General features: G+C 38.5%; 3 protein-coding genes across 4 annotated transcripts; 1 reads left to right on the top strand and 2 right to left on the bottom strand.

Annotated features, from left to right (window-relative positions):
• The first annotated feature begins 11,081 nt into the window (after positions 1–11,081).
• LOC124062493 (synaptic vesicle glycoprotein 2B-like) lies at positions 11,082–31,323 on the top strand. Its single transcript, XM_046395288.1, has 14 exons — positions 11,082–11,716; positions 12,813–13,039; positions 17,545–17,725; positions 18,805–18,956; positions 19,711–19,844; positions 20,328–20,417; positions 21,820–21,933; positions 22,321–22,409; positions 25,257–25,332; positions 25,446–25,534; positions 26,617–26,750; positions 29,070–29,270; positions 30,140–30,299; positions 30,496–31,323. Exons 1-14 carry the CDS (start codon positions 11,481–11,483, stop codon positions 30,677–30,679), a joined length of 2,067 nt encoding a protein of 688 aa, XP_046251244.1. The 5' UTR covers positions 11,082–11,480; the 3' UTR covers positions 30,680–31,323.
• Positions 31,324–34,851: 3,528 nt separating this feature from the next.
• On the bottom strand, positions 34,852–60,062 carry LOC124062290 (aminopeptidase Ey-like). The gene is made up of 23 exons (XM_046394950.1): positions 59,782–60,062; positions 55,204–55,301; positions 52,100–52,216; positions 49,279–49,465; positions 49,022–49,164; positions 46,929–47,065; positions 46,496–46,622; positions 44,713–44,867; positions 44,508–44,621; positions 44,239–44,382; positions 43,943–44,008; positions 43,718–43,783; positions 42,146–42,318; positions 41,810–41,889; positions 41,457–41,587; positions 41,210–41,265; positions 40,338–40,485; positions 40,031–40,122; positions 39,533–39,643; positions 39,280–39,447; positions 38,737–38,877; positions 36,071–36,152; positions 34,852–35,993 (listed from the first exon to the last, which is right to left on the bottom strand). The coding sequence occupies exons 1-23, from the start codon at positions 59,913–59,915 to the stop codon at positions 35,829–35,831; spliced, it is 2,835 nt and encodes a 944-aa protein (XP_046250906.1). The 5' UTR covers positions 59,916–60,062; the 3' UTR covers positions 34,852–35,828.
• A 369-nt stretch (positions 60,063–60,431) lies between these two features.
• anpepb (alanyl (membrane) aminopeptidase b) lies at positions 60,432–71,642 on the bottom strand. Of its 2 annotated transcripts, none has more exons than XM_046395191.1 (21): positions 71,239–71,642; positions 70,013–70,319; positions 69,534–69,676; positions 69,152–69,288; positions 68,636–68,762; positions 67,464–67,618; positions 67,109–67,222; positions 66,869–67,012; positions 66,706–66,771; positions 65,934–65,999; positions 65,636–65,808; positions 65,195–65,271; positions 64,796–64,929; positions 64,616–64,671; positions 64,191–64,338; positions 63,971–64,062; positions 63,142–63,249; positions 62,853–63,020; positions 62,610–62,750; positions 62,122–62,203; positions 60,432–61,313 (listed from the first exon to the last, which is right to left on the bottom strand). In XM_046395191.1, the coding sequence occupies exons 1-21, from the start codon at positions 71,552–71,554 to the stop codon at positions 61,149–61,151; spliced, it is 2,919 nt and encodes a 972-aa protein (XP_046251147.1). In that variant the 5' UTR covers positions 71,555–71,642; the 3' UTR covers positions 60,432–61,148. The 2 variants fall into 2 exon arrangements, with proteins under 2 accessions (XP_046251147.1, XP_046251148.1); XM_046395192.1 differs by having other exon boundaries at positions 70,013–70,254; positions 71,239–71,347.
• Between the last annotated feature and the right edge of the window lie 447 nt (positions 71,643–72,089).

Here is a 72,089-nt window from a genome sequence, read left to right as displayed (position 1 = left end):
AGAAAAACCCGTTCAGTGAAAGACATGGAAGACGTGTTCGGTGTGATGGATTAGCACACCTCAAGGAAGTGTAAAGTCCCAGCAAACCGTATTTCATAATATCATTCAAATGAATACATAACAGGAAAGCGTATTACATGCGTATGAAAAAGAGAGAATATTTGGTAAACATGGAAAACCATATGCATGGTCATAGCGCATATTTGATGGTGCAGCTATAGAGTGCAGCTTACTTCTGCTCTGATTTGACACAGTAGACTGCACTGTACCTAAGGTGTGTGTGTGTGTGTGTGTGTGTGTGTGTGTATGAGGTCTCTCCCTGCTGCAGATAGGAACGTGATGAATTATTAATCTTGTCTAAATGACTGGGCTGACTGTGTAGCTTTATCTCTAGATTCCTTTCTCCACATCTATCATGGGTCTGAGTTGTTTTTGTCTTTCTGCTCACATAATTCATCACATCAATTTCTTTCCATAATCAATAGGTTGAAAAGGTTGTCATTAAAACAGACAGCCTGCTGAAAAGGAGGTGTAGCCTCTCTGATGTAATATAACAAGCATCTCCACTCCCATCAGGCTGGGAGCATTCTCTGTAGTTGTTTCTTCTGTCATCAATGGAACGAACCTAAACAAGCTAACAGTTTCTAGATTTTCTTTTGCAGAAATGAACCATTTCATTGCCAGCCCTTGCTTCCCCATATGTCAGACAAGTCACATGGCACATGGTGGGGTACTGTCACTGTGTCCTGGGCTTCTCACTGCCAAAGATGATGATCCTAATTTAGTTTTTCTTGTCCCCTGTGGGAGGTATACTTTTTAGACACTAAATACTTTTGAAAAAAGACAAATGAAAGAAATACTAGGCTTAAAGTCATTGTCAAGTGAAATCTTTGGGAACACAAACAAGGCTGGTGGGACTAGGCCAGGCTCGATCGATTACTGAGGTTGGGTTGTGAAGGGGCAAGTTAAAATAAAACATTTTAAACTCAACGTTGCTTATTAGCTTCTGAGACTTGTAGTATTTCTTACAGATGCTGAAACTGATGACACTTTCCAGTTAGAGCAGGTCAAGACCAAACTCTTTAATTAAACTGTAGTATAGAGAAGAGGATCTTGTCTGTCTGGTATATAAGAAAAGAAGAACTGGGTGACAGGTCATGATATCCTGTCCTGTCCAGCTGTGGTGAACACTACATTAATGCAGCCACACAGACTCTGGGCAAGTCATTTTTCCTAAGAAATTTCCTTTGGTACTTGGACAGAATAAGAATGTCTCTGTTCAGGCTGCCAGTACTATATGTTTACATAGCAATCTTTTTGCTATCAACATAATAACCAATAACCTTTTGAAGTAGACTCGGTTTGGTTGCACAGTCTGGTCTTACTGGTCTTACTTACTTATTGACTGGCGGGATATCAGATCACCTTTAAGGCCTGAAAAGTACAACATTGGATTGCCAAACAATGTCATCCATCTCTGTATTGTACATGTAATATTACTTCACCTCAAAGCTTGAGGTCAAAGTGTGATGGACCAACAGCTGTGGTGTGCATTAGTGTGTATCAGAACTAAATGGTGAGCAGGGAACTAAGCCATAAAGCTTGGGTCTTGGTTTACAGATTGATTTTATTCCAACCTCTGTGACTGGTAACATATTCAGATATGAGCATCTGATATCTTTGCTGACTTAATGTAGGATCTTATTATGCAGCTGTGGCTTCTTCGCATCAAAGGGAGCCACTCAGTAGGTGGAGATGCCCTCGATACTTCTGTTTGATGATGATCTGGGCGGAAATGACTTGGAGAAGCCCTCAAGGCTGACCTCCTGGGACAATAGAAGGATTACATCCACCAACAGATCCATCACATGCAGCAGCCAGACTGAAGGATGTTATGATCACCCTGACCTTATAAACATTTGGCAAATGGACTGAAATCATATTGTTAATAAATTGTTACCTGTTGTAAGGTTGTTTTTTTTTGCAAACCGCACAGCCTGAGACTGATGTGAGAACAGACTGAAGCCGGCAATGGTTCGACAGCAGCTAGCTTCTAGCCTGGAGAAAACCAAAGTTTCATCTAATATTCATGATGGAACAAGCTGCACCTGCAACATTTATAACTAGGCACATTACTCTGTGTGTGTGTGTGAGAGACAGAGAGAGAGAGAGAGAGAGAGAGAGAGAGAGAGAGAGAGAGAGATGAATTTGGATCTCTGTACGCTTTTGGTGCATGTGTTAGGCTGCTGTCTTTTTTATCTTCTCGCGTGCTTTGTGTGTGACTTTTAACCGAGCCACCCATTGGTCATCTCTTGTCATCTTTGATAGCGCTGACATTAATCTCATTATTTGGCCATCTTTAATTGGAATCAGTCCACTTAGTTTAGTTAAAAGAGAAGCAGGCTGTACTCACCCTTTCTATAACAGATCCTGCAGCTATGGTTGTCAACATCTGGAGTCAGTGAACTTTAGTCAGGGAACTCCTGGTTGCAGCTGTTAGACTTTTACATCTTTGAGATTTTCTATCTTAGCTTTATCTTTATCTCTATAACAAATTTGTCTCAGATTAAAACAGTTGTGTGCTGATGACGAATACCCGTTACTATAAACCATTATGGAAATGTAAAACCTCACCACTCTAACTGCAGCTATGAGGACTTTGAGACAAACTATCAGTGCATCCTGCAGCAAAGCCTGTGATGGGGTAGTGTAACACTTTGCTTCTGTCATCACTGCAGCTTCCTGTACCACCCCTCATTCATATTCAAATATGAACAAGGAGGCAACATGATCTAACTAATTTGCTAAATTCTGGTAGCAAAATAGCAATGTGATCCTCCCTGAATGGAGAACAATGGTCCAGCTTGTGTATCTCATATAGTATAATCCCTGCTGGGGATATTACACATATTCTTTTGCTAGTGTGTAGGCCTACACTTGTGTGTAATTACCAAGTATGAAATCAGTCAACCATTAGATCCCGATCTGACCCAACATCTGTTTCAGACATGCCTTCTCCCTTGTACCACTAATTATCTGTCTCACACACATAGACAAAAAAAAAACTGAATAAGTTCAAGAATAAATTCAGTGACAGCATAAGTGAAAGAGACAGTGGGAGGACAGAACAATATAGCACTTTGTAAGGGAGAGCTGCACTGTTTTGCTCTATTTGGTCAGGCGCAACAAAGTAAAACTGCATCAAAGCACATGAAAGTGCAGGTGCCAGTAGTCTTGCCACGATCTATAGTGATTTATTACATTTTACCTCTATAAAGTGCAAACTTAATCAGAACTGACTATACTGACAACAACTGCTGAATTATGATGAAACTGGTCATCTTATGCTCATATTTTGTTAGTTTTATTTCTTTCATTAGCCTGGTATGAACACCAAAGCAAGTAAATATTCATTTTAATGTGATTTATGTGGATTCTTGTTCACAAGGCACAGAGCACCTTCTTAAACCCAAGTTTTAAGCTTTAAATTGAACTTATTTCTCTAATTTTATTTCTCTCTATTAAAATTTTTAGTCCCACTGCACAACTAAAAAAGGAAAAAAAAAAAATAATTTTTTTTGAGTGGAACACTTTTGTACTGTAGAGGGTAAAAATGCATATTGTAGCCATCAGGGGATGCTAACTTCAGGCTTGTTTATTGAATGGTGACAAGGACAAAAAGGGCATAATGAACCTCAGGTAACCTAAGCTTTAAACACATGATCACATAGCACGATCACATCCTTCCTCACCAGTTTAATTTGTCATTTAAATCATTTAACAATATTTTTTAGAAAATAATAATGATCCATTTACTGGTTGCGTAGACATAAACACCTGCAAACACATGACATGTAAAAAAAATACAAGTGATTTAATATATTTGCGTGTATAAACTTTAACGACGGGGCATGCAGGCTGATTCCAAGCTGTGATTTTATCTTTTTTTTTTTTTTGAACTGAACCATAAAGTTTGTCTGACAAGTGTACCTGTGAAACTTGTGTAACTGCAATATATTTTGTAAAAGCACAAACAACCAACGTTGAGGAATATTGTTGATTCATTATCACTGCAAACGGACATCAGAATTCTCCAGGCTGGCAGTCAGGGGGCAAAGAAAAGGCTGAAATTAAAGTTGCTTAAACTGGCAGATACTCTGTTGACTCTGCAATCAGATTGTGTTCTTTATTAGAGGAGAGACAGTCAAAGCAGGCTGATAAAGCTGGGTCAGTGACATGGACTGATGGGACAGAATAACTCTGTCTTTCCAGATTTTAATTTCCTGTGGGGCAGATATCAATAGCAAAACAACCTACGGCTGAATCGGCATTAATCAACATTCAGCTGTCTAACTAATTTACTACTGCTAAATCTGATCACACTGGCTTTCTTTCAATCCTTTTCCTCTGTCTATCTCATTTCGGGTTTTTTGTCTGTTTGCACTGTGGTCAGTAAGACAGATATGCAAAATAACAACAAAGGAATCACTAAACACAAGGTGATTCAGATTGAATGCACTCCCTTAGACAACACATTACAAAAAGAGATCCAGAAATCACGTCAGTCAGGAGAGATGTGATTGAAAGGAGTCAATTCATTTAGAAAATGATGTGAAATGATATTTGACATATCATTACATTAAAAAATTTCTTACATTAGCCGTAGTTTATCAGATAAGGTTAGACGAGAAGGTGTCTTGGGCCAACTTCTGCTGCTTAACAACCTCCATTGTGATTGGTCTGGACTTTACACATGTTAGTAGCCTAATAAATGTAGTCCTTTGCCTTTTTAGAGGGGGGCTGTAGTCTGTATAGTGTATGTATGTGTCTGTATGTATTTATGTGTTGATTTAACGCTTAATAATAAATGTGAAGAAATGTTCCGTCATTAAGGATGGACCAGGTGAACAAGTGAGCGGGCCCATGCCTCTCAGGCCCACCCACAACGCCCCGCCTGTTATACACAGTAAATCCAAAAGCTATATTGGCTGTAATCTAAGGAGACACAGTACTTCAGAGAGAAAGAAAGTAATGAAATGAATAGAACATAAGATAACTGAGCTGACATGGAGGCTGCAGCCACCTGAGCAAATTGTGTAAATGTACTAGAGCTTTACAAATAGTTGAACAAAGCAGAGGGATATAAATGGCATTGTGTGGGGCAAAGTGGAATAATAAACCCAGTTATCACCCCAAACCACTAATGGTATACTGCCATTAGCCAAATGAAGTAATGGTCTATTCTGTCTTCATCAAGAGCCTCTGGGGCAAAAGAAACAACACATCCAGACCAAACCATTTCATTATGTGTCATGGTAATCTGTTTTCTGAAGCTACGATGGCTGATAAACAAAGAGAAAAATCCCTCAGTGTCTTACATTTCAGATGGTACATGATTGAATTTAGTGAGTACAGATATAATGGTGTGGTCTGCAACTATGGCCAGCTATCAAACAGCAGACTCTACAGTAAAACCACACTTCACTGTACATTTGTGGCCAAGTGGGGACACAAAGGTATTAAATATGACACCATAACCTCTGGACTCCTGTTTCCCAGTTTACATATATAAAACTGATGACCTTCTGTGGCTCTGTCCCAACTTGTTATCAGGTACTGCATATGAAATGGGCCAACAACATCAGTCCAGCAAGACACTTTTAGGTTTCAAGATGTAACAAGCCATACTTTGTATCAAATTAGATTAAAGCTAGCTTACTGGATATTGAACAAAACGGGTATATTGTCTATTACACCCAAATATGCTATACTAAGACACATTTATGCCAAATTGTACTGTAATTAAAAACTAAATAGGAGATCCTAATCTGAGGCCCTATTTTAAAAGCTCATTGTCTAATTAGAAATAAAACACCAATATCATATCACTTTCAAAATATGCTTCAGTACCCTGTTTTATTCTTTATACCATATTTATGCTGTAAATTAAACTAAACTATATTTAATGCTCCCAACAATGGCCCTTGTTTGCTTCATATATTTCTTCCAATTTTTAGAGTACATACAAACAATTAAACACTGAACACTGACATAATGTGACACCCACCTCAAAAAAGCATAGGAACAAGTAGGGATGAAAATAATAATAATAATAATAATATACATTTCAAATAAATACATATAAAAATAAAATTAAATTATAAACCATAGATACAATAAAAATAAATAAATAAAATATTTATTTATAACAGTTGTGATCAGTTCATCGGTTCATCCATTAGTCTGTACATCTTCATTTTCAAAAAAAAAAAAACCCAAAATATATAAATATAGAAGGAGTTCCATATTTTAGAAAATTCATCAAGTTTGTTTTTTATGGAGTTGACATGGGCCTTGGATAGCAAAACAAATATAGTACCATATTATATTTCACATAGACCCTGCAAAATAACCTTTATAATTATGAGACAACACAATGAGAGGATATTAGGTTAATTTGCACACACACTGACAATAAATAACATTAGTCTGCAGTGGGGTATAAATTACAAATTTGGTTCATATCATATATGTCTTTACTGCTCCTTCACTCTACATTTCTACATTACAAAAGAAACAACCATTTTGTTTATTAATCATGAAGATACAGAACAGGGGAAATGGGACACACACACACAGATCTGTGCTGTCAGGGAGAGTGGTTTGAGATTTAATCCGTGTGACTGGGGATTACTGTGGTGCAGTTTAGCCTTGAATACGACACTTTTGAATGTTAAAGCTAAAGTAGGATGTTGAGCAGCACTTTAAAAGAACAGTGACTGTAGTTTTAATAAGTCTTATGATATTCTATATACACATACGATACCATACAATATACTTTACCTGACAAATCATTGAGCAGCACTGCTGACTGGGAGACATGTTCCTCTACTGCCTTTTTCATGCAATTTGTTGTCAAGAAAGATAAGTTTAGTAGCAGTTTAGTAAACATCAGACAGATTTATGTGTATGTGTGTGTCAGTATAAGGGAAAAATCAAGAAGTGAGATCAGCAAAATCAATCCAAGAAATGGAAAGTCATTTTGGGGAAAAACTAAGGAGAACACAGGGAACATAGGGAATAATAGATGAACCCTGACAGAGGGAAAGAAGATTACATTAAGACTAACTGACACTAATGTGGCACAGTGTTCAGGAATAGCCCTGGATTTGCACTTGCGTTAGCTGATTAGTTTCTTACATCGATATTTTCAACTTCAGATGTATACAGTGGGCATATTAAGGCTTGAATTTTTGGCAAGTGAATACCTACATTTTCTTTGATTGTTTTTAATGTTTGAGTACCTTTTAATAACTGAAAGATGGACATTATAGCCACACAGTTCCAGGATGTCTTCCCTGGTTGACCTGCTATACACGTTAATCAGATGGACACAAGGAGAGGGACCTGTGGCTCTGATAAATGGCTAAGGAGGCAGAGCTACCATCATGAAACACCTGGGTCAAAGGGCCATATGATTCATCTTCTTTATTATTACATGGTGTATGTTGGGGTGGCTTTGGGCTGGCACATCGAGTCAGTCCAGAGTCATTGTACATGTGCCTCAAAGGGAAGAGCTGAGCTGTGGGTATGACTTGGCAGTGGCACTGCTTCCTGGCTAAGAAAGCATCCATATGGTGGATAAGACCTAGTCACCTCTAAAACAACACAAACAGGAAGAAAACCTGAGGGCTTTATTCTAAAGGGTTGCACTGGCAAAGTGGCATTTTCTCAAGGAGCACTAAGGATACACTCTTGAGTTCGCAGTGCGGTGCTCCCCATGAGCCCCAGTGGGAGGACAAATACAGCAGAAGCTGTGGCAGTGCCAGTCCAACACAGCATTGCAACCTTGGTGTGTCTGAATGAGAATGTTTGTCTCACAACCTGTGAGGTCATTTTTATTTGTTGAAGGCTCACCCATATAAATCAGACAGATCTGCTGGTTAAATTTTGTGCAACAAACATCGGACTCTTGCAAAATAACCACAGTAAGCTCTGTTCTAGTGTGCACATCAAACAAATCGTTAGGATTAATTACTTGTTCTAGTGCAGGCATTTTAGAGACACATTGGTTGAAAAAAAGTTCTCCCAGTCCCATGAAAAATCACAGATCAGTTAAAACTTTTTAGTCTAATAATCCTCCCTCAGGAACTGTCTGTTCTGCCAGAGTGTCTTCTGAAGATCTGTATTTTTAATTAAAACTCTAATTACAAGTGGCTGTGACAAACTATATTATGTGATGCATATTGTTAGACTTGGTGTTTCCAGAACAAAAATAGATTATGAATTATCATTATAGATATTCATTATTTAAGAGACACTCCACCAATTTAACACTTGAAGATCAATTTACTCATCATAGAGAGTATTACTTAGCCTGTGAAGATGTGTGTACAGTGTCTTTTGAGAAAGAGCTGTCGGCAGTTCAAAAATCTGTCTCTTGTAAAACCCCTAGTTTTGTAGATAAATCATAACAAATGTCTGGAATATCCCTTTAACAACCCATAAAGGAATACTTAAGGGACTGTGCTTTATCTGCACATTGTGCTATACTGTGTGTACAGAGTATTGTGTTAAGGTGTGTGTGCATTGTGTTTGTGTTTGTGTCTGCCGGTCTGCATGTTGGCCTGTCTCTCATAATATTGGCTTCCACATACAGGAACACATTTTTTGTATGTTTAGGTTGAAATCAGTTTCAGTCATCTCGATAATAATAACAATAACTGCAGTCTCTGAACTGGTGAACTCAGTTCAAATCACTAATCCTTGCAGCTCTTAAAGGACTACAGGATGCTTTATAGCTTTTAAAAATAAACCAACTCCCTGGACTCTGTTTTTGGTTTTAATGGCTCCAGACACAGAGTGCAGTCAAGAGCATCCAGTTTGCCGTTGTTCTGTTCCCAGAGGCATTGTACAGGTTAGAGGTCTCAGCAGATCTGAACCCAAAAATACCTGCAAATAGACTACCTAGAACCAATCCTGAACCTGGCCAGGAGACATGCACCTGACCTACACCGATTTCACAGATGACTAGTTTTAACAGGTTAATGTTAATTTTACAAATTGTCAAAACAAAAGCTTTGTGTCTTGCCTAAAATAACGTTAGTAGTCTTCTCCCCTGTGGCTGGCTGTGATGCATAAGCCATCTTCCTTATGAAGAAACGTTTTTCTGTCCTCTCTTGCTTATTGAAACAGCATGACCAATCCACTTATTATTTCAGATGACATACATGGGTAAAATCAGCATTGCTGCATATTGTATAATAAAGATAATATAATAAAGATGTGTACTTTTGAACTATAATAGTTCATTGCCAGAGCTGCTGTCATTAACATTGCTTATTTGCTAGAATCTGCGCTTTCTGAGTTGAGTCTGACCACTGGTCTCTGACCCTTAACCTTCTGAGCAAGGCCACTTGAATGACGTGAATAGTCTTTTTACATTGTATTCAGTTATGAACTTTGGGTCATGACTGAAAGAACGAGATCTGGGATGCAAGCGGCTGAAATGAGAAATCCAGAGGAGCCAGTTGAGGTGAGCTTGGGCATCTTTTTAGGATGCCTCCTGGACGCCTTCCTGGGGAGGTGTTCAGGGCATGCCCCACCGGGAGGAGGCCCCGAGGAAGACCCAGGACACGCTGGAGGGACTATGTCACTCGGCTGGCCTGGGAACGCTTCAGTGCTTATTTACTTTATTTTTTACTTTGTGTTTGGTGGAAGTTAGAAAAACTAGGATTGTAACATGCCATACTAAGATGGCGAAAGTGATAAACATTAGATCTGATAAACATCAGTATGTTATTATTGTCATTGTGAACAGGGTGGGTCCTGCTCCATAAAGCCAGGCTTATTTCAGTTAGTATGACTCATTTTCCAGTTTATTCAACTAAAATAAAACAGTTGAACCGTTCATCATCATCAAGGTTGCATCAAGATATTTCATTAATTGATTTGATCCGGCGTTTGACTTGTTGAGCTGCATATTCATACGCATACACACACTCTTTTTGGAAGCACTTTACCACAGACTGATTTCTTAGGTTGATCCCCATTTTTCCTAGTTTTCTTTATGGAAAAGACTAGAATACTAGAATGCCAGCTAGAATACTGATTTTAGAGTTGCAACCCTGGCTGTATAGACATTGTCTACTTCATTCACATTCACTTTTTTCTTTTGTCTATTTGTTTAATATATTGATGGCCCTGTGATTGACTGGCGACCAGTCCAGGGTGTACCCCGCCTCTCGCCCATAGTCAGCTGGGATAGGCTCCATCTCCCCCGTGACCCTGATGGATAAGCGGTATAGAAAATGGATGGATGGATGGATGGATGGATGTTCAATATATTGACAATACCTGAGATGAAGTCGGAGAAACACACATAAGTGTGTCCAATAGGTCATTATTTGGCATGCCTGGTAAATTCCAATAAAATTACACATTTTACTGTTATTATTAATAATAACAGTGAGAGTTAAAAGGCCTCTTAAACACCAAGAGATGACTGTAGGAAGGTAAAATGATAACTCATATTAGTGTGAGGAGTTTGAATTAATGTGGGTCAGCTGCATAGGGCAGGTTTGAGTGCAGGTTTTACAAACTGAAAATCCTCTAACATTACACTGAAATGATCTTGTCAAGGAGGTGAAAAATTAACACTGCAAACCCTTTCTTGATAGTGAAGAACTTTTGTCTCATGGCATGTAAACAACATATGACCTCTGGTGGCTTCAATATGGACCTAAACTTTTTCCCTTTTTCCAGGACCACCTGCCTTCACAGATGTTTACAGCATTTCAAACTGGCATTGCTTTGCTTGAATAAGATTTTGTGCATGTGTGTTATACTCTTCTGTTTGTGGTTCAACAAAAAGAAAGACATGCTCAAACTTTAAAATACATAAATGTACAGCAACAGTCTGACATCAAGGTCAGTATGGTTAAGCATGTTAAAACACTGAAAACAGGACGTAAAGGGGGAAAATCAATGACTGAGATCTGTAAGTATTCATGTATTCAACAATTATGCAACAAGACAGTAAATTAAAATAAACTAACCTGAGCTTTTCTTTTGTCAGGAGTGAAAATTGAAAGATCTGAGGACTCTGGAGACAACGCCAGCACCAACATACAACCACAAGACACTACATGACGCAGAAGCTCCACCTTGAGCTAAATTATGTTTAGAATATCTGCTCTTACCAAGCAAATCATAGCTGCATAACAATAAGTGAATTGTTGTGATGTTAGATGCTAACACAATACTTCATTATTATTGAGAGGAATACAGTCAAGGAAACCAGTGACTCTGAATTTGCACTTTTAGGCTGATTAACTTTCATACTTATCTAAAAGACTGAATTGTGAGTTATCTTTATCACTTATTTCTGAAATATAACACCAGACTAGACATAATTAATAAGCGAAACACAGGCCTTGCTCTAAAATTAGCTATTAGCCTAGCAGGTGTAGTGAGCCAAAATGGCTGACCCCTACCAAAACAATGTATATCACCAAGGAGGGGGTGATAGCTATGGCACTTATGGAGAAGGTGGTGGCCATGATGGATATGGTTACCAGGCAGACTACCCTCCCCAGGAAGAGGATGCAGCAAGTGATGTGACTGAAGGACATGATGAAGAGGATCAGATGTACGAAGGAGAATATCAAGGCATACCACATCCCGATGAGGTGAAGGCTGCACAGAGAGCTGCACGGTGAGACACAGTGCATTTGTTCTTTTTGTTCTTGTGTAAATCTACCAGAAACCATATAGTATGGGTAACAGTGTGGCTACAGACTGCACTCTCACCTTTTTTAGTGCCTTCATACCAACCTTTTCTTAAACCTCACACAGCCTATAGTACACTGGGATATGTTTGGTAAGTTCATAAAACTGCTTTGTTGAAGTTTACACCCGTGGTTCTTTTTGGGTTGTGATCCCTTTAAAAAACAGTTTTTAGTTGGGGCGCCCCATCACATTTCAGGAAACATTTTCCCTTGAACCTTCTAACATGGTTTCTAGCCAAGTCAGTACAGTCAAATAAGGTAAATAATACTGTAATACTGTTTTAGTCACAAAGAACATTTTTCTGCACTTTTCTACTGGATGGGGCTTAGTAATTTCCATGCAGCTTTGGTTTCCGTTCACTTTTGTCTGATTCAGTCTCAAAGTGAACACCAAGTCACCAGTTTTTTCAGTTTTGTTAACAAACAAACATAATAACCACGGGGATGGTGTTCACAGTGACTGACACGCCTCATGTATGTTTCTTCTAATTGATTCCACATACACCATTTAGCCAGAAACCAAAATTCACAGATCACACTGACTTAACAAATAAAGCTTTCAGTAATATTATCTGTTAGACCTATTCGGCCCAAGAAGGCTGACCCTTTGCAAAACACCAGCTTACACTGCCAAGAAGGCAGTGACAGCTCTGGGACTTATGGGGTCTGGTTTTGGTTCCATCTTCTCTATGTCACACTGAAGGGGGGTGGAGGGAACAGCAATGCAGTCCCAGGTTTGCCACTATACTGTTGCTCTTTTCAGTTTGTCCTCTTAACCTTGCCATGGGTTTACACAAGTATTTTGCACAATGGTGAGATAAGATTTTCAACAATGCCAATCTTCTAATTCCTCATCTCAAGTTATCTTCCCTTTTTAGGATTTATAATCCCTTGATCTAACTAGATTAGCACTAGTCTAGACATCTTTCAGTTAAGATGTTCACCACAATGTGAAAAGGATCAAAGATTGTTTTCCAGAGTGAAACACAGTCACATTCCTTGATGTCTCTTTTTGTGTGCCAGAGCTAAAACTCGAGCTGCTGGTAGTGCAGTGTCTGAACTAGAGGAGTTGTCTGAACAATATGAAGACATCATGGAGGACTGCGGCCATGGGAAGTTCCAGTGGACGCTCTTCATGGTGCTGGGCCTGGCTCTGATGGCAGATGGAGTCGAATGTTTTGTGGTGGCGTTCGTTCTACCGTCTGCAGAAAAGGATTTGTGTCTGTCCAATGCAGAGAAAGGAATGTTGGGTAAGGGCTTTAATGATTTAATGTTGCTTACAGTGTGATTTATATGTGGGAAGTGTTGTAGTGGTATATTAGTTCTCTCTGGCTGGTCTTAGCTGCCTCTATATTCTTCTGAGGGTTTGACAAGGAAACACATGTTGTAACGTGCTTTCCAGAGTTTCTCTGCATAAAGAAATTCAAAGAATTCTTCATTAGCTGAGTGATCTTTCACTTAAATGGATCAATGCTTAAAATTAGATGCAATCACTTGGATCCAGGACTGCTGAGGCCGCCTACCAAATAATATATCAAGTGCTTTAGCAAAAAACTCAAAGCAGTATTTGAGTTTATGCAAATATAATCTGAGAATTTGTGAAATTATGAGTTTTCTCTATAGTAGTTACCTTAACTGCAAGAATGTTTATTTGAAACATGCATACAGTGGAAATAGTTCTGTATTTCAGGATAGTTCATTAATTTAACAAGATAAATGAAGACACAAAATGAGGTAAAGCAAAGCCAGAAGGCAGTTTAACACAAGCAAGCAAAACCCAACAGGAAGCAGGCAAAAATAAATAAATAAATACAGGTCCACAAAACAAAGCAAAGGTTCCAAAATTACACATGGGAGAAAGGCTAGTGCATATGTGTGTGTGTGTGTGCGTGGGCAACAAAACACACTCCTGACCACACCCAACCGCAACCATCAGACAAAACCAGTGTATGAAAGAAAGAGAAAGGACATCTGCACATGGAATAGTGTAAGCTACATTAAAAATGCACCATTTTGACCTTCATGGTCTTTGCCAGGAAAACATTCATGTGAAAGAGTATATTAATGTGAGTTATCACAATAACTTTATTTGAATACCATTTTTAAAACAGAGGGGTTTTTGTTTTTTTTTAAAAAGTGCTTTGACAGACAAAACAAAAGCAGATATTACAACAATACAACAGCAGAAAGCCAAACAGTAAGGCCAAACAGAAAGAAGACCAAAAAGATTGGAAAGATCGCATGACATAAAAGCAAGTCTAACAAAGGGTTTTAAGAGGCAATTTAAAAGAAGTGACTGATTCTGCTCCTTCAGGCAGATGGATCCAAAGCAGAGTGTCTCTCTTCGTAAAGCGAGGCATGGTCACCTTTAGATTAAGGGTATTTAAGTCTGCAAACTGGTTCATATAGTGAGTATAGCTCAGATAATGAGATGTTGTCTGTTAAAACCAAAAAGATGAAAAGGGATATGTCCTATAGAAAACATCATGTATTTTTTCAAATGTGATTTTGCAAAAATACAGTATGTCTTCTGGTAAAGTGGTAAAGTGTGATTATACATGAGAAAGAAAACACCTCATGAAGAGATATTATGAGATTTTTTTTATTTATATGAAATATTTGTAGGAAGTATTGAATTTGAACAATAGAAGGAATAGAAGAAATGCCTAAAGAATTAATGATCTTGAATGGGGAGAATGCAGTATAGATGGGGGTTGGTGCACTTATATATACTGCGTATTGCAAATGTAAGATGTAATATAAGAGGGACCACATGAACAGGAGACGAGAAGAAGGGCAGAGGGTGAGCAGCGGTAAGGAGAGCAGAGATGAAAAGGGAGAGAGGAGAGTTTAAAAGAGATAAGAGAACAGGAAGTGAAGAGGAAAGCAGAGGAAAAGAGAAAACAGATGAGGAGAGAGGAGGAGTGAAAAGACAGAAGTGGAAAAATGCAGAGAAAAAGAAGGAAAGTGTGGAGAAATGAGAAGTGATTACACGGAAGGGGAGGTTAAAGCAGAATACAAGGAATAAGATGAAGAATGCAAAAAAGAAAAGGAGAAGTAAGAAAAAATGAAGACGGGAAATGTGAGAGTAATCTGAGAGGTGGGGAGAAAAGGGAAGTAGAGAAAAGAAAAGAATGACAAGGAAAAAGGAGAAGCAGAGAGCTGAGTGCTGCATCATGGTTCTCGCACTCCTCTACAGTTGAAGTAAAGAAGAGATTTGACATGCTTTATGCCACAGCTCCCTTCAGCTGGTATGGACTGAGGGACCTTTATTGACCTCTGCTGGTGAGTAGAGAAAACAATGACATGAACCTGCAGTAGCTGCTACGCTAAACTGAACTGATACTGCTGATGGGCAGTAGTCTTTATGTTTAAGATCAGCAGTCTTCCATAAACCTCTCCTCTTCTGTAACCACCACACTCTGCTGCAGTGGCAACAAATCCGGGACACTTTGTGTCTAGCTTTCGCTTTTCTTTTCTTTTCTTTTTTTTTTACCATTTGCCCACCAGATAAGAGGGTGAATCTATCTGATATGCTTTCTGCTTTCTGTGGTTTTTCCTCTTTCTTTTCTGTCTGTCCATCTCATTTCAAGCCTGGCTCTCCACACACACACACACACACACACACACACACACACACACACACACACACACACACACACACACACAATCTGTGTTTAATGTGGCTAACTGTTTTCTGTCTTGGGAATGACATAAGAAACTAAGAAACTGACTTGACCTAGATCATTTTCTGAAATAAACAGATAAACTGGATGATTGTACCCTCCAATATTGAATACATGGACCAGTCCAGGGTGTACCCCGCCTCTCGCCCGTAGTCAGCTGGGATAGGCTCCAGCTCCCCCGTGACCCTGACGGATAAGCGGTATAGAACATGGATGGATGGATGGATATTGAATACATGGTGCAATAGATTTATTCAGTTCTACCTATCCTGTCTTTACCTCTACTCTCTCCTTATCTCCCCTCTCTCAAGCATTCAACTTTTTCTGATAAGTTTGGTATAATTAGTTATTTGATGGTATGAAAACATTACAGATGGACAGATGAGGCCTGCTTACTAACTTGATTCACTATCACTACTGCACAGACACTGGCTCCAAATGATGTCATCAGCACAAGATGGCAGCACTCATATCTGGGACATTTTGGCCTCACTTTTGTAAGGTGGGAGGAAGTAGAGACACGTTGGCCATCTTTATGTGTGTCAATGGAAATCGTTGAAATACATAAGTGTGTTATTCCACTTTGTGGCGGTATATATATGTGTGTATGATGCACAAAACAAAACAAAACTAACATTTCCATAGTTTGGTGGTAAGGTGTGGGGGCTGTTCTGTTTGCTTCCTCCTACGTTATCATCCTCTCTGCATTTGTTCTACCCTTGTTTCACACTTCCTTCGTTCGCCCACAACACCTCTGTTCAGTTCGCAGCAGCTTTTATTTTTCTTTTTACAAGACTGTGTTTGTGCTCTGAGTCAGCAGAAACAAAAAGGAATCGATACTCTCTGCTCTGACCTTGGAAAGAGCAGTACAGCATCTCAGCCATGCCCCATATTTCAGGGACGCAGTCTGAAAATAAATATATATAATATAAGGAAAGGAAAGGAATTGAATTTTATCATAATAAATGTCTTCATTTATTTAAAATGATGTATGTTTTGTACAGCATTTGTAAATGGGGTTTTATGGACTGATAGCTATTTGTCACAAAGTCTACATACTGAAGTTGTAATATTGTATGCAGAAAACTGTGCTTATCAAGATCTTAAAATGTCTACCAAAAAATGAACTGAGTGTGCTTATATCACAAAGGTGAGGTATTTTTTCCCACGGGAGCTCATTGTGCAACAGCTAATCTAAGTGTAAGAAAAATGGTAAGATGACAAAAGAAAATGACAATGGTTCACACGGTCCTGTCATAAGGACTGCTGGTTGGGTTTAGGGTTCTCATGTGGTTATTGGTCTAATTCTAATTTTAAGGCTCACCAAACATGATAGCTGTTCTGAATATATCATATTTTTCCTTAACTATCCACAACTATCACATACTACTGTAATACTCTGGAGGTTGTATAAAATGGCTATGCTTTTGTAAAACAAGCTAGATTTGATGTATAACGAGAAATCTGGAGATTCGAATCACATTTTCATCAAAAACTGATTGGTCAGTACATGTCTGACACGGCTTATTCGGTTCTTGAGTGGTTCTTACCAGGTTGCTTCTGGTTTCCTTGATGTAAAAATTGGTTGCACAATGCTACTTATTCAGAATACATTTATAATTTAGAAATTATTAGACAGGTCAAACAGAAAACACAGCAGAGAGTGGGTGTAGCACATTCAACCTGAAAAGGGAAACACTAAGATATTTGTGTAGTGTGTTGTGGACAGATCTACTGAAGTTAGCTCACAGTTCCAGGTAGTAGTCCGAGTTCAAGCTAGCAGATGTATGCTAGTGGCACGTTTGCTAAGTTTCACAAGCTCTTTTAGTGTTTAAAAGAGCTTGTAAGTAAGCCAAACAAACAGAAAAGAAAATGTTTTTACCTTTTTCCCTATTACAACTATAGTAAATACAACCGGGCACCTTCTGAATTCAAGTTTTTCTCTCTTGGTGAACTAAGATGAGCTTAATTGCCTTCTTAACTCATCATAAAACGCACTTCAGTCAAATGAGACGTAAAGAAAACAAAACTCTCTTCCGGCGGTCTCTGCGTGTCCCTCTCTTGTGCAGGTCTGATGGTCTTCCTGAGCATGATGGTGGGAGCGTTCTTGTGGGGCGGCCTGGCAGACAAAGTTGGCCGTCGGCGCTGTCTGATTGTGGCGTTAGCTATAAACTGTATCTTTGCCTTCCTGTCGTCATTCGCCCAGGGCTATGGCTTCTTCCTTTTCTTCAGGCTGCTTTCTGGAATTGGGTAACAATTACAAACACACACACTCCTTAGTTTTTCACTGACGCTTTTTAATGTTAGGAAAACACCACAAGGAAAATAAATCATGTCTATAAAACTTTATAACAACATTTTTTGTATTCCTACGTGCTGGTCTAAATGTTGTTTCAAAGCATTGCCAGTGATATAACTGAGAAAGATCAGAATAATTATGCATAAGTCTGTTTAAGAAGTAAAACATCTTTTCAGTCTAAAAACATCTAAGAATCATCTTTCCTATTTTATTCCTTAAAAACAGCTGGTATAAACCTGCAGAATTGTGTGCTTTTGCTTTTTTTTTGGGTTGCTGATTTATTTTGGGTTACTAGTGTTCCCTTTTGCTGTCATTCATAGCACTAATGTATAACAATATTTTTAGTCAGCTGATCTTTTAAAGGCTTCATCAGTATCATAAAAGGATTTCAGCCATTAATGCAGCTTTTTAATATGGAGATGATAGAACAAATCTGGCTCCACATAATCTATATGCTGAGTGCGCTTAGTGCTTCATTGCAGTGACACAGCAGAGTGTTGTGTCTCAGAATAACACTAGTCCACAGGGAGCCACGCTGACTCAGAAATGAGGTCACACACTGAGCACAGCACAGTGAAAGTGATATACAATCGCTTTGCACCACAACACTATGGGCATATCCTGTCTTCTGCACATAACAAATCTGCACCTACTTTGTGTTCTAGTTTGTGTGTCACACAGGATGCAAAGCCTTCGTTCATCCGACTAAAATATCTTTACTTTGTTTTCTGATTTTCAGGTTTACTTTTCTTAATCTTAACACAAGCAATCATCTAATGGATATATTTTTATAATGAGAAAACATATTTACTTTTTATGGTTCAGTGCTCTCAAAGAGGTCAGCTTTAATGCAACTTCTTTTTGTTTTTTTTTCTGTATCTGAATCTATATCTTCCTTCTTTCTTTGTAATTATTTCTCTAATTATAAAAACTAGTAAATACTCTTTGTGAGGTTGTATTTTTAAATTATTATCTGTAATCATAATTCACTTACTTTTCTTATTTTCTCATTGTCACTCCCCGCTCTCAGTATTGGTGGCACAGTGCCGATCGTGTACTCGTACTTCTCAGAGTTCCTTCAGATGGACAAGAGAGGAGAGCACCTGTCCTGGCTGTGTATGTTCTGGATGATTGGTGGGATCTATGCTTCATTCACTGCTTGGGGAATCATACCTAGATATGGTAAGAACTTAAGATAGAACCCTACAGAGCATTCCTTTAATGCTGCATGTGAGGAAAGTGGGTCAATGCAAGTCACTGCAACAATAAATGCTCCCATTGTTGGAAAAAAACCACAACAAACCCGATAAAGTGCCCTCTACAGTGCCCTTTCAGTGCGATGCAGTGCGTTGATGCATTGCCATATAGACTGTCTAAAACTAAAATTCATTTCTCTCCATGTGCCTCTTTTTCAGTTTATTTTACAGTTTATTAGTTTAAACATTAAATATCTTGTCTTTGTGCTGTGTTCCAGTCAATATAGGTCAAAAAGCATTTACAAACCACTGACGTATGTTTTATTTATTTTATTTTTTATGCAGTACCACAGCTTCTTTGAATTTGGAGTTGTAAATAGAGGAAAAGTTTCTAGCATTTGAGGAGGCAGTAAGAAAGTTGTCGTTTCTCAGGAAAAAAGAGTAAAAAGAGTATATTGACCCTGTATTTAAATTATGTAGTGCAACCAGCTTTGCTTTTAATAAAATTGTTAAATTTATTCAAATTCATTTATATCCCTTTAGTCTGCCAAACTGATCTAAGGTGTTGAGGATGGAAGGTGTAGGGGTGTGGTTACACATACAATACAATTAACAAACATACAATTATAGATCATCAAGAGAGCTTATGACACAGTTCTTCATGTTCTATACCATGAAAACCTCCTCTCGCTCTAGCTGTTACTAGTACTTTGTGTGTGTGTGTGTGTGTGTGTATGCAGGCTGGGGGTTCAGCATGGGCACAGAGTTCCAGTTCCACAGCTGGCGGGTGTTTGTCCTGGTTGCAGCTCTTCCTGCTATTGCCTCTCTGGTTGGACTCACCTTCATGCCTGAGAGCCCCCGTTTCCTCCTGGAGGTGTGACTGCAGACATGTTTACACTGGACTTCTACTGTAGCAATTTGCAGACAAGCAGTTCACTGTTTGAATGGTTCTGTGGGTTTCATTAAACCTGAACCATCCTCACCAAATGATGTAAAAGACAGTTAAATTACTTGTGATTCCAACTAGGAGCACAGGGCCTTCATGATGTACAAACCAATAATGCATTACATTGCACTGCTTTAACCTTTGGAGTGAACCATATGCTTTGCATACATAAACCTCAGTGATCACTGCTTCTAAGTTGATGGTGGTTAGAGAGTGGAGTCAGATGGGTGCATGTAGAATAAGAACAGGACTCTTAGAAAACAATACCTAGAAACAAACTGCTATGTGTTTATGGGGATGAAACTGCTATTTAGTTGCAATGTTTTCTTTTCAGTACTACAAGATTGTTTTTACACTAGCGTGTACATTCTTGTATGCATGTTTTTTTCTGTCTGTGTGTATGTTGAGCAGAACGCAAAGCATGATGAGGCGTGGATGATCCTGAAGCAGGTCCATGACACCAACTGGAGGGCCAAGGGACAGCCAGAAAAAGTCTTCACTGTGAGTAGTTAACCAATAGGCATTCAATGGTAGTATAAAAGTCCTACAGTTGAATGGTTTGATCTTCACTGTGTGGACTGGTGTATGTGCAGAGTAGGACAATATAAGTCTGTTTTCACTTTTGTGCTCACTGAAAATCTGAATTTAAGTGGCGGGCTTAAGAGCGGTTTGTGACATTGTCTTCTGGTAGCCAAGCCTGCTCCAATATTTAGCTTAGTGTGACGTGAAAACTTAAAGCCACCAGTGAGCACACACTGAAAATTCACTTAATGGTGAAGAAGCAGATATCTTCTCTCCAGCAGTTAAACTTGAGAAATGAAAAATATTTCCATATTCATGCATTTTGAATTTTTAAGTGAGGGAGAAGTGGTAGGTGTCATTTAAGGATCCTAATTTGGTCGGTCTAATTTTACCTTTTTTTCTCACAAAAGTCAAGAAATTCATTGACTTTCTTGCATGAGCTGATACTGAGAAGACTGAGCATATCTGTCTACTTCCTGTGAGGTTACAGTAAGGGGACTTAGACTAAAGACTGAAAACAGGGGAAAGGTTAGCGTGACTCTCTCCAAAGATAACATAATTCAATAGCATCTCTAAGGACCCATGTCCATACAGCATGCTCCCCCTTTTTTGCTCCTGGTGCTTTCAGTTGAAAATATATGATACAAGACACTGAGATCGGTGGAGAATTAAAGTTCACTGGAAGACCAAAAATTCTTTGTTGTTTCTATTTTGGATTAAGCAAATTTTCAAATCTGTCCATATATTATCAATGAAAACTAGGATCACCTTCACTGACAGCAGTGTGGTATCTGCCTAAAACATCAGAGAAAATGTACTTGGAATATCAGTTTTACAATTGCCCGTACAAAATCTCAAAAGTAGAGGTGAGCTCACACAATCTGGTGCTGCAATAGAAGTTCTGTACTCTAATTTTAAGAAATTAATGGTACCACTAACCTCCATTTGAAACAACTTTGCCGTTAAGAGCTCAGAGTTTCAGAGAGGTGTTTTGAATGCAGATTTAAATTCTAAGAAGAGGGCCCTAGGCACTATTTAGTGTTGTGCATGGATCTTCTGTGCTACAATATTGCTTATATGTAAACTGGTGTCAAAGTTGTCAACTACAGACTCTGTGATCTGCTGAACCACAGATAACCACAGTTAACTGTTTTATCAAATGATTAATAACATCCAATTATATTCCTTCTTATAACCTGACATCTTTCACAATTACAGTTTTAAGTTTCTGGTACTTTCCCTGAGTATTTCTAATTTATGCTGCTTTATACCACTTTATATTTTGTACTTTTAAGGTGCAAATTTGCAGACAAAAGCTCATTTCAGTTATGTTCATGAGAATCCTCCTAGACAAAAAACAAAAAATATGTTGTCTTTTCAGGTGACTCACATTAAGGCTCCTAAGACAGCAGAGGATGAGTTCATTGAGATTCAGAGTGCTACAGGAACATCTGTACAGCGATGGGCTGTACGCTCTCTTACGCTCTGTAAACTGGTATGTACACACTCAGTATGTGGACAGAATGGAGCTAGCAACATGTTGGCTCAAATTTGCAACCTCATGTCTAAATGCCACTGGTGTCACGACTGACATTCACAACCTTTTGGATGTAAGCCGTCACACACTCAAAATGGAACAGAAGTCATTTTCTTATTTATTAAATTAGAAACCATGAGACAATATTACAACCATGACAATATGGTTTATGACCAGAGGGTGTCACATTTCTTTAGAATTAATGAATATGTAAATTTGGAATCTGCTTAACTGTAAAACATACCATTATTTTGGTATTTCTTATATGGTTAAGAGGGAGCCTGTAGCACTTTATGTAGAGGGATGCGGTTCTCGATTCACCCTGTATGTGCTTATTTGTCCCAGGTGTTGAGGAACGTAGCTTCTCTTCTGTCTGCAGAACTGAGGTTTGCTACGCTCTTCATGGCCATTATTTGGTTCTGTATGGCTTTCAGGTTAGTACACAATGCCATGTATTACACTGTCAGATCATCAACTAGACTAGACTAACAGTAGAGTAACAGAAATCATGTGAGGTGTGCCAAGTGGCAACATGGTCTAATTTAATACAGGCATGTCACAAGTACATGTTTTTTGTTTGTCTGTTTTCCAGTTTTGTTTATTTGGCAACATTCAACGACAGTAGTAACAACGACAGAGATAGCACGACAAAGCCCAGGAGTTATTTCCATGGTGCAGATTGCTCTTCACAATAAGATCAAGACAGCTGATACACATCCAAAGTGCAATACAACAACAACACATCCATTTACAGATACATACGCCAATAAAAAGCAAATAATAACAGTAATGTATAGATATATATATTTTAAAAAACCCAATTTCCATTCATCTATTTTCTTTACCACTTATCAGTGCGGGGTTGTCAGGGGGGCTGGAACCTATCCCAGCTTACAATGAGCAAGGGGTGGGGTACACCATGGACTGGTCACTAGTCAATCACACACTCCCACCTAGGGACAGTGTAGAGTAGCTAATTAACCTAGTGTTTTTGAGACTGTGGCACAAAGCCAAAGTACCTGGAGAAAACCACGCAGGCACAGAGAACATGCAAACTCTGCACAGAAAGGCCCAGACCAATACTTGAACCCAGAGCAATCTTACTGTGAGGCGGCAGTGCCACCTTACCACTGCACCGCCACTGACCCAATTTCAGTATACTAAAAAAACATTACCTTAACTTGCGATTTTATCCAGCAGCCTCTGTTTGACCGTTTTCTTAAATGCTTGTGGGCTCTGGAACTCCTTTCTTGCAAGAGTCAGTTTGTTCCACTCCATATAACCAGCATGGATAAAAGAAACCTTTACCCATCATTATTTTGAACCTATAAAGGCTCAGATTTGCTACCTTAGCTTTGATATTGTGATTATGGACTCCTTCTAGCTTCTGACAGTAACTGTTGAGCTGGCTAGGGGTATTGCCATTTAAGGTGCTGTGGACCATACAAAGTTGTATTTGATATACCCTATCCGCAACTGGGAGCTTCCAAAGCCAAAGGAACTGAGATCTGCCAACATGTCCTGTGATCCGCTTCTGCCAACATGTCCTGTGATCCGCTTCTAGTATTATTCTCTCTAGTTTGTTTTGTGCTTCTTGAAGTTTCTGTTTCTGTTTGTAATTCAGCCCTTGTAGTAGTCTTCCAGCCAGGTCTTTAATCTCCCTAGTTTATCAGTTACTATTTTCTCTATACTGTCCTTATCTTTATGTTTTACACATATGACTGAGTCATCTGAATATAGAAATAGAATACTAATGCAAGCTGATTTCATTTTATTTATATAAACCAAAAAGAGCAGAGGGATCAGCACACTACCCTGGGGTACCCCACAGGTGATTGTGGGTGTGGAACATTTTCTGAAAACCAGATTGCAGCTCATAAAGTAAATTGTGTTTGCATCGATATTCATAAATTTGATTGTAATACAATTATCTCAAAAACCTTCTGTGTTGTACTTAGGTACATATATTGCATATTGGGACAAGAATATGTTTTTTGGCATTTGGCCTCTCTAAGACTGTTTTAAATACTTGGATGAAAATCCTTGGCAGTCAATGACTACCAGAAGTTTGGAACCCATGGACATGACCAAAAACTGAATTTCCTCTTTTGAGATACTTTGCCAGGCCTTTACTGCAGCTGCTTTTAGCTTAACTGCTTGTTTGTTGTTCTTTCTACCTTCGGTCTTGTTTGTGAAAAGCATGCTCTATTGGGTTGAGATCAGGTGACTGACTTGGCCAGTGAAGAATATCCCATTTTTTTGCCTTGAGAAAGTCTTGGGTTGCCTTTGCTGTATGCTTTGGGTCATTATCCGTTTGCAATATGAAGCATCCTATCACTTTTGCAGCAGAATCGGAGTAGAGAGTATAGTCCTAAACACTTCAGAATACATACTGCTACTTTTACGAGCAGTCAAGTCATCAATAAACACCAGAGACCCAGTGAGGCAATGACATGCCTACCTCCTCAAGGGCGTTCTTGACTTGGCTAGATGTTGTGAGTGTTGTGGGTTTTTCATCATCATTGACAGAATTCTGCAGCCATCCACTTCAGTTGACTTTCATGGTTTTTTAGGCAATCTGATGTTGCTAATCTTGGCAATTAACTCTTCTTCTACTTCTTTTTAAGAATGCCCCTAACTGTTATTTTGGCTGCTCCCAGTGTTTTGCTATCTCTCTCATGGGTTTATTTTGTTTTTATTTTCTTCAGCCCAGTGGTAGCCTCTTTCAATTGCATAGACACCCCTTTGGATCTCATGTTGAATGTTTTACTGAACAACTGCTAAATGCAAATGTAACACTCAGAACCAACTCCAGACCTTTATCTGCTTGATTTGTCAAGACCTAACAAGGGAACAGACCATACCTGGTCATGAAACTGTTTGTAAGCCATTTGTCCCATCATTTATGAGCCACCAAAAATTGGGTTGGGTGTATAAAAATGGCTGTAATTCCTAAATGGAATTACACTTTTGTCAAACCCCTTGAATTAAAGCTGAAGGTCCTCAGTTTGCTCACATCATGAAAGGCCAAATGGCGAAGAAGTTATATTCGTTCCAATATATGGACCTAACTGTATGTGGGTTGATCGTTTGGTAGATGTCTCAAGCTGCTGGTCCACAAGGGAGACCCAAAAGAACAAGGGCTTTAAAAAACAAAAACATAAAGCAATGGAACACGACTCTAATTACCTTTCTGATAAAGAGGCTACATTTTGTTTTTTGGGTTTTTTTTATGGAGCTTCTCTTGATTCATTCTTCTCTCAATCTACATTCTGTCACAGTTTCTATGGCCTTTCTGTTTGGTTCCCTGACATGATTAAACACCTTCAACAAGAGGAGTATGAGTTAAAGGTCAAGGTGAGGTGAACAACAATTCATGTAACTCATAGCAAGACAGATCACTTTTATCCTGCTTTTGGTGAGATTTACATGTCAACTAATTTATAGTTCATGGATTTGTCTCCATTCAGGTGTTCTATCGAGAACGAGTGGAGAACTTCCATTTTAACTTTTCTTTAAAGAATCAGATCCATAAAGAAGGAGAATACATTCGTGACAAGTAAGTGCCATCTTGTTACCTTCTGGAACTCAAAGCACAACACTACAGGACATACTCATGATAGAAATTAGAAAAATGTTGTTCTTTTCATCATCTTTTTACAGGCTGTTTTTATTTTTATTTTTATTTTTGTCAAAACACGGCCAGTGTGGTCGTGTTTTAGAATATAACAAATGGTGAATTTTCAGTGAGTATTAGAGAAGGATTTTGTTTTTGGTTTTTTGGGTTTTTTTTTTTTGAGAACCATCGTCAGTAAGTTTACAAATGCATCTTTCTGTGAGATCTTGTCTTTGAGTTGACTTAAAATGTCTGTACCTTTTTATATATTGCTGTGTGCTTAAACATGATCAGCTTATATCAGTTATGCACAACAGGATCGACATCAGAGAGGAAGTCAGCAGCATGAATACATGACTACAGTTATAGACAGACACAGCCTCATCTGTTGAGACACACTTTCCATATGTGTCATTGGGCCTATCAATCATTTCATTCTCAGTTATGTTGTTATCAGATACTGTGTTTTGCTTGCTCTGTTTTGTCATACCCTGGAACCCATAAAACATAACATATAGTTATATGCCTACAGGCAATCATTTTGTGCATATGCTAATGGTCAGAACAACAACAACAACAACAACAAAAAAACCCAGAAAAAACAAAACAAAAAAACCAACACTGAATTACAGTAAACCTAGTAAGGTTTCTGAATGCTTCACTTTTATTTTATCACTCTCAAATACTATAAACGGTATATTTAAAATGCTTAGCTGGGAGATAACTTGGGAACTTGGGGTTCACGTCTGCACTAAAAAGCATTCAGTGCAGATATACAGTATGTTACACTACTGTATATTATTTAACTTCTATGACAGATGGAATGGACAAATTAACGCAAGGCTTCCATTGAATATATGATATTACAATGGAAAACATCATTATCAACAGTGGCCATCCTGGCTCTAATACAGTTGAGCCCATTCTGTCCATTCTGATTCTGTGCTGCCACAACAATAGAAGTGAGAGTCCATGTTTTCTTTGTCTGTTGGTTTGTGTTTGTGTGTCCCATCCCATACCCATAGGTTCATCAATATAGAGATGAAGTCAGTGAAGTTTGAGGACTCACTGTTTGAAGACTGTCGCTTTGAGGACATCAAGTCCACAGACATAGTGTTTGAGAACTGTACCATCCGTTCCACTGTCTTCTATAACACAGGTAGGTTCAGCTGGAGGAGAAGAAATTACAACTCCAGTTTAGAAAATAAAAATAAATGCAGGTTAAATATATATGTAAAAATATTTGTTTTGATAAATCAGCAGCTTCACTTACAGCAGTGCTTCTCAAATAGTGGGGCGCGCCCCCCTGGGGGGGCGAGGTGCGATGCCAGGGGGGGCGCGTGTGACCCTGGGGAACATGCTTTTTTTGCCGTACTAGAATAAAGTGTAATTGCACATCCACTACAGTAGTTGGCAGTGGCGCTCTCATTGTCAGAGTGTGCGCAGGGAGTATTAGCTCTATGGTGTAGCGGTTTTTTTGCACCGAGCAGGCGATATGAAGTGCAGTAAACGAACCCTTAAGAGACAACATGAAGACATTTTTAACAGGGATGAGAAGAAAGGCGGAGAGAGACGAAGATAATGAGACAAAAGTAACTCACCCGAAAGCTAAGACGAGGAAATATGACAAGCATATGTAGCGCTTGGCTTCACTGTGACTACAGTGGGAGACGAAAGACCGGTGTGTTTACTGTCTAAAAATGTTGGCAGCGGACAGCATGAAGCGAAATAAATTAAGGCGCCACTTGAAGACATTACATCCCAATCATGCTGATAAGCCGCTGGAGTTTTTTCAGCCAAAACGTGCCGAATATTGCCAACAATCATCCCGCTTTGTGAATGCTACTTCAGTAAACCAGCGAGAATTGTTAGCATCCTATTATTACATATTATTACATATTATTACATATTATTATTATTACTATTATTTATAGTCGCAGTGGGGGGGGGGGGGGGGGGGGCGCGAATTGTTTTCTACTTGCTGGGGGGGGGCGCAACAGAAAATAATTGAGAAGCACTGACTTACAGGGACAAATGCCAATCTTTTAGAGTTCATTTTCAGGCTCCATGGGAAAAAGTGGGCCCCATTTGAGCCATCATTCTCAGACACTGTTTTTGTACCGCCTTTTAAGAGAGGAGACACAACAAAATGTAATATTGTTCCTGACATGTTTAACCACTCAAAACCAGACAGGTTAAACACATGTTTGCAATGCTCCCATGCTACTCAGTATTAAACATGACATGTTTCACCATCATACATGTCATATTGACAGCACTGCATTGCAAAGCCACAATATTCATTCTCATTCACTTATGCTGATATTTACGATGCAATATACTTTTCCAAAAAAAAAAGTTGAGAACAAAAACATTCTAATAAGGCACCGTTGTAACTGGTTTATTTGTTATGACTAAGAACTCAATAAATAATTCATGAATACTGTGTATATCAGTGATAAGCCATTACCGTGAAATTGTTTGGGTAGTATTAAAAAGGACATTCGCTGATATGTTTCTTTTAAGAAGAATACTTGGTTTGTCCTTATGGCTAGTTTTTCAATTAATCAGTTTGATACTTCCAATTAAATGGCAGGACAATTACTTTCTGGTCTGGAATAGTGCCCTGGAGAATCTAGCCAATTTAGTTAAAACTTAATTAAATAAGCTGTTGGTTTTGATGATTCTAGTAACAGCTGGTTCAAATCAAATCTTTCTGGCAGTAGATAGATTCAAATATAGTCTCAGACATTGTCCCTTGCAGTTAACTACTGTACATATTTTTTATGAAATAAGACACTGTGTTGGTCCACCAGAAGGGGTCCACTTCACCTCTTCATACTGCAGGTAGATGAGCATTATTATGCTGGGTACAGAAAGACTGTGCTGGGTTAGGGCCACAGCCATTTCATTAACTCTTTATGAATGGTTCCTTAATAGAATGTTGTATACTTCTTGTAACTCGGGAACTAAATTATTTGGGTGTGCACAAAATAATGCACTCTGAATGGTTATGGAAAGCATCTGAATTTTTTTTACAGTAATTACAGATATGTATGAGGAGTAACAGTTTAATGTCCACAGTAAAGCACACTAGACAGTTTGTAATAGCTTCCTGTAAAACTGTAGCTCACTCCCAGTGTAATCTAAATACTGATGTGAATATAAGTATTTTGTGAAACAAACATATACAGATATCAACTTTGTGCTGCACCCCTAATTATGGGCTAAGTGAATTTGCAAAATCTGTCTCTAGAAAGACCTTTACAAAGCACCAGACCATTCTTTCCTTTAAAAAGTGGTTCAACGTGGGTAAAAAATGTGGAGACAGCAAAAAAAAAAAAATACTTAAACTGATATTACAGCGTTTCCCAATATAATTTCAGTTCAACAAAACCTTTGACAAAGGTTTCACTGAATCAGGTCCAAAACTCAAAAAGTGACCTTCAGTATTTGATTGACTTCTTGTTCTCTGCAGACCTGTGGGAGGAGAAGTTCGTCGACTGTAAGATGGAGAACACTACCTTTGAGCACAACAAACATGGCTGCCACCTGGATACATTTGAGGAGAATGATGTTCTTATTTACTTGGTCAGTTTCCTGGGCAGTCTGGCTGTGTTGCCAGGCAACATCATCTCAGCTCTCTTCATGGAGAAGATTGGCAGGGTCAGAATTATAGGTGATTTTCAGAATTCTGTTAACTCTACTCATGGTTGTTGATGTTTTATTTATACATATGTATAATGTTCCAAACACAATATTACAATGTCATGAATGTGTCTGTGTGTAGATACATTTTTGTTGGCACCATAGTTCTTCATGTGGGTCTGCACATTGAGACCAGGCTGGAAAGTTTTAGGGTTGAAATATCCTTTTTAGGATTAGTGCATTTTGTCTTAAATCAAAAAAAAAAACAAAACAGCTATACATTTGTTTCCATGTTTATGTGATTACAGAATTATAAATGTTTACAATCTGCCTAAATGATTGAGCAGTACACAACTATTATGACTGTCATTATTTATGGAAAAATATTTCAAATATTTCCTTTTTTTTCAAATATTTCCCTACAAAAAGACAAAACTATATGGAATTTTAGTAATATCCAATATAAAAATACTAATGTTTAATCATAACTGTGATAGTAATATCAAATGCATGACATTTTTTATCTTCAAAGGGTCACAGTTACTACTTAACTTTCTCATAAATATGACTTTGAAGTATGACATACAGAATCTACAATGACTTCCCATTCACATTTAAACACTGAAAACTGAGTTTTTGACAGTTTTCACCATGGAAGGAATTTTCAGTGAACTAAAATGCCATTTATGTGTATGAAAGGTCAAAAGAAATAGAAAACTCTACGTCTTAACAACTGTACTTGTCTGACATTGTTGAAAGTATCTCATTATTTTACAGTTTGAGTATTTTCAGCATTCCTAAATTGTCATTTTTTTTTTCACTGGTAGAAAACACTAGCTTCAGCTTCTTTTTTTGTGAGACGCTGTAGGATTCAATAAAGGAATTTTGTGATCTCCTCAGGTGGATCCATGCTCATATCAGCGGGCTGTACCTTTTTCCTATTTCTGAGCTTCAGCCAATCAGCAATCATTGCCCTACAGTGTCTGTTCTGTGGCGTCAGCGTAGCAGCATGGAATGGAATTGACGTGGTGACCGTGGAACTGTACCCTGCTTCTAAAAGGTATCACACTCTATTGTTACAGCTTTGTTTATATCCCCAAGGAATTAAAGCAACTAGGCTGGACAGTTCTGCTTTAGTGGACAAATTTAATATACAAACCTGACAAAAACTGTCAATTTTAAAGATAATCATGATAGGGAGAGTTTGAGTTTCGATTTCAGCGTGGTCTTCTAAAGTCTCTTTATATGTCTCTCAGGGCCACAGCATTTGGCGTGCTGAACGCTCTGTGTAAGCTGGCAGCGGTGCTCGGCAGCTCCATCTTCAGCAGCTTTGTGGGCATCACCAAAGCTGTCCCCATTTTGCTGTCTTTCACTGCGCTTGTGTGTGGAGGCCTGGTGGCCCTCAAACTACCTGACACACGAGAGAAAATCCTCCAGTGACATCATTTGAATCATAACAGGCCAAAACATACTCACTTAATGTTGGAAGCTGTTTGAATTGGTTGTTTTGCGTTTGAAAGAAAGTTTTTTTTTCATGTTGTCCAGGTGTCAGGGGAAAGGGAGGAGGGTTGGAGGGTGTTGGTCCTTCCACTAAAAATGGAATGCAGATGGTTTTAAATGTACACAAATCTGGGTCTTCCAAAGAGAGGCTGATACTAAGAAAATGCATGTTTGTTTCTATCCAAGAGAGGGTCATCCTTTAATGAATCTGTTAAGGCACACTGGATTTACTAACCACATAATGAAGATGCAGGTGAGAAATAGTGTTAGTCTCCCAGTTGTTCCATGCATGATGGGGACTACGTTCAGAAGCTAGCCACATGTTTCTGTGACTCGGCACTTTTTTAGGCTTTACAGCAACTGAAGCAAAAAAAACGCCAGTGTGCTGAAAATGTGAAAGAGGAATATTCATGTTTGGAATTCTTTGAAGTTTAAGTTTCTCCATATCTTGTGCTGTTACAAATATTTTCTTGTTCTGGCTTGTCACATATCAGAATACTGTACCTATTGAACTCATCTGTATCTGTGGTCTGTGTACAATATCAATTGTCAAGATTTTGCAAAGGATATTTTCTTAAATTATTTGGCCTCTTTTTTTTAAGTTTATTTTTTTGAATTTTTTGAATTTTGCTTTCTTGCCAGGACACATAAACTATAGGCACATTTTTCTTTTCTTTTTTTTTTTTTTTTTGTTATTGTTGGTTAACGTAAGTTGGTTTTTGTAACTCAGAAAGAATGAAAGTTCAGTCTCTGAGTACCAACCACATCTTTAACTCCCGTTGTTATTGGTAGATTTTACGTAATATCTTGTGCCATACCATTTCACTAGCAGTTTTTGAGGTTCTATACGATATTCACTGCTAACAGATCACATGTTAGCAGGTCACATTAGAGCACGAGGCTCCCAGCCAACCAGAAACAGCCGTTATATCTCCTCAAAACAACCTAACTCCATTTGTTTAGACATTAATTTTACCTCACAGATCATCAAAAACAGACTTCATACTTTTCAGAAACAAAATAAAACTCAAAAATACTGTTAGTTTTTGCAGTGTTTCAACAATCACCCACTCTGGCTTTGTAACAATACATCCTTTATTCACTGAATTAGATAGAACTAAATGTTCTCTGAACAGTGTTTTTCCTCCTGTATATTAGTAACACATTAAGTTTGGTAACAAGCTATTTCTTCTATCTGCTGAGGAGGGACCCAAATCCATGCTAATTTAATGAGTTTGTTAGCTACAACACAAGTTACCTTAAACATAACGTAAAATATGCCTTTGATTGCTAATGTTTAATGGTTTGAATGTAAATGTCTTCAGCCGAACACTTCAAACTGCACTGTGCTGTTTCATCCATGCTGTTTGATAGGTCACTATCTAAGTCTTATTTTAAACACATGAAGGTTCACAGTTTCACGCTAACATGTCAACCGACTCCCGAAACAAACAACAGATGCACACAGGGAGCATGAATTGACTTTCTACTTTGGTTGTCGTTACTACACCATATATTTAGCATATAATTGTTACTGCCACATTAATGTGCAAAATTCCATATAGTATACAACCGTTAACATCCTATTGTGTCAAACTAGTATGGCAGTTTAATATCAATGAAATCAATGAATACCGCAGTGGTATTACTTGAAGTGAAACTACTAATCTGTGTATTGACGTCCAGCGGGTTCATCTCTTATGCTGTGTGCCCTCCAGACATCAGTCGAGGGAAAGTACATCCTCACACACATCATAAAACTCAATTTTTTTGATGTCAGTGTACAAAACTACATTCATTTTTCTGTTTCTGTCAGACCAGGTGCCTCATTCATAAAACTGTTCTTTTTTCTACTTGAACCTGAAAATAATGTGCTCAAGGAGGTTCTAAGACTCCCATTTGTAACTTACACACCTTTGATCTATAAATCTCAAATCAACCTAAATTGACAGCACCTGTCATATAATTTCCACTTATATAATGCCAGTGCAAATGAGGATTCAGTCAGGAATACCAACAGATCAAAAGAGACAGGCTGAAACCAGGCGACAGGAATTATTCAGTAGAGTAAACAGTGGGTTGACGAAGCCAGACAAAGTCAAACACGCAGCGTGGGAATGTGTCTTCGCTGTAGTAAAGTGGGACAGAAAGACAGAACTGTGGCTGATACTAAAGAGAAATTGTCAGGCAATTAAATAATTCCTGACACACTGTTCATAAAATTCATGCAAAGTTCACCACAGGCTTCGATGCATGTTTGCCAAACTGCAGTACTCCTCCATAGCAAGTAGGAAAATCACTTACCTCAAGCATAAAGTTAGCAAGATAAGATCATTTACACATCAAAGTGAGGTTTTATAAATAACTGATTTTTGCTTAAGTTATACTTAAGAACAAAACTGCTTTTTACAAATGAGGCCCCCTGAGTTTTACATGCATATGTTTTCTGGAACAGGTGAGAGCTTGAGAACACCTGGCCTGTTAGTTCTGCAAATGTTGCTCTCTCTTGCCCTCTCTCACCCTCTCTCTCTCTTTCTTTCTCTCTCTCCAACCTCAAAGAGACTGAATGGAAGGCAAGTGGACCTGGTTATATGTCCCTGAGGACGTATCAGCTCTCATCTAGACAAGCATGAACTGATGAAGCCTCTTGGATGAGAGGCGAAACGTCTTCAAAGACATATAACCAAGTCCACTTGCCTTCCACTCAGTCTCCTTGAGATAGATATGACCTGGATAAATGAGAATATCCACAGACACTCTTTCTAATCAAAATTGTTTTCACCTTAATTCGAGGGATGCATATTGGATTTTATTGAAGTAGTAGTACTCCTATAAGTATCCTGATACTTGCATCTAATTCTGGCCTACTACCAATGCCAATATATGGAGATATTTTAGATGCAGACATTTTTCACTGGGGAAAATAAGAAAAACACAGTTGTTTGTTTGTTTATTACTTGTGCCTACTTCTTTTTGTTCTTCACAAATTTGTCATAATAATTTGGATGACAGCTATTTCTGAACATCTGTTTGTAAGCACCAGCCATTGAGGTTGCTCATTTTTCATTCGCATTCATTTTCTTCCCAGCTCTGATCAGGCATGACATCTAGTTTTGCAAGTTATGACCCTGCTTTTCATTTATTTATTTATTTATTGTCTTTGTTTGTTATTGTCACCAGAGGCTTTGCACTTTTTCTTTATCAACACTCTCAAAAGCAAACTACACTAAACCAGCTATAGTACAGTACCGCTATGTGGATTATGGATTCTTTATTTTATTTTTCTTGCATATTTTGGTGTTAAATATATATTTATTACAGACAGCTTTGTGCTGCGACTGGTTGTGTCAACGACTGCATGTTTGTCTGTTTTCTCTTGGCTATGTTTCAGTGTGTCTTTGACTATGTGCAGTTTTAGCACAATCTGGTTGTGGATTGTATTTTATCAGAAAAACCCACTTCTTAGTGGGTAGACAATATAGATTTTTAATCAACAGTAAGAAGCCACTGCTTGTTCTGTTGAAATCTTCCAAAACAGCTTTAATTATAGAGTCTCTCCTCACATACATGGAAGCACTGCTCTGAATGGGGAATGTGAGATATTTTTGGTTCCAATGGATACAGTACATGCAAAATAATAATCAAATTCATATCATATAGAAGCAGACAAAAAATAAAGATTTCAGCTCCTTTTATTTTACATAAAAAGTGCATGATTGCAATATTGCCAACATGTTCAAACATAACTTTTATTTAAAAGTCTCTTGTTTGATTGAAACTAATGGTAAGGCCAAGCTTACCTAAACAGCTTTTTTAACTGCTGGTCACTATGAGGTTAGCAATTTGCACCATGTCTGTTTTCCCATTCTACCCCAGCTGAGGGCAGATTGTGTCCTCTCATAACAACAATCCCAGAGTTGAAAGACTGGATGCTGAAGGTATTAACTCATCATCATCAAAATTAGCAGGATTAGGATTACTACAGGGCTAGAAGGCCCAAGTCTGTTAAAACAAGATCATCTAAATCTCAACAGTAATGTTTTTTTGTTTGATTGATGTACAGTGTTACCATGGTTCCTGTAATAACAACGAAATGGCATTTGAATACAGTGTATTTTTATTAATTCATGTCTTTATTCATTTTAATCTGTCTGACATTGCTGTAAAGCAGAGATAAAAGCCATAATGTGTTATCGGTTTGAATATTTTGTATTTTGAATTATGTCTTCCATGTAAAATGTTTTGTTGTTTGATTTCAGTTCTGTGTGTATTTGTGGCTGTGACAAATCAAACAAATAAAATGAGTTTATCAATGCACAATGTTTCTGATAAAATATACAATGTACAACAATTTACACAGCAAATCAAGGGCTGAAAATCTGATATTGATCCTGACGTCAAACATATAAAAATCACTAAAACACAATATATCTAATCATAAATAAAGGTGAACACTGCACAATATTCACTTGAAAGAGCGGATGTTTGGATTGATCGAGTCCAGCCATCACTCCATCTGACAGATCAAGATGTGTACATATCTGTGGATGTTCGTGTCAAGGCTCTAGTCTGAAATCAGTTCTTATCACATCTGCTTTGAGGGAGAAAAAAAAACCAAATAAAAAAACAAAAAAACATTTATGTATCACTTTTGTCCAGCTTCAGCAGGATTGGTGTCATTTGGACAAAAGCATCAGACCAGATATCTCATCATCATCATCATCATCATCATCACATCATGTGCCAACTCTAGATTGATTCTTCCACTGCTGTGGAAAAGAAAAGAACTGCAAAATATACCGTGAGTTGAAATTAGTCAAGACCATCCGCAGCAACCACTAATTATAAATAAACCATCATCATAAATCATGTTTGCATCATATCGTTTTTAAAGAAATTATGGTGTATTGAATTGTAGCTCACATATGATAACTTTTGATAATCAGAAATATGAGTGCTTAGTGTCATTTTAATGTTTTCCCTACTTAATTCTTGAAAGAATTTTGATTGCTTTTCATTAGTACAGCTCCAAGTTTCTTAATGGACTTATTGGAAAACCTTCACAGTCACAGCTTCCAGCTCCTCTGTGTTAGCGAATCTGGAGTCCGGTCTGACTGCTGAACCAGTCAAAGATCTCTTGCTTGTTCTGTTGCAGCCATTTGATGTTAGCTCTGGTCCTTTCCAAGGCCTGCTCCACAGCAAGTGTGGCAGAGCCAAACCCTGCTGCACTGTGCTCTTCCATAAACTCCTGCAGCTGGCAGAGGAGACATGAGAAAACTGTTCACACAACGGTTTTGTAATTTAACCAGAAACGGTTGAATGAGTACATACCTCTTGCAGTTCAGCAGGTGTTGAGAACCTTGCTGTTACTCCACTGATCATAGAAGCAAAGGAAAAAGAGCCTACACCATATCTGAAAAACACAAACTCAACTCAAAAAGGAACTGATCTTAAATTTTCACTCTAGGTTAAAAAAAAATTGAATATGTACTTTATTCTCAGCCAAAGAAGTCCTGCAAATGAAACACCAAAATATTCCACCCAGATAGAGCCAGAACATTTGGTTAGGTTCAAACACTAAAGAACAACTTGGTTAGGTTTAGGGAAAGATTGTGTTTGTCACTGTCTTGTTTGTGTCTTTGTTAATTTCCTTCCTTCCTTCCTTTTTCTTTTCCTTTCCGCCTGTGTCTCCCAGTGCTCTTCTGCTTCTCTCTTTCTGTCTGTGTCTTTGTGCCATGTCAAGTTATCTGCTCAGTTTGCCTGCATCTGTGATTTCGTTTGGTTTTTTCGCAGTAAAGAAGTATTCATCCTGTCTGCATCTGGGTTTGATCCTTCTTATTCAGTTTTTTCTTTATTTACACTACTTGCTACATTGTACATACATACTGAAGACATCAGATATATGAAGCAGGATATGTGGAATTATGTAGCAAAGAAAAAAATGTTAAATAACTCTATATATGTTTAATATTTTAGATTACTAAAAGTAGCCAACATCTGCTTTGTTGACAGCGCTGCAAACCCTTGGCCTTCTCTTAATGAGCTACATGATGTAGTCACCTGAAATGGTTTTCACTTCACAGGTGTGCCTTGTCAGGTTTGTGGAATATCCTGCCTTCTTAATGGGGTTGGAACCATCAGTTGTGTTGTGCAGAAGTCAGGTTGGTACACAGCTGACAGTTCTATTTGACAACTGTTAGAATTCATATTATGGTAAGAACCAATCAGCTACGTAAAGAGAAACGACAGCCCATCATTATTTTAAGAACTGAGGGCTAGTCAGTCCGCAAAATTGCAAAAACTTTAAATGTGTCCCCAAGTGCAGTCGCAAAAACCATCAAGCACTATGACGAAACTGGCTCACATGAGGACCGCCCCGGGAAAGGAAGACCAAGGGTCACCTCTGAAGTTCACCTGAGTCACCAGCCTCAGATATCGCAAGTTAACAGCACCTCACATTAGAGCCCAGATAAATGCCACCCAGGGTTCTAGTAGCAAGACACACCTCTACATCAACTGTTCAAAGGACACTGCACGAATCAGGCCTTTATGGTCACATAGCTGCTAAGAAACCACTGATAAGGAAACGCAACAAGCAGAAGAGATTTGTTTGGGCCAAGAAGCACAAGGAATGGACATTAGACCAGTGAAAATCTGTGCTTTGGCCTGATGAGTCCAAATTTGAGAAATTTGATTCCACTCGCGGGCGGCACGGTGGTGCAGTGGTTAGCACTGTCGCCTCATAGCAAGAGGGTTCCAGGTTGGAATCCCGGCCCTTCTATGTGGAGTTTGCATGTTCTCCCTGTGCCTGCGTGGGTTTTCTCCAGGTACTCCGGCTTCCTCCCATAATACCAAAAACATGCACATTAGGTTAATTGGCTACTCTAAATTGCCCCTAGGTGTGAGTGTGAGAGTGTGTGGTTGTTTGTCTTTGTGTGTCAGCCCTGCGATTGACAGGTGACCAGTCCAGGGTGTACCCCGCCTCTCGCCTGTAGTCAGCTGGGATAGGCTCCAGCTCCCCCGCGACCCTGACGGATAAGCGGTATAGAAAATGGATGGATGGATGATTCCACTCGCCATGTCTTTGTGCGACGGATGCTCTCTACATGCATGGTTCCCACCATGAAGCATGGAGGAGAAGGTGTGATGGTGTGGGGGTGCTTTGCTGGTGACAGCACAATGACCCCAAACACACCTCCAGGCTGTGTAAGGGGTATTTGACCAATAAGGAGAGTGATGCAATGCTGCGCCAGATGACCTGGCCTCCACAGTCACCTGACGTAAACCCAATCGTGATGGTTTGGGATGAGATGGACTGCAGAGTGAAGGCAAAAGGACCAACAAGTGATCAGCATCTGTGGGAACTCCTTCAAGACTGTTGGAAAACCATTTCAGGTGACTACCTCATGAAGCTCATTGCGAGAATTCCAAGAGTGTACAAAGCAGTGATCAAAGCAAAGGGTGGCTATTTGAACAATCTTAAAATATGAAACATGTTTTGAGTAATTTCACACTTTTTTGTTTACTACATAATTCTATATGTGTTCATTCATAGCTTTGATGTCTTCAGTGAGAATCTGCAATGTAAATAGTCATGAAAATAAAGAAGAACCATCAAATGATAAGGTGTGTCCAAACTTTTGACTGGTAGTGTATGTTTGTAGCAAACAGTAAATAAATGGCAATCTCCTGTGTTAAATTAAGATGTCCTATTGACCTACCTATCTACTCTGACCCTCTGTGGTTTGTTTCCTTCAACATTTATTATATTTTCTTCTTCAACAATTAACACCTGTGCCATAAACAGACAACACCTTCTTTTCCCAATAAAAAGAAATTATATTTGTCAATTTTGATACATTTTTATGTACACAAAAATCCAAAAAGATGGAATCTCATATCATGTTTCAGCCCTTTAACAGATAAAAAAATTAAGATGCTGTCTGTCTGTTATATACACTAATTCACCTCTTTATTTTTATGAGTGCAATACTCACTGTGTGAACATGTATTCCCACTGTTCCCTGACAAAGTCCCACGCCAAACTCTGTCCCACTCTGTTACTGGCAACGGAAGTTATGACAGAAGTGGCATCCTGCTTACGGATCATGGTTGAATTTAAGGTGTAAGATAGATACCTACAAAAAAAAAAACAAAAAACAAAAGTGACAGTTTCACTTATTCCATTATTAACTGTTCTTTTCCCCCTGGCACTTTCCCATCCACCCATTAGTTTTAAATTATTTTAAGACTATTTCAAAGACTATAGCGATGCTATAAATATATTGAATTTTGATAGTATGATGCAATTTCAGTTCAATTCAGTTTATTTATATACCACCAACTCACAACAAAATAAATCTCATGACACTTCCCAATTAGAGCAGGTCTGGACCATACTATTTAGTTCAGCGTTACATTCCCCCATGAGCAAGCGCTTGGCAACAGTGGCAAGAAAAAACTGCCTTTTCAACATTACATTGTTTATGACATTGCTACACTACCCTCTTTATCTTCGTAAAAGATGGAAGGATTCACACCTCTCCAGCAGTTGTGTGTTGCAGGTACAGGCCAGCGCAGACATGAGTTTGCTGGCCTCACTGGGAACAGTAGCATTCTTGAACTGTGACCAGCCAAACTCCCACTCTGCTTCATCGCCTGAAGCTATGGCACTGCAGTATACTGTGGAACGCAGGTTTGGAGGAATCCTGACAAGAGAGTTTGTGATAATTCATTGGTTAACTTAAACAGTGTTAGGCATGTATGATCAAACAGTATATAAAATAGACCAACATATTATGTTGAGGGCTGTCCATCCATTCTTTGAACCATGTGTTGGTCAGATTCTGGCATTCTATTACTCCAGTCCTGCAGGCCATATGGATGGCATTCACCTGGTTATACCTGCAGAAAGAAAGATATAAAGACAAAAGTGGAAACTATCTCCTTCATCCTTTTAATCAGACAATGATCTTACCTGATCAGAAACTGCTGTTACTGTTTATAAATCTTTAAACCTACTGATAAAACCCTCATGCCACTTAATAATGCAAACAAAAAAATCTATGTAACTTCAAATGTGTTTTAATAATAAATACACTTCATTTACATTAAACTTTTATGTTTTGCTTTTCAAATCAAGCCATGTGGTGTTTTTTCAAATTTTTTCAGATTAATGTAATAGTTCAATGTAGAGATCACTCAGTGAGTGTGTGTATGTTCTTTGTTTATCTTTATTTTCTCTTTGGCTTTTTTGTGCTGTGTATTAGAGTGGACATCCAGTATACTCACTGGTCAGTATGTCTTTCAGGATCATGGGTCCAGTCTGATGTCATGTTCTTGAAGTACAGGAAGAGCGGAGTTACCAGCTTCTTTATGTAGTCCTGCATGTGTTACAGAGAGGCGATTACAGGATGCTGGTTTATTTGTAGACACTGCTTTGGATCCTAATGGCTACCATGGTACATAAAGTTGAACATACTGTAAGTGAGATACATGAAGGATCCAAGAGGCACTTTTCTTTGAGTGACTTCATTCCTGCAATGGGAAAACCTCAAAAAGTCTTTTTCAATGGCACACACAGCTCATAGCTGTTTACCTGCATAGGCTGATAGACTTCAGTACGGTCCAGCATAAGGTAATAATAGTGAAGATTATCCAGAGCAGACTGCCAGGGCATGTATTCAGTCTCCATGGACAGATAGGAGGTTGTCCTTAAAGCAAGAGTGGTAGAGACTAACTGAGCCCTACAGAGAGAAGAGATATGTGTTTATATATTTTCGATTATTATTGTAAAGTTCTCTGAGACTTATGCATCCAACCCAATACAATGGAGACAAATACATTTTTAACAAAACCCGAAGTGGACTGAGACGCCCCATGTTAACAGCCAGATGTCAGACTCATCCACTCCAACCTCTGTGGCTCTATATTAACTTCACCTGACTTCCAACTTCGCTCCACAATTATAACAAAAGTTATAATTTCTACAGCTGAAGGGCTTAAGATAAGATAAGATAAACCTTTATTAGTCCTACAGTGGGGAAATTCTCAAACTTAAACTTATTTTGTTTGTGGGACTTGCTTAAAACTGATTTCGTTGTGTTACTTGGAGGACAATGTCAACAAAAGATATCTCATGTCCTAAAATATAGATTGCCATGAATATATACTCAGTGCATTGCACCCTTTTGATTACTGATTCATACACTTTTCATCAAGCAACATTACGCTAAGGTTTATTTTAGCTAGTTATGCTCTTATTTCACTCTTGCATAATTGCTTTAGTATTTTCTATTGTAGGTAAAGTATACTTTCAGTTGGGCTTTTTCTGTAACCATCAAGGTAGTGGGTAGTAAGAAGTAGCTTCTTTATTTTACTTGGGGTCTAACTCACAAATACTAATGAGACCAAGCATGGAAATGGGATGAAAAGCTCCAGAAAAAAGTCCAAGAAAATAAACTGTCATACCTGGCCAAATTGAAAGCATCATCCACAAGCTGGGCTCTGTTTATCAAGGGTATAACCTGCACAGCCAATTGAAATGCAATAATTATTACACAATTTGCAAATACTGAGACAGTAAGAGAGACTGAAGACAAATACAGCAGAAACTCAAACCTGAGGAAGAACAGAATTTAACCTGAGACAACCAAGGCCCTGCATTCATGATAAAGTAAAAAAAATGAAACATGTCACAGTCAGACTGACAGTATACCTGGTGGTCTGTATTAAGCTGAACAAAGAGGCGTTCCCAGTTTTCAAGGTCATAGTTGACCCGGTAATATCCAGTTACATTGATGTTGGCCAGAACCCACAAACCATCACTCTTCATCTCCAAGTTTACATCTGAAGGAGAAAAAAAGTTTGAGTATTAATATAATATTTTACAAATATAATATAAAATAAATATACATATAATTTTATATGTGTATATATTATAATAATATTTGAAATATACTGCATTTATCAATTTTAAATTACAAATATGTAATATTCTGCCCTGTTCATGTTATATTAGTTATATTAGTTTTTATCAGGATTACATATTACTGGCATATTATCACACACCTTCCTTTTTCATCAGCCACCAGATATCTCTCTGGACCTCACCAGACTTCATCCACCTAACAGGAATCAGCCACTCATAGCTAGTGGAGAGCATACATGAATGTTTAATATATGATTTAGACAAGTTAGTGGAAGGTAACAAGGAGGATAAGACAAATACTTATTTCTAAATATTGCCACACAGAACAAAACCATCTGTTTTAAAACAATGATGCATTCTGGTATAAGGAATAATGCAGTACCTTAAAATGGAGGTATTCACCAGGAGGAATTAATACTTTTAAGGAGCTATAATCCTTATCAATATTTTGCAAAAAATTATGTTGTGTTCTGTACTTGTAAGGTGATTCAGCTGTGACGGTCGACCCTGGATCCAGAAGAAAGTGTTTCTGGGACACTTTTCCTGTGGCAGTATCTATGGTAACCACAGGGAAGCCCATCTGGAGCACCCAGTGATTCATAATTTCATGAACTGGACGAAGAAGTGAAACATTATTGGCTTTCACCGCCTGTTGAAAAAAGTAACAGAGAGAATTGATTTAAAATTTTGTCAGAGAAGAAACATTATTTTTGGGGGGGGGCTGCTTTTTTGCCTTTTATTCGGATAGAACAGCTGAAGATATGACAATGTGTATAATACATAGACTATATAATATTTAGCCATATTGGTTCTTTGAGACTTGACTAATAAGCTGGAATCAGATGGAATCCCTGACTTTCATTGCTCTGTAAAAGTACTGACAGAATGTGAATCCTCTTACTTAAAGGAGATTCAAAAGAGATCACACAGTTCTGTGAAGCCTTGCATTGAGATTAATTCAGATTAATTAAATCATTGATCTGTGCTAGTGTAACAGTCATCCATCCATCCATTTTCTATACCGCTTATCCATCAGGGTCGCAGGGAGCTGGAGCCTATCCCAGCTGACTACGGGCGAGAGGCGGGGTACACCCTGGACTGGTCGCCAGTCAATCACAGGGCTGACACACAGAAAGACAGACAACCACACACTCTCACACTCACACCTAGGGGCAAAGTAGAGTAGCCAATTAATCTAATGTGCATGTTTTTGGGACTGAGGGAGGAAGTACCAGGAGTACCAGGAGAAAACCCACGCAGGCACAGGGAGAACATGCAACATGCACGAGAACCCTCTTGCTGTGAGGCCACTGCATCACCGTGCATCAATCAGCTCAAACATGCAAACTGAAAACATTCCACACTGTGAGAGTTTCCCGATCACTAACATTCTAGTACAATTTTACACTGTGAAATAATGCTGTAGCACTATTGGGAACAGTAAACATAGCCAAAACAGGCCGAGCACTTGAGTATATAGAGATAAATTGTATCATAAAATATTTATTTTAGTGTATTATCATCAAATTTACAGTTACACCAGAGACCTGGAGAAGATATTTAGTTGCAACATTATTCAATATGTCTTGGTTATGATGGTGATTTCTTTTGAAATGTAAATAACATACTAGGCAAGGATTAAAAATATATATATTTTTCTTTTATTGCATCTCCATTTATGCTGGACTGATAGTAGAAATTTTTGTACAATGGGTTCATTTTCCGTGGATATTTACTTATCAAATGAGACCAGAAATATGCATATGAACTTTATGGGTGAGGAGATATTCCTGATTCATTTTATGTACGTTAGTTCAAGTATTTGTTTCCTTGGTGTAGGGCTAGGCTAAAGTGGTGAAGTCAAATATTATATTATACAGTCCAGTGGCTTTCTACCGGGTTTAAACTATATGATGCAGTTTAAACTAAAACTAATAGCTTAAAAAAGAATTTTCTAATAACATTTTTCGTGACCCAGAACTGGATAAACAGAAGAAAAGAAGACAAAACAAGACAAGACAAGATGGGATAACATTTTTTCATCTTACCATTTGGAGATGTTGCCACAAGTCATTTCCTACTGTGTTACTGTAGGCAAAGTGATTAAGGTAGCTCTGGAGAAACACAATGAATTTTAACATACTGTTAGCATCACTGTTTCCCTTTAGCTGAATGATGGACAATACAGTAAGTCACTTCAACAATTTACAATAGCTGCTGATCAAAATGCACATATCATTTAATTGTGCTAATAACAATAGAGACAAACATACAGTGAGTCCCTGGACAAAGACGGGCTCTGAGAGGAAATCAGACAGCATTCTCAACACTGCTGCACCCTGAGGGGTCAGAGACAAACGATCAATCGACAAATCAATCAGTTTACAAAGGTAATAAGTGCAGCACAAAATTATAAATATGTCCAGTAGTGAAACTGTACCAGTAACTCAATGATTACTTATCCAGTTTCTGAAATTTCTGTTTCCTGTTTCTGCTGTACCATGCGACAATGTAGATGTGTTCAGGCTGTAATATATTACATAAGAAGATCTTGCTGATGTTTGTATACCTTGCTGTATGAGATGACATCAAACTGCTCACTGATCTGCTCTGGCAGGATGATACTGTCTTCTTTAGAGGTCAAAGGGTGAGAGGAAGTCAAGGCATCGACGGCAAACACACGATGGATGTCATCAAGTACTATCAAGTCTTTCTGGAGCAAACAGACAGGAGAGAAATGTTGTAAAATCCCATACGATGTGCAAAATAGATGACAGATATGTTTAAATGTAATAATAAGAGGGTTAGTTCCAAATGCATAGAATATCGTGTTCTCACCACGTGCCATGTAGGCTGAGCGTAGTCTGCTCCAAGGTAAGACACATATGAAGCAAATCCCTCATTGAGCCAGACCTCATTCCACCAGTGTAGAGTGACCAGGTTTCCAAACCACTGCACCAAAGATAATATCCATCAATCTGTTTCTTGATCAATGAGTACATCAATCAATAGGTAATACAAAGTAAAACAAAAAAAAGTTCACCATGTGTGCTAGTTCATGTGCAATGATGGTGACTGTGGTCTCTTTATTTCTGTTGGAGGAGGTCAAAGGGTCATAGAGAAGGTTGGTTTCTCTGTATGTCACCAAACCCCAATTCTCCATTGCACCAAAATAGAAGTCTGGCAGAGCAATTTGATCTGTGAAGCAGAGAACAAGTCTAATGCATTTTAAAGAAATTGATCTCAAGGTCATGCCTCAATATAACCTACAATTTTCAAAATTTTGGTTAATCATTATTGTATTACCAAAACGATTCTATGCTTCCTTTCAAAAGTAGCAAGCTTTGCCCTCAACCCAGTGCAGGTCGTGGGAGAGCGAACGATGATATTTTATTTAAAAAAACATTTAGTGTAAATATTTCCTAATTCACTTGGTACATTTTTTTTAATATGTTTATCTGTATCTTTATTCGCTTTCCTTGTGCTGCTGTAACAATGTTAATCTCCCCACTGCGGGACAAATAAAGGATTATCTTATCTTATCTTCTGTTGTATTTGCTGGCATTGACATATTTTAAACATGGGTTATTTTATTTTTTTAAGAGGCAAATATCTAAGGGTCTGTCCACTTCCTCCCACTATGCTAAAATGAAGCCCATGGAGTTGTGGGTTCATGATTTGGTCAGACAGGGCATAACCCTGTCAAATCATTATGTTTCACCCCTTGTTACAGCATCAAATTACTAATTAAAAAATTAGCAGCTGTGCATACATCAGTGTTTTAATAACAATATAAAATGATAGAAAATATTTCAAAATGTTCTTGAGAACATCTTTGGCCCATGTCCCATCTGCTAACATCCAGGGACATGGATTTTTAACATGTACAGCAGCCAGCCACCAGGGGGGCAAGATCAAGATGTTTTGGCTTCACTTTTGGGAAACTCTCATGTGGTATACAATATATAGATGAAAGTATTGGGATGGGGTTGTTTCTCAGGGGTTGGACTAGGCCCCTTGCTTCCAGTGAAGGCAAATCTTAATGCTTCAGCTTACCAAGACATTCTGGACAATGCTATGCTCCCAACTTTGTGGCACCGGTTTGAGGAAGGCCCTTTTCTAGTCCAGCATGGCTGTGTCCCAGTGCACAAAGCAAAGTCCATAAAGATCTGACTGGATGAGTTTGGTGGTGAGGTAATGTGGAAGAACTTAACTGGCCCACACAGAGCATTGACCTCAACCCCATCCAACACCTTTGGGATGAACTGGAAAGGAGATTGCGAGCCAGGCCTTTGTGGAAAGCCTTCCCAGAAATATGGAAGCCGTTATAGCTGCAAAGCTGTCTGTGTATTTAGAATGTGATGTCATTGAAATCCCTATTGGTGTAATGGTCTGGTGCCACAGTATTTTTATCTTTAAATACAATCACTAATCTGAGAAGAAATGCCATACAGACTTCTGGCAGGCTTGAAATGAAAGTTTTCAAATGTGCAAAACCAAATGAAGATGAGTCCTTAATATTATTCTTATCATCTTATCACACTAGGCTCAAGCCATTAGACAATCTTGTTTGATTTTACATCAAGATTTATTTAATTTCTGCTTATGAAATTCATAGAAATATTATTGTCTATTAATATCTGTTGTTGTCGATGACTTTAAATGCATTCTTATCATTATGTTGCTGCTTTTCTCAATCATGGGTTGCCAAAATCAAAATGAAAGACTCCTGAAAGACACTGCCCTCTTCACTTGCAACCAAAGATAACATTTCGGTACACAGCCCCTATTCAGGTTATTCCAAATGATTGTAGAAGCAGGCTCACCTGACTTGCTCAGAGGGTAGGAGAGGTTATAGTATATTTCGAAGAAGGCCAGTATGGGTCCAGTCACACTGAGGGCATAATTTCCTTGTCCCTCGTCAATGGCTTTCCTTCGAGCCCAAATACGGATCTGAACACACAGCAACAAACTCTTATGTGCAGAACTTTTAAGAATGATCTGTGGATATTAAACAAATGTGAGGCTCTGCTGCTATTATATCTTTATGGTTTTTATGTATTTGTAATGTATGTATCATAATGTATTGCTTTATAATATTAAGGTGTGACTGGTGTTTGAACAAAACAAGCATTGTGAAGGTGTCACTTTGGACTTTGAGTAACTGATGGCTTTTCTTACTATTTTCAGAAACAACCACAACCACTGCATCGCATTGATGATATGGAGTACTGTATCAGAAATGTCATGCACAGTTACCAGAGTGTCTTCTTGTGTGGCACTGATGTGTGCGTAGTCAGAAACAATAATGGCCAGTAAATACGTAGACATTTTCTTGGTGGGCTCAAACTTGGTCTGGGTCACAGCCACTCCACCAATAGTTGTGTTAATGATCTCTGAAAAGACACAAACACATGGTGAAACAGGCGCTGAACAAAGGACAGTCTATATCTCAGAGAGCAGCTCTCAATCTCAGCTAGTTCATAGAAGATTGCAAACAGTCCCACATTTGCTTTTATTGCTATAGTCACTGTACACAGCAGTATTTGTTTGTTAAAATTTGTTTCATGTTACTTAAGCTACTGTATTTTCTCTGTAAATTTGAAGTCCACTATGATTTCAGAATCTGGCTGTGGAAACTTCATCATCATCAGCATGCATCCATCCATTTTCCATACTGCTTATCCGTCAGGGTCGCGGGGGAGCTGGAGCCTATCTCAGCTGACTACGGGCGAGAGGCGGGGTTCACCCTGGACTGGTCGCCAGTCAATCGCAGGGCCAACACACAAAGACAAACAACCACACACTCTCACACTCACACCTAGGGGCAATTTAGAGTAGCCAATTAACCTAATGTGCATGTTTTTGGTATTGTGGGAGGAAGCCGGAGTACCCGGAGAAAACCCACGCAGGAGAACATGCAAACTCCACATAGAAGGGCCCAGACCGGGATTCAAACCTGGAACCCTCTTGCTATGAGGTGACAGTGCTAACCACTGCACCGCTGTGCTGCCTCATCATCAGCATATTAATCTTTTTCTTTTCTTTTCTTTTCTTTTCTTTTCTTTTCTTTTCTTTCTTGTTTCTTGTTTCTTGTTTTTGTCCCATAAAGATAATTTTAGGCTCCATAGCATTGTGTCAGTGATGTAGAAATACACATTTTCTGTCTTGCTTTTGTCTTCTTTTGTATTTCTTTTGTATCCATTTTTGCACTGTAAGACTTGGCTTTTAAGTTAACTTGTAACTTGTAACAATATGTGTACAATATCCAAACCTATCTGATCTATATCCTGACCCTTTTTCAGTGGACCTTTAAACAGGGGAGTGACTGAACAAATTAATGTTTACTCTGAAAATGGATGAGGAAAATGCAGTGGTGGGAAAATTAAAAGCAATGACTTTAAACCAAAAAAGGCGAGACAACAATCGACACAACAACAGGAAGTGTCATAGGACGCTTAAAGTAGCAGACAGTGTTCCAGACAAAACAGCTTGGTATCAACATGGAACTAACAATGCAAGAGACAGAAAACCTAGAACCACCAGGAGAACGGAACAATACACTGAGACTGGAGAGGATGGAGGACATTTGTCAATGCTATAGGCTGGCATGTTGTTAGCTGCTGATATTGTTGCCAAAATTGAAAATAACCCGCAACAGATGGCTCTGTGGAGTGTGTGGGTGCAGGTAAAAAGAGGTTTGGTTCTGGGGTGCTGGAACACACTCTTGAGGCTTCTTAGTTTCATGGATCTCATGATCCTGTAGAAATGCATGGACTTTTACACTCACACATATTCAGTTTAGTAATATTTCCCATTGTATGGTCAAGACAGGTCAAGGGACATAGTTCAAGAAAGGTTTCTCATACCAGAAGGTTTGCTAATAAGTGGCTATTGATAAGAGTAGTGGAACCAATAATACAGCGATGTTGATCATGGCAGTTAGATGAAATTGCAGGTCAGGTCAGATACTGTATCTTAAACCAGAGCAGATACAATGTGGATTTAAGTCAGGGTCAAGCCACTGAGTGCTCTTTGCTTTGGTGAGAGCAAAATTTAAAGGCAGCTTGAACGTGCATTATGTCAGAACTAGAGAATAGTGTGACTGTCATGAGGTCCAGGAGATTTCTGACTGCACAGCCTGATACTCACAGCAGGACTTCATTATAGGTCAAAACATTTGACTGGAGTGCAGTGAGAAGTTGTGCTTTTTTATTTAAGAGTAAGCTTTACAGACGCGTACTATAACAATGTACAGATTTTGCAACTGGACTGATTTTGACTGATTGGTGAATTTAACTGTGCATTTATGCAAATACAACTCTGTTTTGATGCATGTAAACTACACTGACCTGTTTCCATGCCATTGGACAGGGCTACAGTTCCAGGTGGGTGGATGACAGTTATATAGAAAACAGCTTTCATAGCTGGCTCATCAAAACACGGGAAGGTCTTTCTGGCATGGGTTGGATGCATCTGAGAGGTGGCAACAATCCTAAGAATGAGCAAAACAACCTAAGCACAATGTAACATAATGTAGAGATTTGAAATTCACTCACCAGAACAAAACTCAAGGTAGATACAGAGGAATGCAGGATATAGAACTTACTTCCGGACTCCATCCTCTTCATATTCACTGCGGTAAAAGCCAGCTAAATCATCAGCTAGTTCTCCAGTGAACTCAGTGTACAGCTGATAGTTCTGTCCTTGAATTAATTTACTATCCAGCTGGATAACCAGATACTGGGTCTTAAGCTGCAGCCAGGAGGACTTAATGGTGGGAGCAGAACCACCACCTGCAGAAGAAACAGAATTGGTGGGAAAAAGTAACTCAGGAATATTATACCAAATTCCAACAAATAACATACCAACATAACAATACATTTTGGATGTGTGTAATAAAGACTAGGCGAAAAACATTTAAAATTAAGCCTCATCTATAATTTAATTTAATCTACATGAGGTTATCTCTTTTCTAATTTTTTAGAATACTTTTTGAAAATTCTGCTTTAAAACTCATTCAGGGAGTTTTCTTGCATATGAAAGGTCATCAGTATTTTAATAAACATCATGAGATAAGATGTAGTATAGAATTACCACTGGAAATTTAAATACTCATTTTCTTAAAGCTATCCAATGGTAACAATTACCAAAAACATAATCTTATTGTTGACCCTTTCACTGAATTTGTTTGTTAATAGCAATTCCAGCATTACAAATTAAGAGCCATTTAGCCATCTATTCAATATCTTCAAGATGGATAAACAGCACTACAGGTAAGAAAAATAATAATAATAAATAAAATTTCTGATCCAGGGGTGAACTGGCCCATTAAGCCAAAGAAACAACTTTTTAGTTAGTTTAGTATTTAGTTTATCCAAAATGTGTGTGATGAAGAGAGAGGTCATCAGACACATGACACTCTGTATGGCGCAGGATGTAAGAACCTGGGTAAAACACCTTGTTAGGGGGACCCTGTAGTGATTCCCTAAGACAGCAAAAGATGACCCCATTACAATTTGTGCCAAAAGTATTAAATGGTATACAACTCCTCCCACTACTGGGTGGTTTTAATATTAACATGTTACAGAGCGCTATTGGTTGGCCACGATGAAACAAAATGTAATGTTTGTGCATTATTTTGCTGCTTGTTTTTACCTGATAGCTTAATAGGCTCACTCTGTGTTGCAGAGACAGGTCTTCAACACAGTGTAATTTTCTGGTTATAGAGAGGGCTTTTTGTCATTGCACATTAGCAGCCAGTGTACAGTGGCTTGCGAAACTATTTGGCCCCCTTGAACTTTGTGACCTTTTGACACATTTCAGGCTTCAAACATAAAGATATAAAACTGTAATTTTTTGTGAAGAAACAACAACAAGTGGGACACAATCATGAAGTGGAACAAAATATATTGGATATTTTTAACTTTTTTAACAAATAAAAAATGAAAAATTGGGTGTGCAAAATCATTCAGCCCCATTGAGTTAATACTTTGTAGCGCCACCTTTTGCTGCGATTACAGCTGCAAGTCGCTTGGGGTATGTCTCTATCAGTTTTGCACATCGAGAAACTGATATTTTTGCCCATTCCTCCTTGCACAACAGCTCGAGCTCAGTGAGGTTGGATGGAGAGCGTTTGTGAACAGCAGTTTTCAGTTCTTTCTACAGATTCTCAATTGGATTGAGGTCTGGACTTTGACTTGGCCATTCTAACACCTTGATATGTTTTTTGGTGAACCATTCCATTGTAGCTTTTGCTTTATGTTTTGGATCATTGTCTTGTTGGAAGACAAATCTCCGTCCCAGTCTCAGGTCTTTTGCGGACTCCATCAGGTTTTCTTCCAGAATGGTCCTGTATTTGGCACCATCCATCTTCCCATCAATTTTAACCATCTTCCCTGTCCCTGCTGAAGAAAAGCAGGCCCAAACCATGATGCTGCCACCACCATGTTTGACAGTGGGGATGGTGTGTTGAGGGTGATGAGCTGTGCTGCTTTTACGCCAAACATAACGTCTTGCATTGTTGCCAAAAAGTTCGATTTTGGTCTCATCTGACCAGAGCACCTTCTTCCACATGTTTGGTGTGTCTCCCAGGTGGCTTGTGGCAAACTTTAAACGACACTTTTTATGGATATCTTTAAGAAATGGCTTCCTTCTTGCCACTCTTCCATAAAGGCCAGATTTGAGCAGTATACGACTGATTGTTGTCCTATGGACAGATTCTCCCACCTCAGCTGTAGACCTCTGCAGTTCATCCAGAGTGATCATGGGCCTCTTGGCTGCATCTCTGATCAGTCTTCTCCTTGTATGAGCTGAAAGTTTAGGGGGACGGCCAGATCTTGGTAGATTTGCAGTGGTCTGATACTCCTTCCATTTCAATATTATTGCTTGCACAGTGCTCCTTGGGATGTTTAAAGCTTGGGAAATCTTTTTGTATCCAAATCCAGCTTTAAACTTCTCCACAACAGTATCTCGGACCTGCCTGGTGTGTTCCTTGTTCTTCATGATGCTCTCTGCGCTTTAAACAGACCTCTGAGACTATCACAGTGCAGGTGCATTTATACAGAGACTTGATTACACACAGGTGGATTCCATTTATCATCGTTAGTCATTTAGGTCAACATTGAATCATTCAGAGATCCTCACTGAACTTCTGGACAGAGTTTGCTGCACTGAAAGTAAAGGGGCTGAATAATTTTGCACGCCCAATTTTTCGTTTTTTTATTTGTTAAAAAAGTTTAAAATATCCAATAAAGTGTGTTCCACTTCATGATTGTGTCCCACTTGTTGTTGATTCTTCACAAGAAATTACAGTTTTATATCTTTATGTTTGAAGCCTGAAATGTGGAAAAAGGTCACAAAGTTCAAGGGGGCCAAATAGTTTCGCAAGCCACTGTATGTGTGTGTGTGTGTGTGTGTGTATACTGTACCTGAAGCACTGAGCCTGGCAATGTGTGCACCGTCCAGTTTAGTGTAATTAAGTTTGTTGGAGTGAATCAGGATCAGATCAGTTTCTTTCACACAGTCAAACTTCAGAGTGGCTTGGCCTGATGAATGTATAGAAATAGCTGTTAATTCTAGATAATCCATCTTGCTAACATTAACAAAAAGTAGTGAGAAAAAAAAGGTAATAGAATAAATGATAGCCTAGTACATTAACATAGAGACACATGAATTCCAAAAATAACTATTCTGTAAGTGCAGAAATTCATAAATAAATAAAAGTGTATCAAAATATGTATATTTTTTGTTTCTTTCACTTATGTAGTTTTTTTCATCAAATTTTCAAGAGTGCGTCTTGTGGGAAAAAAAAGCATGATCAAAGGATTCTTGATTTTGCATAATAAAGGAGATTGGAATTAAGTTTTAAAATTATTTTTAAAAAAATTATCAGAAATTAATATATTAATACAACACATTGTAGCAGACATTGCTACCTCTCATTGAAATTCACAAAGGGAAACTACACTGTGAGCACAAGTTACAGGCAAGTATTCGGATACTCCCAATATACATATTTTGCAGGTAATGAAGTCAGGTTTCTGGTTGGTCTCTGGGCTTTTTAACTAATGAATGAAAAGTCTGTCCATCACCTATCACCACTTCTCCTGTGAGGGTCGTAGGGGGGGCTGGAGCCTATCCTAGCTGACACTGAGTGAGAGGAAATGTACACCCTGTCATGACTTTATCACAGGGCTACCGTATAGAGACAAACAACCACTCAAGCTCATCGCACCTATTGGAAATTTAAAGACAATCAAAATCCTTCTTGTTGTAAAATAAATGTTTTAAATATGGAGAGTGAAGAGTCTCACAGCCTAAAAACAAAAAAAAGGTGTTCTGTAGGCTAGTGGTATGGCAGCATATACTTATGTATCACTTGCCAGATAGCAGCAAGATGAACAGCCTGTGAGGTGGGTGTTGTCTTTTAGTATCCTTTGGACTCTGTGCAGAAATCTCACCTAACTGATATCACTGACGGTCAGTAGATGGTGCCAGAGATGTGTGGTTTAAGTCTGTGCAGAGCAGCCTTCCTGTCCAATGACAGTTTGTGATGTTTACAGTCAGGTTGCTTTCCATTGCTTCTCTGTAAAAGTTAGCCTCAAAACTCGCCTTGTTATTATTTTAATATATAAAATATTTTAATCAATCTTTTAATCATCGTTAAATTTTCATGTCACTGCTGTGTTTTGATATTAATAATCAAAATAACACACTCCATTTTATCTATGATCTATTATTTGAAGCCCTTTGAGACAAACTGCTTGTAAAATGGGCTATACCAATAAAGTTGTCTTGTATTATTTTTCCAAGGATGATCATAAAAATACTGGACATCCATTTTCAACTTTTTTACTTAACCTGGAACATCAGTATGCTATTTTTAGTGGACTGAAGACTTAAAAATGGTTAGGACATGGCTTTATTACTGGACTAATATACACTAGGGATAATCAATGGCAAATCATTTTTATGTTGGTGTGGTGCAAGAAAAATGACAAATGATGATGGTTTCAATTGGTGGTGATAATTTATGGAATTTTCTCGCACAAAGAGGACCTACAAAGAAAATATAAAACAGCCGAACAGCAGCTTTATATGAAGCATGGTGTATCATGATGGTAACATGGGAGTTCCTCCCACAATCCCAAAAACATGCACATTAGGTTAACTGGCTACTCCACATTGCTCCTAGGTGTGAGTGTGTTCACACATGTCTGTCTTTGTGTGTCAGCCCAGTGTGTACCTTGCCTGTTGCCCACAGTCAGATGGGATAGGCTCCCTGAAGCACAGATGGATGGATGGATGGATGGTTGTTACTGGTGGGCCAAAAAGAAAATCCATCCATCCTTTTTCTATACCGCTTATCCGTCAGGGTCGCGGGGAGCTGGAGCCTATCTCAGCTGACTACGGGCGAGAGGCGGGGTACACCCTGGACTGGTCGTCAGTCAATCGCAGGGCCAACACACAAAGACAGACAACCACACACTCTCACACTCACACCTAGGGGCAATTCAGAGTAGCCAATTAACCTAATGTGCATGTTTTTGGTATTGTGGGAGGAAGCCGGAGTACCCGGAGAAAACCCACGCAAGCACAGGGAGAACATGCAAACTCCACATAGAAGGGCCCAGACCGGGATTCAAACCTGGAACCCTCTTGCTATGAGGCGACAGTGCTAACCACTGCACCACCGTGCCGCCCCCAAAAAGAAAATACTGGTTTATTTTTAAAGTAATTATTATTATTCCATATGTCTATGTGGAAGCCATTTTTAGAGCTAAGTGTACACACACAACTTTGGTCCTCTGGGTCACTTTTGTGCTTTGGTTATAATAAGTTACAATAAATGCAGGTAGGAACTTTCAGGTGATAGGTGATGCTGGACAGAGGAGCACAAACAGTTTTTGGCTGCCACACTCGGCGAACACTGCGCTACTGTGTTCGTGACATGTTGGGCTGGACAGAGATGTATGGTCAGTGTGTTCTTGTTGAAGAACATTAATGGTGAGCAATAAATATCCCTTCAAAGAAGCAGAAGCAGAAGCAGAAGTTGGACAATTGTTTTACCAGACAGTGCTAAGTGGTACTAGTCAAAATGTGATATCACCAAAGTCCCCATTGGTGCAATGGTCAGGTGTCCTAATAGATGATGCATTGGTGTTATTTAATTATAAAGCAAAAGAAAGTGTTGCTTTATGTTTGTAGATGTAATTGAGTGCTCAAATTGGATAGCATATCAGCAGAAAACCCCAGGATTCATTGGAAAAACATGTAAAATCTTATGTGAGACTTGTGTTACTGATAAAATTATATATATTTTTGTGGATTAATGTAATATAATAACCTAATATGTCCTGGAGCAGCAACCTAAAGCGTGCCTTCACTCAGGCAACACTTCTATCTAATATCCATTGTAGAACAGGTACAGAACAGGTACATAATCTAATTTCTTCAACAACAGCAACTTTATCTGAGTTTAAATCAGTGCAGGCACAAGACATTTGCTGTAGATAAGAAGCATGCAAAGCACCTGTAAAAATGTAGAGGCCAGTGTTTGGTTCAGGGCTGAAACGAGGCCACAGAGTGATGTTGTAGTGGTCAGGAGCCAAATCAGTGGGGAGACGATATCTGAGGGGAGCAAAAACAGACATCACTCAAGTAAACCAAATTACGTGTTTGTTTTACTTTACTATACCTTTGGGCTTATTACACTAGTAAAATCGGAGTGGAAAGGGGATGCACCCCATACAGCAAAAAAAAGAAAGATGTGTGAAGGCGAGACACATTTAAAAATAACTTAATAGTTCTTTGAAGTAGGCAACAAAGACTGGAGATTGTATAAATAATATAAATAAGTGGTTTCTTGCCTTAAAATTAGTTAGCCTCCAGAGATCAGCTCAGTGTTATTGTTGTACCTGGCTTTTGAGACAAAAATTTACCACTGTCCTTCAAAAACCACCCATGAGTGTTTGATGATCTGGTAACATGGAGGAAATGGTTTAAAAAACAAAACAAAACAAAACAAAACAAAACAAAAAAAACAGTTTAGTTAATGTAAGGTGCCATTTGTGTATCCAAGCCACACGCTTTGTGCTGTAACAACATTATGCAATTTCCACTGTTACCACTAACAGGCAACAGTCAGCAGTGATAAGACTATAAGAGGTTGGTTGTGAAGACATCATGAACATGGGTTGTTTTTATTTGAACAAATGGCCAACGATGTTTTTAAAGTGAAAGCAGCCTCTGCCATGCGCGGCGCCCTTTAACTGGGACGTGTGTCTCAATATTTACGTGTAAAATCTCGTGTTCAGTTTTCAACAAAAACTGCTGTCAGACTCCACAACAAGCACAGCTGATAGACTGGACATTTAAGCTGTTGAATGTGTTAACTGGACAATAAATCATGTGCAATAATGGAACAAATGGTCACACCAGACCTGCAATAATACATGTGTAGTAATAATTGTGCAATAATCCTTACTCAGGTAACTACTACTACTACTAGGATCAGCACATACATACTTAGTCTTTCCTGAAACAAATCTGTACAATAATCAATCCATCCACTAATCATAACTGAGGGACTCTAGTGTAAATAGTCTTTTTCTTTTCTGTTCTGTGTACAGCTGCAGGTACTTGTTTCCTGTTTATTTATTCTTTTTGGAATGCACATCCTTCCCTTATCCTTGCATACTTTGCACCCTGTATATCCTGTTTGCTGCTGTAATACTGTAATTTCCCAGTTATGGGACTAATAAAGGATTATCTTATCTTATCTTATCTGATCTGGTTGAGGTCAGGACAGTCAAGTTCTTCCACACCAAACTCATTCATCCATGTCTTTATGGACCTTGCTTTGTGCACTGGGGCACAGTCATGTTGGAACAGGAAGGGGCCATCCCCAAACTGTTCCCACAAAGTTGGGAGCATGGAATTGTCCAAAATCTCTTGGTATGCTGAAGTATTCAGAGTTCCTTTCACTGGAACTATGGGGTCTAGTGCAACCTCTGAGAAACAACCCCATCCCAATACCTTTGTCTATATTTTGTATACCATATGAGAGTTTCCCAAACATGAAGCCAAAACATTTTGATCTTGCCCCCCTGGCGGCTGGCTGCTGTACATGTTAAAAATCCATGTCCCTGCATGTTAACAGATGGGACATGGATTTTTCCACCAAACTTCACACTTGACACAATGTGGTCAGACACTTCCACTTTGGTATAATACCACTAACAGTTGGACTGGACTGGACAGTTGACTGTGGAACATTTAGTAGTGAGGAAATTTCACTACTGGACTTGTTGCACAGGTGGCATCCTGTCACAGTACCACGCTGGAATTCCCTGAGCTCCTGAGAGCGGCCCATTCTTTCACAAATGTTTGGAGAAGCAGTCTGCCTAGTTGCTTGATTTTATACACCTGTGGCCATGAAAGTGGTTGGAGCAGCTGAATTCAATTATTTGGATGGGTGAATGAATAATTTTGGCAATATAGTGTAGATTATAATATGAATGTATTTATGCTCTCTTCTACTACTGACTCCCAAACGAACCACCCAACATGTATTCTGTTAACAGAATAAACATTTAAAATTATTCAAATAAAATTCAAATCTCTCCAGCTCAACAAAAGAAGAAAGAAAGAAAGAAGAGTATGTATAAAAAATCATATTGTTGCACTGACTACTAAGCAAATCAGCTCTTGGATCGGCCCTGGGTCTTGCAGTTGGTGAAATGCAACTGCATTCAAAGAAACTATAGGAAGTATAGGAATACAATATAATATAGGAAGAACTCCCACTCTCTTACACTTCTAGTTATGTGGTTATGCCGAATGCAAGACAGTCCGAAATGAATGGGGGCTTATGGAACTGTACCCCAAAAATGTAACTTTTATGGTGCAAAATTGTTTTTTTCTGCTAATTTTCTTTGTGTCTTTGGCATAAGCGGTAGAGACAATAAACACAGTTCTATTAGATTAAATTTTCACCGCTTTTTTGTGTAGAATAGGTCTGACTAACTGTTAATCTTTAATCTCTATCATAGCTATGCTGCTACAGACCTATGCTGCCAGGGGACACAAACATGATCCACCCAGCAGTTCCCCCACCTCCCCAATACCACCACCATCTCTACTCCCCCACCTCCTCTCCTCTTCTTCCTCTCCCCTCCTCTCCTCTCATCAGATCAACATATAATTCATTATTTTATGTCACTAACTGTGTGTCCAGTTCTCCTCGTGGTTTTGTGTCTCTCCCTTCCTTTCTTTCTCTCTCTGTATCTTTCTGCAGGTCTCTCTCCATCCAGATCTACATGTTGAACTGCATCAGGTCCTCTGACAAACCCAATGTCTACTGTCAACATCTGCCCATGTTGTTCTTCTATGTAGTGCTATTATAACTAACTTAAACAACATATCAGCTAAAAAACAAATACATACAATACATAGTCTTCAGAATTCCAATTCTAACAACCTGTCATGTTTGTCTTTTGTAATGTATGGTGTTTATTGCATGTATGTTTCTCTCTCTCTCTCTCTCTCTCTCTCTCTCTCTTTCACCCTCTCTGTCCTGTCTACCTCTTCTTGCCCTCTCTTCACCCAGCCGACTATCAGCAGGATGGTTCTCCCTTGCAAGCCGGGTCCTGCTCAAGGTTTCTTCCTGTTAAAAGGGAGTTTTTCCTTGCCACTGTCTGCTTGCTCGGGGGTTCAGGCTCTGGGTCTCTGTAAAGCATCTAGAGACAATTTTGATTGTAAAAGGTGCTATATAAAAGGCACTTAACCCCCCCAATATGCTCCCCGGGCGCTTGATGCTGCCCACTGCTCCTGTGTGTGTTTCACTGCATGTAATTTGCCGGGTGTTGCATGTGTGTGTTCAACTAAGGATGAGTCAAATGCCAAAGACAAATTCAGTGTGTGTATGTAAAAATATATATACTGTCAATAAAGCTGATTCTTCTTCTTCTTCTTCTTCTTCTTGATATAATATAATTAAGAGGGCTGAAATCATTCTGGAAATGTTCCTTGTTCTGAAACTTTTCTGTATTGTAATTATTAATTATTATTAGGGAATGTAGAAGAATGCAAATGTGCCAGACAGTTCAAGTTCAGTGATTTGAGTCAGGAATTGTTATTATTTGTTTTATGCCATACAACTGTTGTGCCCCATTAGCTGTATGTCTCGCAGCACTCCTGATTTCTGCACATGAAATTCTATATTTAGATATTTTAATAAATGTGCTACTAGAATTTAATTTCTTCTTATAATTATTCCATGTGTAAGAGCAGACAAATATTTTAGAAGTATATGCATTTACTTTTTTTTTCTTTTTTTAACTTTACAGGCCCATTAAGGGACCACAGTGGCACAGGTTTATTTTTTGGCCAGATTTTGACCCTTCTTTCATCTTCCTTTTTGCATTCCATTCATAATTCTGTATAATTCTATAATTTTTCTTTTCTTTTCCTTTTTTTCTCTTCTTTTTTTTTTTTACAATCAGATCAACTACAATTTTTAGAGAACACAGTATGCTGCTTTAGGCTAAGTGTAAATTTAGTAAGCTGAAGGGTGCAAAAGGGTGCTGTATAATATAAGGTGCACAGAAATGTGCCATAAACAACTAAATTTTCAGCAAAAACTCAGTTTGAGATTACACTGTGTTCTGTCAGATGGACCTGATAAACTGACAACTGAGTACACTGGCCTATTTTAGTAGAAGTCTTTCAGAGACTTTTTCACTGAATTGTGATTGTAGTAAAATGGTATTGACCTTTGATCAGAAGAAGTTAGTCATAATGGTTCAGGGGTTTACTGGGCTGTACTCGTGTCTCATTGTCTTGCTTGTAAACCTGTAGAAACAGTGAGGCTAACGACCAAATGCTTAAAGGGGAGCTGAGGTTCAGCCATTGTAGCTTTCATTCAGTGAAGAATTACAGTCCGTGTTACACGAACAGAGGTTTCATTAAACCAGAATGAGGCATCAAGGTTTATTTCTCATTGGCTCTTCACCTTCAACAGTGATTGTTAGCAAATTGTGAATCATGTATTATTATCCTTCAGAGACACAGAAATGTCAAACTTTTTTTCGCTAAATCAACATCCTACCTGTCCCAAGGAGCTGTGACATCATCACCTCCTGTCAGGGCAATAGTCCACAATGTGACAATGGTTGCCACAGAGACCAGGGCTAAGACCACGGACAGAATGCACAACTTGCTGATTTGGCAGCTTTTCCCCATGGTCTGACAAACACAGGACAGCTAATAGAAGTTCCACAGATAGATCCAAACTGAGTCTCTGTTAGCTGAATCCAACCCCTCACTATTTAAATTACTCTTGTAATGCAAATGCCATAATAAAGCCTGAATAAGACTAGGTACATCTGTTTTCCAGTTTAGTCTCAGATCACATGCAGAATGATAAACAGAAGTGATGGCCAACATTTAACTGCCCCCTGCCCTCCCCCCTCCCCATGGGAACAGTGGAACTGAAACTCTTGATAAGGAGAAGGTGAATGATAAGACTGATGAATTATCTACTGTGTTTTAGTGCATGTTCACATACAAGTCATAAAACGCTGCAGAAGATTCACTGCTATGATGTTAAAACATTATTGTCTTTTGTGCTGTGTGTGTTCACGGGTCAAACCTTATCTCCCATTACCGATTGTTTCAAAGATCATTTTCTATGTATTGATCTGTTTCTTGTATGTAAAAATGATTTGCTGAAAACACATTCAGACAAATAGAGAACAACAGTAAATTCTTAAATATGTTTATTCTTGTTTCAATAATAGGGTACAATTTTCACCTCGAAAGATCAAAAATTATCCAACCTCGGCTCAAGATGGGAATCACTGGGTGCAAAGTGTTTAAGTAACATTTCCACATACATAGCAATAACATAAAAAATTTAAGCATTTCATTCTTAAAGTTGCACATGTTTACATTATACTCAGGTTATTAAATTGTACATAAGTTTTCAGTGTGTAGTACATTAGCTGCAAAGCAAAATGTTGTTCTCTTTATGGTCACAGCTATATTCTCTAGATGGATCTAAACAGATTATAAACAGATGAAGGAATTCTGTCTTTCTTTTTTGTCCAGTAACTGGGAATATCATTGGCTCATGCTGACTTCTGATGTTCAGAGCAAACAGCTGTCATAACCAGAAGAAATGAAACTTTTGCAGAATCTGAATAATAAATAAAATAATTATTCCATCCCAATCTGGATAAATGACCTGAACACTCACTGAGGTATAGCAAAGGCTCAGCAAGCAAACTTGGGTTGGATTTATTTTAAAGATGATCATATTATGTAAAAAAAAAAAATTCACATTACCCTTACCAGTCTAAATTTGCTTGTAACTGAAGGATGAAATCTACACGCTTCCTCCAAGCTACATTTATTTGAATGAAAAAACATTACATTAAGTTACAAATTACTACAGAACTTGTTCATACTACAGAACTAGAACAAGGCAGGATTTACTTCACTCGTGAACCAGTCCAGAACATTTTGCTTGTTCTCCGCAATCCACTTCATGTTGGCAATGGTCCTCTCAATGGACTGATCCAATGCCAGGGTCCCAGAGCCGAAACCAACATCAGCGTTATCTGTCTTGAACTGCTCCAGCTGTTTCAACAAACAAAACATAAATAAGTGCCTGTGTTAGGGAGGAAATGCAGCTGTTTGAAGTCAACTGGCAGTAAATCAGGCATCCTAAAACACAGATGTAGGAAATCAGTTAAGTGACCTTCAGCAAGTCTGACTAGATACAGTCTTATGAACGCATAGAGCATATGACTTGTTTTAGATTCAGGGATTGTATAAAAATTATCTGAATTTCATATTTCTTTGTATGAAAAATTGAGACACTCCCCCAAGTTTATGTACGTTTTCTTTCAATGTGATTTCATAAATAAATATATAAATGCATGCCAATTTAAAGAACACTTTACGTGTCATCTCCAGCACTGTAGACTTTTTGCATGTCATGACACTGTCTGCGTTTCAGACATGGAGGAAGTGATGAATTCGGATCAGACCTTTTTTTTCATGGACTTGCATTCACGGTTTAGTTAGGTTTAGGTATAAAAACTACCTGGTTAGGTTTAGGGAAAAAAAATGTTTGGGTTCAAACAAGTCTGGTTCAAGATGCATTTTCCAGCTGTCTTTGTGGTAAAAAAACAGTACATTTTTAAAAAGTGTAACGCTAAAAAAATTGTGTCAGAGCTTGAAACTGGTGCCTTGGGAATAGATCATGATTTAGGACCTGCACACTTGCTGACAGCAAACTTTAATCTAAGGTAAACTATAGTCTTCTTCAACAGTCTTAAAACACAAGAATACCAAAGCAGAGATAGATATTTGTTTGGTTGTGGGTGAGACTATAAAGAAACGTTGAAAATATCATGAATAAAAAAACTGTAGAATATATAACCTGTCGAAGCTCGAATTCTGTGGAAAAACGCTCTGTAACGCCGTTGATGAGATTGGAGAAGGAAAAGGAGCCACCACCGTACCTGTGGGTGAAAACAGAGCCAAGATTTAGTGAGAGGCCTGTAAGTTTTACAAGGGGTAAAGCGCAAAAGTTATCTGAGACTGAGATTAAACACACTGAGCATGCTTGGTCAATAAAAGCTGTCACTCATAATAAACTATACTATAAAACTGCCTTCCTGCTATTATGCGATTATGTGACAATGGATCTTTTATTATGCGATAGTGCTTCAACGTGAAAACCATAGGATATCATATATCTCCATTTATAACAACCTTTTTCTGATAACTGTAAAGTCCATTTGAACGCTTTTAAATCTGTCGAGCTATGGACAGATTACAATGTTATGCAGACTACAAAAAGTCTTTTCTCATGTTTCACGAGAATGCAACGATTTTCGCAACAAAAAAGTACTGTGTTGTACTCACTGAGTGAAAATGTATGACCATCGAGCCCTAACAAAGTCCCACGCTAGAGACTGCCCAATCACGTTGCTGGCAATGTAGACAATAGTGGAAGTGGCATCCTGCTTTCGGATCATGTCTGGATCCAGAGTGTACTCCAGGTACCTGAAAAGGTACAAGCAGAACAGAGTACGTATGTGTGTACTACCCAGCAATCGTCAGCTATACACTGTTGTATATAACGCATAAGGCTGTCTGTGAGCAGACCTGTTGAGCAGCCAGGGCTGTTTGGTGCATGCCAGGGCAGAGCGCAGTTTGTCAGCTTCAATAGCAATTGTCGCGTTCTTAAACTGTGACCAAGCAAACTCCCACTCTTCAGCGCCACCTGCTGCGATGGCGTTGCAGTACACAGTGGAACGTAGGTTGGGGTGGATCCTGAGGAATAATGACATCTTTAAAGTTTAGAAGGTTACGATGATAGGAAATTTTTTACATTTTTAAATACAGTACAGCAGATAGGAAATAAGTCAGACATTCAGATGATGTACACACTCACGTGTTGTTGTCAGTTAGCATCCATTCATTGAACCAAGTCTTGGTCAGATCCTGGCATTCCTTGAGGCCTGTCCTGCAAGCCAGACTGATAGCATTGACCTGATTATACCTGGAGAAAGGAGAAACAGGAAAGAGGACAATTAACATGATAAGTAAACATGAAGAGTGAGAACAGCGGAACAAGATAGTGAGAACCGAAAAAAAATTTTGCTTTGTACTTCATGTGAAAATACAGTTTTGTCTTGAGAAGGATGATCTAAATAATATATGTTTGTCTTGGCTTCTTCACATTTAGAATTAGGTTTTCCAACAAAAATGTTCAAAAAGTGTATTTGGAAATCTGTAAGTGTTGAAAATTGATTAATTTTTGGAGGGACCAGTTCCCATCCACAACAAACTGTAATTGTACATGTGCAGTCAACTACAGCTATCATTGCTCAAAAACAGGAGACTTTCAATACTGCTGCAAGAGCGGAAGTTAGAAAAGACCACAGTGTATTAAATCATGTCAACTTTAATCAATTAATCATATCAATCAGTCAATTACACAGCGTGACAAGGGTTCTTGTTTTCAAAAAGTTAATGTTAAGATGATCTCAAAGGTGGATTTTAATTTAAGGCAAGGTATGCAACTGATTGGGGCCCCCATTAAAAGGACACATCACGTTGATCTGTAGCTGATTTAGAGAAATGGAACCAAGATCAATGATCAGCGATCAATGGTATGTTAATATTTGTTGGACACAAAAAGTAGTCATAATGCTGGTCGCCTGTATTGAAAAAGTATGATCTCTGGAACAGCAGATGACTACATATTTCTCTTTACTTACTGGTCCATGTGTCCCACAGGTACTTTGCTCCAGTTGTCAGTTATTTTTTTGTAGTGTTCAAACAGAGGGGTGACCTGTTTCTTCAGATATTCCTAAAAGAACGATAAAACAGAACTAAGGAAATGTTTCCATGAATATTACTATAATAACAATAATAATATAATAAACTGGATTATATTTTGATTTCTATAGTGATATGTTTGGGTAAAATAAAGTATACCTGCATGGGACCATAAACTTCAGAGCGGTCAAACATGAGGTAGAAGAAATCCAGGTTGTTCAGGACTGACTGCCAGGGCATGTAGTCTCTCTCATTGCTCAGGTACTTGGTGGTATTGAGGGCCAACACTGTAGGGATGATCTTTGCCCTTTGTGGTTAAAAATTGAGAAAATAAATGAGATATCCTGAAGTTTCATCCTTAAATACAGCGGCAACATAGTTATATATTATATTTTCAGTAATGATTCAAAATACTATGCAGCATCTTTGTCATTCTAGCAATGCAGTGTAATAGTAATGGCTGGCTTTTTTTTCCAGAATGCTCACCACCCCCTTTATTTTTTTTGTTTATGACACTTATTCTCATGATGATTTCCTTCATTAATGTCATTGTCTATACATGATGCTGTATTGGAAGGACTTACCTGGCCAGGTTGAAGGCATCATCCACCAGTTGAGCTCTGTTGATAACTGGAATAAGCTTGAAAAACATGCAAGAATAATGTCCCAGTTACTACCTGTCAAATGTATTCAGATCATGATGATAGCATCTATATTTATATATTGTAACATCATATTATCACCATGCATCAGCAGTGTCTTACCTCATGATTGGTGCTCAAAGTATTGAGAAGTTTGTCCCAGTTGCCCTGGTCATAGTTAACTCTGTAATAACCCACCACGTTGAGATTAGCCAGCACCCATTCAGTGCCTGTTGTCTTCATCTCACTCACTGTGTCTATAGAAGAAAGGAATGTTGGAATTAGCCTTTATTATGCACATGAATAAGAAGAGAATATCAGATGCTGAATTAATTTTATTCTCTTAAAAGTATCAATGTTCAGCCTTGTCTCCTGGAAATTACATTCATATGCATCTATGTGAATACAACTTAGCTGTTTTCTGCCAAGCCAGGCAATCTTACAGTACACTTTCCACTATTAGCGACTTCAACATTATTCAACTAAGTATGATTATGTACTTTTTAAGACTGTACATTCTACCTGATTTTTGCGTCAGCCATTGTAGTTTCTGGTTTACTGCACTCTTCATCCACTGGATTGGGACAATCCATTCATAGCTGTTGGATAAAGAACAGTATTTAAACCTGCAAAGGGTGTATTTTGATTTTTTAAGTCTGAATAAAAGGGTGGAAGGGTTGCATCTATGATATTGTAATATCATTAAACTGAAAAGAGATCCTAAAGGATTACCTCAGCAGCACCATATTTAGTAATAACATTAGAATTTACAGTAGTAGTGAAGATTGTAGAATTTCCATGAAAAAAGTGGTAATCCAAATGTAGTATAAGCAGTTGTATCACCAAAGGTAGCACAATAATAGTAAAAGGAATTGTAATTAGCAGAGGTAGTATTGGAGATAAACACAAAAATAATGAATTCATTGTTCTAGACAGAGAAAAGAATGGCAGAAATACACATACTTGAAGGGAGATGGAGTGGTGACTTCAGAGTCTGGATCTAAGAGAAAGTGCTTCTGGGATATGGACCCAGTGGTGGTATCTATGGTAACCACGGGAAAGCCCATCTGCAGCACCCAGGTGTTCATGATGTCATTGATTGTGTGTGGAAGTTGAGTGCCACTAGCGTCCACAGCCTGTAGAATCAGACAAACAATAAATAAAATAACGTAACTGTAGTTTGGCATGTAGATGGAGATCACTTGGTATAAAATAATAGCTAAATGTTCAGTCCTAAAGAGTCCATCGAAAAAGAACATGCCTGTTGCAGGTGGTGCCACAGGTCTGTGTACACTGCGTTCCCAAAGGCAAATTCACTCAAGTAGGTCTGCAGGGTTGACAGAGAAAACAAAGAGATAAATACAATGCTTTTGATGTGTTCTGGTGAATTAGGAACACAGTCAAAATTTTCAGTAAATTAAAAAAAAAAAAAAATTCTGCAAGTTTGTTCAAGCCATACCATAGTCAGCCTCACACTCACAATACAAACTCTTTTCACTGCAGCATTATATGCCATATAATTACATCACATCTATAATTGTGGCAGTGTTCAGAAGCTGTCAGTGCTTTGCTTGCTTGTTGGCTGCCACACTGCTTACCAGAAACCTATGCTGTTCATACCCCGACTTCCCACACTAGTATCCACCTGATCCCTATTGTTCACCCACACATTCTCCACACTCTCCCCCCACTCCCTGCTGTGCTGAGCTTGGTGCTTCCACATGGAAAGTGACAATGATAGAGCCTACACCCCAAACAGCTACACAGTACATATTTTTTACTCTGATAATAATCCATGTGAGTTGGCTGACTGATCACAGTGCCTGTTGAAATTCCTTGACAACTTGACTTTTCAGATTTTCAAGCGTTATCACATGCACTTTGCCACATTACTGATAGAGAATTAACCTGCCAAGGACATGCACACCTGAATCCTGTCAAAGATCTGTCATGCAAGATTTCATTACCATGTCAAACAAAGGGGAGGTTCACATGTGATAGGCAAATATTGTATGTCTCTATAAAGTCCTTACCCTGAGTCCCATCGTGAAGACTTCTTCAGTTAGGAAATCTGACAACATCCTCAGAACAGATGCTCCCTGAAAATATTGAAAAAAATTTAAATGTTATAATGGTGGACTGACCTTAGGAGCAGACGTGTTCTGCTGCCATTTAGGCCCCAGTGTAAGAGGTTACCTTGCTGTATGAGATGGCATCAAATAGCTCACTGATCTGTGCTGGTTTCAGGATATCGTCTTCTTTAGAGGATAGTGGGTGAGAAGAAGCCAGAGCATCAATGGCAAACACCCTGTGTACATCACTGAGTACGATGAGGTCTTTCTGTTTTAAATCAAATAAAACAGGATGGTCAAAACTCTACTGATCCAAATCGCTGGTCATTACACTGAGGCTGTGCGATAGAAAGAAAATCCATACTATGTTCCAGTCAGGTTCAGCTTCATGTGCTCCCAGGTACTCAACATAGGATGCAAAGCCTTCATTTAGCCACAAGTCATTCCACCACCTCAGGGTCACCAGATTTCCAAACCACTGGAATGACAGCACAGAGAAAGAATGTGACTGCTATGCCAAGAAAAACTAAAAATAAATAAGGCTTGCTCTCACGAATATGAGGCTACAAAACAGATTTGGCTTGACAAGAGAATTAACTTAGACTTGTTTATGCTGTCTTGACACACAGACATTTAAACAGGTCTTTATAAGCAAGGTTCAAAGTTGCACAGAATCCTTAAAATGCATTTACCTCTACTTAAAAAGTGTTAAAACTAACCATGTGAGCCAGTTCATGAGCAATGATGGTAGCAATCCGCTGCTTGTTGGAGTTGGAGGAGAACTTTTCATCGTACAGCAATGCTGTCTCTCTGTATGTGATCAGACCCCAGTTCTCCATTGCACCAGCGTTAAAATCTGGTAGCGCTATCTGATCTGCATTCAAAAAGAGATTATTTATGATTGAATGCCTGTGGAGTTTCTTCATCCATTCTTGTAAACTTAGGTTCCAACTGTATCAGTGTTAGAACTTAATAGTCAGAGGATTGCCTAGAATGGAAAAATGGGGATTTAAAGGTAACAGGGATTGTACTGTATAACTGGCCAGCAAAACTGGCTGACACGAACTACAGCTGTCATCAAAGATGTTATAGCAATCAAGTTATCATGTTTGATCTGTTAAGAAATGATAGTGAATGAGATCATAGCTGTCCAGTTGCAAAAGTCCTGTCATAAACACTATAAAGCTCAAAGATACACACATCCACGTGATTCGCAGATAACTTTTGCATGAGTTAAAGTTAAGGATAAAATGAAGGATGAACATTTTATTAAGAGTTCAAAATTGCTGACACAACTTGTTTTATTGGTGGCAGTCAGCAACTGCAAAAGGAGGTTTACTTGGCATTAGCCATAAAAACACTTATGATGGTAATAAACATGACTGCAAAAACTACTGACCACTGAGGGGTTTGAAGCACTTAAATCAGAGGATTAAACAGTATATCAATGTATAACTTTTACAAATTTTACATATTTAACAAAGACACATGTAGGGAAGTTTGTGTTGTATAAATCAGATAGGCAAAGGAAAATTCTGATTTTTAGTTCTGGATCTTATTCTCATTTTCAGCTATGGTCTTTCTGTCTGTAGGTCATGGTATCTTTGTACTTGCCACATCCACTGTAGATGAAATCATATTCAAAATAAGTACTGTATATCTATATATTAGTGCCTATTATTATAAGCCTCCTAATGCTTCCCAAATAAATTGCAAGTTTCATAAATCAGTTCAAGTGCTTAGAAACACAGAAAGTAACCATTGGTAAATAGTTGTAGCTAACTGCATGGGGAGCTGCTTTTGGGACAACTTGCAGACTTGCTCTGTGGAACTGTATCTGTCCTTAAACCTTAAAACCTTCATATTAGATCATCATGTGTGGTGAACTTACCAGACTTGGGCAGGGGGTAGGTGGAATTATAATACCTCTCAAAGAACTTAAGGATGGGGCCAGTTTTTTCTAGGGCATAGTCTCCTTGCCCAGCTGCAATAGCCGGCTTCCGGGCGAAGATTCGTATCTAAACCCACATCACAAAATATATACAATAAAACATCTTTCGTGCACAGTTTTGTAATGCAAATTTCTGCTGCTACATCGCTGTAGAAACAGAGTAGGGATAACTTTAAGCTCCAACAAATACTACAGTGTGCTACAATATTTAGTCCCAGTTGCATCAAAAATTTCCCGACAACATCCAAACTTATCTCGGTGGTCTATTTGGATTTTGTTTGTTCACATAAAAAGAATAAACAGGCTAGAATGTGTTGATTAAGACTATGTATAATACATCAAGTAATACTTAAAGTATGAGTAGCTGAAGTTAATATACAATTATTTTAAAGGTTTCCTACAATTACGAACTGCAATCATGAAAGAGGGACAAAATATCTTTGAGAGGTCAATTACCAAAACTCCATCGATGGTGTTATTGACGTAGGCGAAGTCACTGACAATGAACGCCAACAAGTAGGTGGACATTTTCTCAGTTGGTTCAAATACTGTTGTCTGGACAGACTGACCAGCATGTGTGATGCTGGTTGTTTCTGTAGGAAACAAATTTAATATAAGAGAACATAATTTTTATCCTTTCCTTTTTATCCTTTTATCCTTTCATTCTTTCAAGTTCAAATTTTAATAATCATGTCTTTAATTAGAAACTGCTTTCCACTCTTAGTTCACCCTTAGAATTTTCTTATATATTTCCATAACAAAAGGACCAGCACTGTCTTCCTCAATTATGTCTGAAACTGAAAATAATCCTGTCTAGTTTTACTGTGGTGCGACTAACCTTTTTGTGCGCCATTGGACAGGGCTATGGTTCCATGGTCGTGGATGAGGGTGATGTGGAAAATAGCCTTCATGGCTGGCTCATCAAAACAGGGGAAAGCCTTCCTGGCATCTGTTGGCTGCATCTGAGTGGTAGCAACAATCCTGACAGGAAATAGACAAATGAAGCTTGATGATACAACAAAACATTTTTAGCGAAATACTCTTTATCGAAAGTGAATCAAATTTCAAAAGGGTCTAAAATTGTGTTATTTACATGTTTTATCCCCAATTTTAAGCTAGACAAAAAAGCTAAAGCTTTCACAAAGTCTAAATTGATAAAGTTAGCTCTAACTCCAAACAAGATGTCATGCTACTCCTTTAAAGTAGAAAACAAATGTGTTGTGTGTGAACTTATTTGGTTATTGCTGGATACTGCAGTTTCAGAAACTTTCACTATATTTATGTCTCAAAGTATAATCTGACGCCATTCACACATACTTTTTCACTCCGTTTTCCATGTACTCGCTCCTGTAGAAGCCTCCCAGGTCATCAGCTAACTCTCCAGTAAATTCTGTGAAGAGGTGGTACCTGTGGCCCTTCAGCAGTTTACCATCCAACTGTAGGACCAGGTACTGAGTTACAGTCTGGAGCCAAGAGTTCTTGATTGAGGGAACTTCTCCACTGGGCTGAGCTGAGCTGAGCCGAGCCAACTGGCCATTCTCAAGTTTGGTGTAGTTCAACTTATTGGAGTGGATAAGAATCAGGTCAGTCTCCTCAACACACTCAAACTCCACACTGGACTCACCTGAAACAGGATGAAATACTGTGATCAGCAGTAGCAAGCGACCTCAGTTCCATCCAGCCCATTCATTCAAATTACAATTATTTGATTCCACTAAGTGACAAAAGATGATGGGGGATTTGTTGTGATGCTCAGATGGCAGGTTTGGAAACAATTATCTATACAATTATTTTCTACAATAAAATAATGCCAATTTATATATAATTTATAGTTTTCTATATCAGTTTAGAATAAAACAGATTGTTCTGTCAACTGGTCTAGCTAAAATCAAGAATGAACTGTTAAACTTAATATGAATATGTTACATGTTGCCGCTGCACACACACACCACTATTTTGGCTGCATAACCCTTTTTTCAAGATTGCCTTGGTGTGTACAGATTATACCTTACTCACATCTCCCTATTCTCCCTTGTTATCATCACGTTTATATTGTAAATAGAATTTAATGACCTTAAAACTTGCAGGATTGTTAACAAGTACAGATAAGAAGATTCACAAACCCATCTGTGTGCATCAGGTGTGGACATTGAATTTGAAATGCCTTTGTAAAGAAATTAAAAAGCTATGGAGCACATTATATTAGGTCACAAAATTGCAATGGGTGAGTAAAGAGGTACACTCTGATGCTGATCCAAAATCCCTGCATGCGGAAGGTTTCTGGACGGATGGGTGTTTCATCTTCCTATATTCTCCTTATTTTTTTTTATTCTTATACTCTTAAAGTTTAGCTTATCAACCCTCTATCAGTCTTTATCTCCATCCCCTTTCCTCTCAAAGAAACACCTCCAAACTCCAATTTCGATTCCTGTTGACCAAGGAAGGCAGACTCTAAAGACCAGGTGAATGCAACTACTTGGAAACAAAACAAAATATCTGGGTCCAGAATATTAGCAATGAATATTACACTGATACAGTCTTACCAGTAAATATGTAGAGTCCAGTTATCTCATTTGGAGTCAGATACGGCCGCAGGGTGACATTATAGTGGTCCGGCACCAGGCTCTTGGGCAGCCTATACTTGTCCCAAGGTTCATTGCTTGGGGCAGATGTTGTGGTAGATGTTGTGACAGCTGTGACAGGAGGTCTGGATGTTGTGCCTCCATCCGTTGACGAATTATTTTTGTCCTTCTCCTGTGAGTAAACAACAGACAGAGCTATGATAGTAGCCAGAGCCCCTGCACCCAAGATGATAGCCACTACCCCAACAGGTTTACTAATGTAGAAACCCTTCCCCATGTTGTCTGCTCCGGACTGAGACGTTGCATGCAAGGGTGGAACGTGGATTTCTTTAAGTATCCACAGGTAGCATCTCCCCTCCCATTCATTGTACCAAGTAATACATTAACAGTGGGATTGTAAATACCAACCTCACCTGGAGAAGATGAAACCAACTCCATCACATATCTTCATTCTGGTAATGACTGACTTTTAAGGCTTGCTTTACTATATGTTTAAATTTTTGGAAAATAAGTACCCAGAGCACATTTTTTTTTGTTCTGTGACTGACACATAAAAAGGTAGGGATTACTGATGTTTTGAGAGGTTAATCGGAGGAAGGAGTATAGAGATTTGTTTCAAGATTGTCAGTTTTTATTAATAGAAGTTCTTCCATTTTATCCAAAATATACTTTTTGCAGTTTGAGATATTTAAAATGAAAATGTGAGTCTATTTAAAACAGGAATGCTACACAATGACATCTTTTAAAGGAATAGAAATAGTTTTAAATTTTGGGAAATAAACTTATTCTCTACCAGTTAAATGAGATACTTC

This window comes from Scatophagus argus, chromosome 7 (genome assembly GCF_020382885.2).
Source record: "Scatophagus argus isolate fScaArg1 chromosome 7, fScaArg1.pri, whole genome shotgun sequence".
Taxonomy (NCBI): domain Eukaryota; kingdom Metazoa; phylum Chordata; class Actinopteri; family Scatophagidae; genus Scatophagus; species Scatophagus argus.
Note: the sequence above shows the minus strand (reverse complement) of the source record. Positions and strands in the feature narration are given on the sequence as shown.

Coding starts and splice junctions, on each gene's coding strand:
- anpepb (XM_046395191.1), bottom strand. CDS start 71,554: ATGGGGAAGGGTTTCTACATTAGTAAACCTGTTGGGGTAGTGGCTATC. Junction 64,930..65,194: donor ATGGCTGACGCAAAAATCAG/GTAGAATGTACA, acceptor TTTCTTCTATAG/ACACAGTGAGTGAGATGAAG. Junction 62,751..62,852: donor CAGCCCTGGCTGCTCAACAG/GTCTGCTCACAG, acceptor GTACCTTTTCAG/GTACCTGGAGTACACTCTGG.
- LOC124062493 (XM_046395288.1), top strand. CDS start 11,481: ATGGCTGACCCCTACCAAAACAATGTATATCACCAAGGAGGGGGTGAT. Junction 11,717..12,812: donor GCTGCACAGAGAGCTGCACG/GTGAGACACAGT, acceptor TTTGTGTGCCAG/AGCTAAAACTCGAGCTGCTG. Junction 21,934..22,320: donor CTCTTACGCTCTGTAAACTG/GTATGTACACAC, acceptor TATTTGTCCCAG/GTGTTGAGGAACGTAGCTTC.
- LOC124062290 (XM_046394950.1), bottom strand. CDS start 59,915: ATGGGGAAAAGCTGCCAAATCAGCAAGTTGTGCATTCTGTCCGTGGTC. Junction 42,319..43,717: donor TGTGGCAACATCTCCAAATG/GTAAGATGAAAA, acceptor TTTTTTCAACAG/GCGGTGAAAGCCAATAATGT. Junction 40,123..40,337: donor AAGTCTATCAGCCTATGCAG/GTAAACAGCTAT, acceptor TAACACATGCAG/GACTACATAAAGAAGCTGGT.